This window comes from Bactrocera tryoni, chromosome 4 (genome assembly GCF_016617805.1).
Source record: "Bactrocera tryoni isolate S06 chromosome 4, CSIRO_BtryS06_freeze2, whole genome shotgun sequence".
In the NCBI taxonomy this organism is placed as follows: domain Eukaryota; kingdom Metazoa; phylum Arthropoda; class Insecta; order Diptera; family Tephritidae; genus Bactrocera; species Bactrocera tryoni.
In genome coordinates, this window is record NC_052502.1 from 703,235 (window position 1) to 768,375 (window position 65,141).

The 65,141-nt window shown below is 35.4% G+C and overlaps 1 long non-coding RNA gene across 1 annotated transcript; it reads right to left on the minus strand.

The window, feature by feature from the left end:
* Positions 1-31,678: 31,678 nt before the first annotated feature.
* On the minus strand, positions 31,679-60,692 carry LOC120774711. Its single transcript, XR_005705259.1, has 3 exons — positions 60,370-60,692; positions 42,961-43,100; positions 31,679-32,034 (listed from the first exon to the last, which is right to left on the minus strand). It is a non-coding gene; the product is annotated as an uncharacterized LOC120774711 (long non-coding RNA).
* Between the last annotated feature and the right edge of the window lie 4,449 nt (positions 60,693-65,141).

The window sequence follows — 65,141 nt, forward strand, 5'->3', positions numbered from 1 at the left end:
GGTTACAATTATGTCTACGTTTAAACTTCTTGTTATTTCATCCAAACCTCACGAAATAAATTTTGGATAATAATACTTAGCCCAAAGCGAAGTATTCAACTTAGAACACTCTCAGCCAGTTTGACTAGAAAAAGGTGATGATAGAATATTTCGAAACAGTAGTTTAAGTAAGCAAATTTGTCCTTTTGAAAAGCCAATTGGATGAATTTGTTAACCATAAAAGTATTGGATGACAACGCACAAGTCATCGTTTTGACCTCAACAAAACCAAAATCTAATTTAATGAATACTGCTCCAATCAGGCAAAAGCCTCAAAATAGCTTGTTATTTGACATAATTGGTATTTAATCTGCTTATCCTTGTATATGGTCCAAAGTCTTTTTCTTGTGTTTTTTTTTTGCCAGACAAACGGTTGCAGCAACAACATTTTAATTCCATTAAATTTTTTTTGTGAAAAGCAAACGACTTTTCTAGTGCCAGCAACAAAAGAATAAAAAACGAATTCTGCATCGATTTTTGTCATACATACACGCACACTGCCACTAGCACTTGCACTGAATCGAAAGAGTGCAGACGCCAGCGATGAGCATGCATCATCGCAGCATTCGCAGAAAGGCATACATACATACATTCCCTGTGGTTATTGCATTTACACCCACACACACAGAAGCGGCAGCTTGCAAATACACGAGTGCACTCGAACATGCCACATCCCACCTGTGCTTGACAACTGAGGTTCGCTCAGGTAAATACTGGTGTTTGTTGTAGATATTGCAATTTGATACCCAAGAGATTGACTTTTTCTGTGCAATTTCTCCTCGCTTTGCCTTTGCCTGCACTTTTCAATTAATGTTGTTGCTGTTGTTGTATTATTATCCAACGCCAACAAGTGGTTGTCTGTTCTTTCTTGCCTCAAAGTCAATAATTGCTAACAATAAAAACTTAATATAAATACAATGACACCAACGACGATAGTGTTCAGTTCCTCAGGTGTCGAAGAGTCACAGGGCCAAAAAGGGCAATGTTCTATGTTAGTAATTTTGATGTTTCTGAGGTCTCGACAAGTGTCAATAGTGCATGGGGTGTTTATTTGTTGTTATAGTGACTAAATGGACGCCTTTAGTTCATTGTGTTGGTGAGTAGGTTTACTTGCCACAGTGAATTATCAATTTCTGCTTAAGCAACGTTGATGCTTTTAAAGATTGCTTGAAATTTAATAAAATTGGATTCATTATTTTGTGATTTTTTTATTTAGAGAGAATAAAGACTAAATTTGATTAAGTAACTCGTGTTGACACATATTTGTTTCATTTGCTTTCGTGTCACCTAAAAACCTTTACTTAAAAAGAAATTAGTTTGTTTGCAAATATGTTTATACTTATGTATACCAGATGACCTTGCCTTTGTCAGGATGTTACGCACCCAGTAGTTACGATATTTTAATACAATGATAAAAAAATCCAATGTATTAAATGTTCGTGATGCTTCATATATATATAAGTAAACTAATTTATTTGCAACATTTATTTGTAGTTTAAATAAATCATGGGTCCCTTCATGTTTGATGAGAATCAAGGCAACAACCCGCATTGTACCCGCAGTAACCACAACATCACAAGACTAATGGTTTTACAACAACACTGACACTTTGTCGTGACGCTAACTTGGCTGCAATATTTGTCGCACAAAGATCGACTTAAAAAGATTTACAACCTGCAGCAGTTGCACACACACACACATTATGCATACACACTTTACCACAAAGTAAGTCTTGCTGAGTAATCTTTAGATTTGACTGAAATGTAGGGAGATGCTGTATTTTAGATAGCGGTCATCCAAATCACATTTCCATGCATTACTCATACTTGCAACATTCACTGGATGACTTGTGAGTTTTGATATTTTTGTTATTTACGGTTTCGCTTACTACCCTGTAGTTTTTATTCATTTGCATGACAAAAAATTTGCCTTTAATACTTGTTGATGCCTACACATTTAAATTTAAAAAATGCATGCCAAATATTAAATCTTTCTCTCCCTTGGATTTAAGGACACACCACAGATACATAAGCCCGCCATCCTTTGAAGCAGTACTAGTAATTCAGTGAACTCATATATACATCCAATACAATTAATAAAAAAAAAAATATTATAATATTTAATTCGAACTTTTATATTGATATTTGTTTTATATTATCTTTTTACTATTTAGTGCGTTTCTTAACTCCAAATTTTTATTCCAACTATGAACATCTGATTAAAAAAATGGATATGCATGTTTTACTCTGCATTAAAAAAATAGTGTATTAGTTAGTTGCTGCCATTTCACTGATCCATAGGTAAAAAGTAGTAAATAAATTTATATAAACACGTTTTTGCACAAACATTTGCTACAGTGATGAACCCAACACTTCTCCCTTACTATTAAAACGATATCTTTTGAACTAATGGTAGCCATTCAAATAGAATAATTTCTTATCTCGTTCTAAACAGAAACATCTCTAGTTCAAAGGCACTAACTCTACATATATTCTATGCATACTTACAAGTTCTCTTGATAAACAAGTAAGCAAACTCTTCTTTAGTTACACATATTGCCAAGAGTAAACAAAACTCCTTGTCTACTTTAATAGGTTGACTTGTTCATAATTTCACCCAAAACAAACAAAATTAGACGTCTTGAAGCCGGCTTACGCCCCTTTGCTTAACCTTTCTGGTTTCTGATGTTTACTATTCTTATATATTCGCATACTCAATGACTGATTTACTGGTTTCGCACACTCAAGTGTCAAACAAAAAATGATAAATCGGTTTCGGTTGAAGATGAGACTTGTACAGTTAGTGCCAACAACAATATGCATTTGTATACATATATACATATCATATACAGTTGAACCTGAGTAAGTGAGAACTGGTTTAGTAAGAAAACTGTATCAGTGAGAGTTATAGCCAGGACCCGTCATTTTAAGCTCCCAAAACCTCTATTAGCGAGAAACAGATTCCTCTGTAAGAGAGAGTCGTTTTTCCCTCATGGACCTCCGTAACTTATCTATACCTCTATAAGCGACAGTCAAGCTTTATTTATTTATGTATATTATTTAGTTACAATAAGAATACATGCATACATAAAAGATACACACAGACAGTAACAAATGACAAAACAAACTACAAAATTTAACATCTGCTATTTTATGGCTCATTCTTAACTTTCGTGAAACTTCCTACAATAGTTTTTGTATTATTTTCTTGTCAATATTGTGACAATATTCTATTGCGTGGAACTAAATAACGTTGCTATTTTATCGCACTCGGGTTAGCGAGAAGCCTCTATAAGCGAGAGATTGTGCTCCCTTGAACACTCGCTTATCCAGGTTTGACTGTATATATTTTTTACTTTGAACGTTTACTTTTTAGAGCTCTTAAATAGGTGATAAATAATAAGGAGACTTCGCCGAATCCAAGGAGGAGGAGAGATAACGGATAAGAGAAGAGTAGGGACAGAAAACTAACCAGTTATTCAAATATTGAGATATTTATTTATGTCGGTAAGCCAATAAATCAAATGTAAAAAAATACATATTTTGTTTACGGCCAGTGAGCCGACATAACAAGATTGTGTGTCCTTTTTTATGTGGACTTGATGAATGCGATGAAAATGAGGAATAAATAGAGGAAGAGCAAAAACTAGCGTAGCGAGGGGTATCTTAAAGAAAAACTGGGCAGCTATATAGAAGTGGAGGATGGCAAAGATTTATAAATGACAAATGCATAGCGGCCACGTAACTAAACGCTTGCGGTTTTCTCTGAATAAACATCTTTCAATCTATCATATTATAATTACTCCCATAAAATATTAATTTTGTAACATTGTGTAGTCGAAAAAGTCTAATCAAACTTCAACTAATTTTTTTTCTTTACAATGAAATTTAATGAACACTTTTTCCCATTTTTCCGCTAGAGACATTATTCCATCAGTGTGAATCGAAATTTCCGGAACGGAAGCTAACGACTCATTGTTGTGCTGCACGAACTGATATTGTTTCCGCAAGCTTAACATATTTCATTGGTGACTTCCCTTTTTATACAAAAATTTCAAAATATAGCGAAATTCCTCATTATTTTCAGTCATTTTTGAACAGCTGTAGATTTTTTTCAACTTGCCCCATTTTTGGTTAAATGAAGCTTAAAATCTCACTTTTCCAACACAATATAGTATGACAAAATATGATTGGTAGCACTAGAGATATACGACTGCAACGATATTTATTGGCAAAATACGAAAAGACTTTTCCGACTACCAAATATTTATTGTAAAATAATTTCTGTGATTTAGTCATTCTCTATTTCGGTCCCCAACACACACAAAGGAAATAGTGACCTAGTCAAAAAGTGGTGAGACGTTTCATTGCATGGAATGGCTGGTGGTTGTTAACCTATGTATTTTATACAGTAACATATTAGGATGAGTAAAAGATTGTTAAGTTGCTACAAATATTTAGAAAGGTAGAAAAACCTGAAGTAACCTGTTGTACCAAAACAAACACCTTTGACTAATCTAACACTGACTAATCTAACCTTTGACTGTTTTTGGGAGATGTTATACCGGTAATTATCGATTTTTTTTGTAAGAATATGAATGGTAAAGTCAGTTGATTATAGAGCACAAATTGATTATAGAGTCTAAATGAGCTAGCTAAGCACTCTTGTCTTTATTTTTGAGGATTTGGGAAGTTGCAGAAATTGCTTGTAAGTTTTGCGTTGATGGGAAACGCGGTTTAACATTGGTTTTGAATATAAAGTTTTGCTATTTTCAGCAACCACCAGCAAACATTTTCCGATTTCTCTATTCCTTCACTTCGCCTCGTCAGTGGCTTCGTTTTTGCTCTAAGTACAAGTATATGCCAGAAAAGCGAAATACCGAGGCACCAATGATATACAGGCGATTGACTGGCGGTGATGATAGATGCAGCAACAACCCGACGTTTTATGGCATTTGAGATTGGCGCCAAGCCAAGTGAGTGCCAAGAGCTTTATTATTTTTAGCAACTCATATCTTCCAAGCTTATGCAAATATCGATTTGGAGTGAGTGAATGGCATGAATTGGCGATGGTGAATATCGCGTATTGAAGAAGAAAGAACTGTAAAGCAAAGGAAGCAATTAAATGCGAGACCACCGAAAGCTGGCGAAAGCTGAAAGTTTCTATGCAAAATGCGGAGAAGCGGAAATTGGTTTTTCAGAGTGAATTTAATTATTTCACAACGAAATTTTGTACCAGTAAATACCACCACAGTTATTCCATCAAAAATACCATGAAAAATGAGCTTTTAATTGCACTGTCGTATTTCAACTGAGCTGAAGCCACCAAGACACTTTATTGTTTCAAACTGCTCGTGTAAATGCTCAAAACTCGCTTAAGTCCTTGTATTTGATAATTGCTTTGCTGCAGCTAACTGTGCAGAGCAACACTGGGCGCACTATTTATGAACTTTTAAAGCGTCATTTTGCGTCCGCGTGGCCCTTCAGCAAAGACACAAAGACGTACGCACAAATTACCGCGTACCGGAATTGCGGCAAAGCATTTCTCTTCATTAAAATTTTTATGCAGCACATCCCCAGTCCTCTACTCTGCGTCAACAAACAAGGCCTATAAAGCCCCAGGCACAAAGCGACGGCGGATAATAAATGCAACGAAACGAAAAGCACGGAAAATTCGTGGAAAGGCATAAGCGAGACCGTAGTGTTGGCAGTTATTATTAATGCGACTATTCAGAGACAGCAATTTGTGAATGCTTATTCACACCAGGAGCAGTTGCTTTAAACTCGCTTAAGATAAAGCAGATATAAGCCCATCATAGAGGCGCCCACCCATCCAAACACGCGCACATCTCCATATATAGCAAAAAATTACAAAATAGTTCCGAGACGCGGTGCGTTGTACAAATATTTAACTAACGAGCAGCATCGAGAGTCTGTTAGGCATAAACACATTAGCTGCATGCACTAAAATCTGACAAACCAACGACAGGAGAGCGGATAGTGGACTGCAATGTTTGCACTTGATGAAAATTCGACTCTGTTTTAACTCGCGTGTTGAAAGCTTTGATTTTAGTTGGCAGGCAGACAGATCCATTCAAAATTATTAATAAAAGACGGTATGCTAGCTGTATTTGGTTATAAAGAAGAATACGAATGAAAATTGGTCTCAATATTGCTGCTGCAAGTGCAGTAATTTTCCTTAGATTTAATACCAACAGATAATATTTTATCCCTTTTAAGCACAATATTGATGTCTTTCAACTCTGTATTGGACATTGCATTTCGACTAGTCTGAAAGTGGACTAGACTGAAAAGTACCAGGTTTGAAACAATTATAATCGTTTTATTAGCGAGTAATTTGGGCAGCCCATTTACCACGTACAATTGAGCTTTGAAAAATGAGAGACGGCCGAGTGAGTGGGAGTATATTCATACTACTTTAAAAGGTAGTTTAAAAAAAGTTCATGCCAGTGCTGGGTGCAAGTACTGCTAGAGCCGCAACTATCATGGCCTTGTACTCACTTTAAGTGCAAATAACGCTTGAAGACTGCTATGCTTATTTTTCTAAGTTCAAAGTTGGCATATCTCATAAGAATACATTCTCATGTAATTTTAATATAACATTATGATATTGCAAAATTTGGAGAATGAGAGTCAGAGAGCATACATTCTAAATATATTCTCTAGGATGTGTTCACAGTTTTCTTAGCCCATACTTGTACATTATATTTCATGCATTGATGTTTTTATATGAGTAAAAAAAGTTTAATTTTGAAAAATTTTGTGAAATAGTGTAAGAAATTGTTAAATTATACTTTGACTAAAGTTTGCGCTTTGACCTCGAATAAATTATGAATGAATCGAGCATTGCAAGTTATATTATCTTTTTTGTAGGCCATTAAATTTTTATATTTTTGTTTAAGCTAAACATTAATTAGTTCCAATGCATTAAACATCCAAAGAAAAAAATCCTATTTTGGGAAATCGAAAATCACTATTATTTGAGAATTGTTCACAAACTTTTAACAACGTTTCCACAAACTTCCATTCTCCTACCACTTCAATATAATAAATAAAACCAAATATTGTACACCTTTTAATGTGCAAATGCATTGCATGAATTAGTAGCCGAGATGACTTTCAATATCGCTCTAGTCCAGCAAAGCCTGCGTATGTGCAAACTTCTAAAAACAAACTGCTTTACCCACGGCGTATGAGTAACATACTTCGACCAATACGCGAAACTTCAGCTGAGAAGATATTAAAAGTACGTGCGTGTACTAAAGCTAGTGAAGAAACTTTATTTGAATAACAATGAACCATATGTATAACCACTGAGGTTCACTGTTATTTTATTAGTAGTTACTTCCAGGTATGAAGAGTTCACCATTTTGTGCTGTTCGTAATGGATTTGGTAATATTTATATTGAAAGCAGCGAAGCATAACATTTATTTCAGGACAAGAACTGGCACCAATTTATTAAATTAAATTTTCATTTAAAAAAATAAAAGGGATCTCTGAATTTCAATTATATATTTCGCTCATTGACCGATATTTTCGTTAAAAAATCAACTATAAGCATTTGGTCTAAATATTCAGTACCTAGGAGTTTGAACAGCTTTCTTCTTTTACTTAATTTCTATTCATAAGGCGTCACATCTCAAATACATTACTTGTGCAGAGTATTATCCTGCTATATTAAATTTTTATTTGTGTGCTGGAAAGTGAAAGTTTCAAATGGAATTTCTCAAGATTATTGATTTCACCTAAAAGTTGGCGGTGTCATCCCATTTCGGTCGTGGCAGTGGTCCGATTACTCCCATCTACGAACTCATATGTGACCCTATATCTATCTCGAACAAAGCCATCATACTGTATGCCAACATGTTGCAATAGTATAAATACTTCAGACGTCGGCAACTCGGTCGAAATTGTGGGGGAAGCCCGGCTGCAAGTGCATGTCGTTGACCTCTTTTGGCACGCCAGCCAAACAGACGAGTACAAACATAAATTACGTATAAAGACACTTGCTATGCCCGAGAAACTTCGCACAGCGTTCCGACAGATAACGAAATTCTAGCCGCAGCTGTTAGCCAACTGCAACATTTCAGTCTTCTCCTTTCCTCCACACTGCCATCAACGGCACATTGCCTTGTTTTTTGCGCCATATGATCAGCCGGCCGTCAGCTGCCGCAATACTGTCGTAGTAGGCTGACGCTAATACCGCAACTCTCCCCACTGACGCAGAATTTGTCGTCGGTGGTTGATTGTCCTCAAACATGGTAAAGGCGTGTGTTTTTTTTCTTTTTTTGGATGGAAATTTTTGATTTCTGTCTGTTTTGCTTACATTTCGATGTTTCTGCTCAAGGCACTTGTAGATTTTTCCTCTTCGTTGTTAGTAAAAGCTGCCGGCTAACTAATTGGCAATTTTGTCGCTCAACCGCATACATATCAGCTAAAGATTGCACTGTAACAAATAATTTGTAACCGTTTCTTGGAAATAAAAGTGATAAAAAGAGAGGAAATGTTTAGGATGTTAAAGAAGTTATCTTCATGTACGATCTTGACATCATTTCAGAGTTTTATGGCTGTCTGTGCATATGTAATGGTTTGAACTTGATTTATCTTCTCATTACTATTAAAAAATATTTGTTTAAAATTTGTCAGCATGTGCAGGTGTGTCTTCTCTTTTTTCTCATCTGCATGCTCATCACTTAATCGATTTTTCTTAAAATTCTGAATTTCAATCCAATTTGCATGTGAAAAAAAGAGTTTCTAAATGCACTGTACCTTAAGGTGCTATTAATCATAACACGCTTACTATTCTTCCACCTAACGCTGATTAATTTCTGTGTTGAGGGCCATGGAACATTCGCAAGCGCCATGGAAAGTTCGCGAATGTCAGTGGACAATCAAAATCTCCGGTGGCGATAATCAATTCGCTCCAAGCCCTGAAGCCAATACGCTGCTGGTGAATATTATGCGCACTTGGCTGGTTTACATTCCATATTAAAAATTTTAATTTCAGATTAGAGCCGTTATGCAGTGGCAAGATACAGTTACGCGCAGATATAAATGATTCGACGAATTCGTAGAAAAGGTTCCGTTTTCTTAAGTTATTTTGTATGCAGTTTCTATTCATACATAATAATCAGTTCAGAGCTTTCGCTTATTATGGAGTGGAATTATTGCAAATTGCTTTATATAAGTGCGGAAAAAAGCGCAACTGAAAGTCCCAAGCTTCTCAAAAAAGTGAATATTTCGAGAACGTTTGTTTACCGCACTCAAACGTCTACATCTGAAAGAGAATTGGTCAGTCTCGAGTGATTCGAAGCAATGCAGCCATAAAACTGTTCGCGAACGCATTCGCAGAAATCCCTTTAGAAAACAGAAAAATGGTCTTCACCTGTTGACTAACGTCGGTCAACTAATGAACTAAAAACTGGCGTGGTGGTTCATTTTATTACAGTTCTCGGTCCACAGAAATTTGGAGAGTCCTATAAATACTCTGAGTACTGCTATTTATCAATGGCCAAATTATTGGAGCATCTGTGTGAAATATTACTGAGGAGAGACAGAAGTCATTTCTCAGTCGTCTCGCGTACAGTTCGCATTTTGGCACTTCATCTAACTTGCTTCATGTGGCTTACAAACTGCCTGCACCATGTCTGCTTAAGTGCAATAATGAAATAGTGCACTTGAAAACCCCTGACAGACCCTAAATGTAGTTAGCCATGAAGATGAGTACATATGTACGTTTACCCTAAATATGTACTTTTAGATACATCCACAGATTAAAGTACATAGAGAGCTTGAAAATTTTAAGTTCATTTAAAAAGTGAGCCTAACTATTTTTAAGATTACATTAATGAGCACACAATTCAAGACAATCCGCTGAATTCAGCAATGTGAAGACTTACCGCTTTTGTTTGTCGGTGAAATAGAAATAAAAATAAGTCCTTAAGAAAATGTCGCAAAATGATAGATAATAGATGTATGTATAAGATGTGATTATAAAAATAGTCCAATTAGAGGTTTCGTGATCTTCTTTTTATTTGTGAGCACGTACATATATATTACTAATTACACAGATTATCATTTGAATTCCACATTAGGCAATACCCATTCGGAGAATACTCTTACTCTCTACTATTTCATAAAACTGTCACCTAAACGATGACAGGACTGCATCATCACACTCAGCTTACAGTTTCGCTTATATACTTCGAACGACATCAATACTGCGCGCTACATTCAACACAATACGAAAGAACAACTATCTCATCCGAATACTGTTTCACAGTGGATTTTAATCGTACCTTCGCACTCGAGTACATTTACATTATTTTAGAGTTTTTATTGTTAAATATTAAATGTCAACATTACTTTTATTACCTAAATTAAATTTTATCCAAAAAACAAGAGCATTTTTTGCGCCAGTCTAAACAGCAAGAATCATCAAAGGGATTGTACCCACTTCATTTCACTTAATGAAAGTGAAAATGTTATGCATTAAGCCATTTTCTTTGCCATTTACTATTTATCGTTCACTTAGTAATCATTATAACCACTATTTAAATCAGGAAGTTATTTGTTATCACTTTTCCGCTGCCACTTTTTACATTCCGTTTTTGGATATTAGATTGAATTATGAACTCTCCTTTATTACCGCAATTCGTACGTCCTTTCAAATTTTAATTTTCTTTCACTTCCTGCCTCTCTCCCTAAATACAGCACTCATCTTTAAGTTTAACAGCAGTTTTATAGTTTATGACCAGCAATACTTTTTGGCTTAAAAGCCAACAATAAACCTTTAAGCTTAGCATCTTAAGTTATCCAAATATTTGTTAACGCTTTACGATACAGAATACAAGTATTAGGAATCTAATCGACCCACACATTTAATGGCTTAACCACAACCACCTTCATGAAATCGTAAAAGTTCCAAAAGGGCATCCTATTCTTTTGCTTTCTAAATTTTGTGGCAATTACTATGTTGTTGGCTTTTTACGTCCCAATGGCACTGTTATCGGGCTAGACTTATTGTCAAAGCAAAGCCAATAGCAGAGCACAATAACTGCAGAGTAATAAATGGTTAGAAAGAGTTGATAACAACAGCATAAGAGAATAAAATAAAATTAAAGAGATAAAGAGCAACCGTGAAAAAACCGTCAACGTTGTGAACTAAACAAACATTATTATAAAATAACAGCAACAATATGTTCATAAAATTGCTACAATCGCTACCTGTAAGTTAATTCGCAAGGTGCTATGTCAAAGCTCCGTAAAGAAGACTCCAATGCGCAACAAATTACCGGAATGGCTGAGTGAAGTAAATATTACAGACATAAAATTTCCAAAAATTAATTCGACGCAATGAGTTTTGGTTTCTTTCAAGTTGCTCCTTAGATCACTGAAGGACCATAGAAGTTAGCGGTGGTGTGTTCAAGATCTAGATGGCTCTTCGCGTTCCAATTATATCGCCTTTCAAGCCAACGATGTTCTTATCCTCACTCCGTTATCTTTCTTCCTCTACTCCTCTTCCACTTTTGTTGGAGATTTTCCGTTTGATATTATCGCAGTCGCGTATATGCCACGTCAGTGACGCTTAGATGGATGTAGAATTTATAACCATGGCGAGGTGTATTGTATAAGGATTTCCAATAAGAATGATATGATTAACTTAAGAAAAAACAAGAAAAACGTTAACTTCGGCTGCACCGAAGCTAATTAACCCTTCACAGATGCATTTCTTTTAGTAACTATGTGCTCAGTTTGTATGACAGCTATATGCTATAGTTAACCGATCTGAACAATTTCTTCAGAGATTATATTGTTGCCTTAGAAAATAATCTTTACCAAATTTCGTGAATATATCTTGTCAAATGTGAAAGTTTTCCATACAAGCATTTGATTCCGATCGTTCAGTTTGTATGGCAGCTATATGTTATAGTGGTCCGATATCGGCCGTTCCGACAAATGAGCAGCTTCTTGAAGAGAAAATGACGTTAGCAAAATTTCAAAACGATATCTTAAAAACTGAAGACTAGTTCGTATATATACAGACAGACAGACAGACGGACAGACGGACATGGCTAAATCGACTCACCTCGACATGCCGATCATTTACATATATACTATATAGGACCTCCGATCCTTCTTTCTGGGTGTTACAAACTTCGTGACAAACTTCATATACCCTGTTCAAGGTATTTATAATAAGTAAAGAAAAGCTAAGTTCGAGTGTAACCGAACATTTCATACTCTAGCAACTTGCACGGATTACATCCGAGGTTATACCTTCAAGGCTTGTGAGTTACATAGGGTATGGGCAATTTTTCACCCGATTTCGCATAGTACAAGCTCAAAGTTACACCGTTATGAGAAAAATATGCTTTCATAATTTTACAATGTCACCCGGAAGTTCGAAAATCATGATATTAGGTATATGGAAGTCAACCCATTTGAAGAGCACAGACATCCAACTATCAGAAAAGGATCCTCTCAGAATTTCATTTTCACATTAACCAATATTTTCCGTGAAAGGTCATATAACACTTGGTGTCTAAATATTCGGTACCTAGCGGCTTGAACAGTTTTTGTTGGATGATTTTAAAAATCATATAAAACCTATTGGACAACCCGATAAATTGTTATTGCTTGTGTATGCATCCATTACTTGTTACTGAGATCTCAAATGAAAAATGGGGAAGCAAACACTTAACACAACGAAGAAGACACTTACCACACTTCAGAAAAATTGAGTATGTATGAAGCGTAACTTTCTAACCGTTATGTTTTAGGCATTTTGCTGATTTTTCTTTATTAAGTCCAGCGGAAATACTCTTTGCTCTTGCCCCTTGACAATAACAACTACAGCAATAGGGAGGACCCGTCATAAGCGAATTCGATCCACTGAAACTGAGCTTCTGGCTAAGGCGTTCGTAATCGTCGATGAACTGAGTTTTGAGATTTTCACCAACGGTTAGCCTAAGTTGCGAAAAAGGTTTTATCAAAGAACTTTGAAAAGGCCGAGTAGAATGAAATTTTTTTCAATTAAATTTAACTTATTAATGCTTTTCTGCAATAAAATAGCTATGTAATTGATTTTAACATCAAATAATATTTGTTCATTATTCCAGCAAATGATGATCTAAACCACCATATACAACTTCAGTAGTCAACAAGAAACATTCAAAAGTAGAAATAATTTCGTGAATCTTTTGCCAACTGCATCGTCAACAGTAAAACCATGGCAAAGAAGAATAACCTTAGTTTCTCTCAGCATTTGTTCCTAAGTACTTCAAAGTCAAAAACGAATAACACAAAAGAGTCGGAAAGGTAAAAGTGTGAAAATTGAATTTATAAAAATATTTGGTGATTCTTGAAAACTGTCATCCACTTTGCTTACATATAGTATGTATTTACCTGTGCGCGTGGAGAGGGCCATTCTTATTCTTCCTCTGACAACGTCTTTTGCGGATCTGTTTGTGGCTGCTGTAAGCTGCTGTTCACGACACTTCTGAAGTACTCACAGCACAAATAGTCTAGTGAGCGAATGGAAACTACCAATTTGCTGGTGGAGGCGAACAAACACTCAGCGGTAAAAGTATATAAAGGAATGCTAACTCTGCTACCACTGCCGGTGACGATGTCTTTTACTCGAGCTCCAATTGCTGATAGTCACACAAGTCATTTAGGTACGCAGAAACCTGCCGCCGCCACAACCTAGAGGCCCAATGTCTAGGAAGTAGGCAAGCACACGAATTGACATATGCCTACAGAATAAGCTGTAGAGACACCGCAGTGAGAAGTGAAAAGCGTGAAAGCAAAGTGTCACTTAGCACACAATTTATGCCTGTAACTTACTGCTAGTCCAAGTAGTTAAAGTGCATTTTCCCGCATTCACACAAATACACAGCAGGAAGCTTTTAGCAAGGAGTGAATGCATTAATCTCCGAATGTCCTCGCCTTCGCTATGTCAGCTGTTAGCAGCCGCTTCGTTGGGGAAAGTAGATTTTGTGTGTGTGTTTACTTATGCATTTGTAGGCCTGAGTGTGACAAGTTCAAGTGCAAGACAAATTTTAATGCGGCGTAGCTATCATTATATACTTTAATGGTGCTAGTTCATCACTCTGCGAGCAGAGAAGAATTACAAAATAATTTCATAAAGCTGAAAGCTATCATGTTCGCAAATTCGTGGACGCGATGGTGGGGTAGCTTGATAACTAATATGTCAGCTAGGAGTTTAATTTTGTAGAAAATATGATGAATAGAATATAATATATTTTCTATAGTTATTCCAATTGGGTATTTGAATGTTAAAGTTTTTAAAACTAGGTTTACGCAGAGCAATACCCGAACTAAAGGTGGTCAGGGTCAAGGTATAGATTGCAATAATGAGAGGGGAGTAGGAGGTATTCACTATAAAAACTAAGCTTTTGCACTTATTGTTATGCTAAATTTTCCGGGATTATCTTCATCTATTTCCCTGATTTATTTGTTCACACGTTTATACAGATGCGCTTAGAACCGTCGGAGAACATCTGCATAGTTTCCTCTTGAATTAAGTACCTGGTAGATAGCATAACTAGAAGGTAATGCTACTTAGTTGTCTCGAAAAGTTAGGTCGCTACAGTTTCCATCGCATGGTGCTCTCTAATGCTTAAGCAAATAATCGCAAGCTCATAAGCACTACACCAACAGACAAGCGGAGTGACAACAAAATTTTGCGATATTTGTTATTCATGCAAATGAGGCCTATTATCTGTGCCCTCCAATGCAATGCATTCATACTTTGCTTATATACAAACTTGCCATTATTATTATTTCAGGCTGTCATTGCAAATCTCATTTTCTTGCATTAGTAAAGAAGATGTACTTTCTGTGAATTATATATGTGTGTATCTAATTATTAATAAAATAGTGTGGCAGCACTATCTGCGGTCATATCGAAGATAAAGAAAAACGAGTGCGGTGTCATTTATTGAGAGCGTCTAATATATGTAATTGTTTCAATTGGCACGCCTTAAGAAAATACTTAGCCAACCATGGTTTATTTGCCTTCCCTAGAAAAGAGAGAGAGAATTGCCAGGGCTAATTCTAAATTAAAGCATTTTCGTGTACATTTCTTACTGCCGTTCTTCTTCTGTAATTATTCAGCGATTTGCTTGTCACTTTATTTTGCGTCGCCTTTTATTCTGTTCACTTTGAAATCGCTTTTTACCTCGCCATCTATTGTTCCAGCCCGCAAAGTATTTGTTTTGCATTATAACGCAGGCATTTTCTTTGTTGTATCTATCAGCTGGACACATTTCAGCGGTTGGAAATTTAATTAACTCGATGCTGTATTTCATTTGTAGTAATCCAGTGGCACTTACTTTGCTGAATTAATTTAAAATCCGGCTTCATACAAACTTCAGACTTCATCAATGGCGATGTGTTGGGAAAACAGTTTTAGTTACAGAGGGATAATAGTGATGCTGAAAAATTTATCCTTTCATTTTTATTAGATGTATTACATCGACGATAGTTCAGCATGAATATTGGTCAATGAGTGAGACATATAAATGAAATTCAGAGAGAATCCTTCCTTGATAGTAGTTTGTCTGTGTGCAACGAATGGTTAAATATTTTCGAACTTTTCTAATATGTATAAGAGGTACCTTTATGAAATTCAAGTAAACTTTAGTATGTGATATATTAATAGTATGTAGAGAGAAAATAAAATTGAGTCGAGCTTATCCCAACTCCAATATACTACATATAATGATTTTCGTTTTTCTAACAAACCAGTGTATGGTATATGTACACTAGGGTGTCCGTTATTTACCACATTGATTATTTTTGACGAGACGCGCCCTAAACTTTTAGTTTTCCATCTGAAAACAAATATCAGACCATAAAAAGCGCTTAATTTTCATAATAAACCTTGCTCCAAACACAATACATTTCCCATTCAAATTACATGGGATTTTGCCACTTTTTACGAATATTTTTTTTTTTCTTTGGAACTTTTTCGTTTGTAGGAATAAAAAAGTCATTTAAATGCTCTACAAAAACAGTTTGACAATTTTTCGATATACTCACTCCTTTAAAAGTTATTTAAGGTTAAAGTTATCTTCTGGGTAATTTCTGGAATTTTCGAACTTTCACGGCATATTGAAATTTTTTTTTGTAAAATTCAATTGTTTATTCTAAAAGCCTATAGTTTTAAGATAAAAAATAAGAAAAATTTGCAAATCAAATCAAATTTAAACCATTTGAGTACATCAGATTTCCTTTATTAAACATTCCTTAGTTACATTTGCATATTACCCAGAAGTTAATTTTAACCTTGAATAACTTTTAAAGGAGTGAGTATATCGAAAAATTGTCTAGACCTTTTTTGTAGAGTATTCAATTCTGTACAAGAATATGAGCTTTTTGTTACTACAAACGAGAAAGCTCCAGAGAAAACAAAATATTCGTAAAAAGTGGCAAAATCCCATGTAATTTGAATGGGAAATGTATCGTGTTTGGGGCCAGGTTTATTATGAAAATTAAGCGCTTTTTATGGTCTGATATTTGTTTTTAGATGTAAAACTAAAAGTTTAGGGGGCGTCTCGTCAAAAATAATCAATTTGGTAAATAACGGACACCCTAATGTACACATACAATTGATTGGATTCCGATGCTCCAGTTAACGTTTTACGTCCTAAGGTATCTCTCAGGCCTTGATTTCTACAAGTTGCAAAAGAGTAAAATATTCGGTTGAACCCGAACTTAGCAGTTCCTGATTTAAAAATATTAAGATTTCAATTCTGAGCTATAATTATTAATCTAGAATAAACTTTAAAATTATTTGCCTCAGATTATATAAATGCTGGCAATCAAGCATCAGTCGCCAAACTCTTCCCAAGTACATACAAAATATTTTATCGGTGTTATAGTGAAAATTATCTTCATTCAAACAAATGTGGGTTTATAAAACACAGACAATTTACTTTGATATAACGATCGTATGACATAACAACTGTAATTCCGTAATATGGCATAATTGTTCCGGTTTTTTTCGCCTAATATGTCAGCTGCTGTCAACTGCAACAAATTGTATTACGTCTCTCATACTGATGCAAAAACTATAACACCAGCCCATACACAGGCTCTATGATTACTTGGGCACTCATTCTTAGAGGATTCGTCACCGACTTACAAATTGGCTTCAGCTTTCACTTGAAGTGACGGGTGTTGAGGTCCTGTCCTAGAACGTCAGAAAATAACGATAGATGTGGTAGATTATTCTTTTATTACAAATATACACAAGAACTTAAAATACAAAATTAATTGGTAAGAGAATTTGTCCTAAAAACTTTTAAAACAGAGCAATATACACTTGCAAGGAATGATGTCCTTTGATATTACTTCAAGGTCCAGATTTCAGTTAGTGCATTGGTATTTCTTATTGAATTCATATTCTCAACCAAAAGCATCGTTGAAATTGTTAGAACATATTAACTTTTAAAGCTATTTATTTTGATTTTATTTTATATATAGACGGAATACACTGCCTTTGGAATGACTTCTTTATATTTCTAAATACATATGTATATGTATAAGTTATCACGTTCTGTGTTGTGGACTGCTACTACTGAGTAAATTGATGTCAATGGCGGAAGTGTTAAAATATGCATTTGAAGGCAACATAATTTACAGCTGTATATGAATAATACCTCAATATTTCTGTAAGGATAGAGACGTACTCTGATTGTTAAGAAATTTTGCCGTAGATGCAAAGGATAGCTGACTGGCGCATGATGTTGTTGTGTAGAAGTAGGAAATGCAGAAGTCAAAGGATATTAGTAGTTGACTGTGTACACATGATTTGAAGAGAAAATAATAGCAGGGTAGCTTAGGCATCAGCCGTGCAGACTCAATTAAATACCTTGGCAAGCGGTAATGTGGATGAAAGACTTACAAGGTTATGTGTATCTTTTCCGTCTTGAAGCGCCCGCTTTAGTTGAAAGCACTGAAATGTGGGTAAATCAATATGAAACTTGCTGAGGTAATTGTGAAATCCTCCTATAATTCGTGTTTGAATTCTTTACATCGATAATCCATAAATCCAAGAAAGTGTCGACAAACGGACTGAAAATTTTCCCTATAAATACTTTTATGTATTTTAAAGTTTTTGCTTGATGGTGAAGCACTTTAAATTTAAATACCAAAATGTCAACAATTGAATTAACTCGAAATATAACACTTTTTGAATAATAGTCTGTAAGAAACACATTCAACGATATTTAATATCCATAAATGCATTTTATTTTCAACTTGTCATTTTAGGAAATCCCTACTCTGGCAATATGCTTTTTGACTACCATCACCACAGTCGCCTAGCAAAGAATAATAAACTTCGCTATATTTACACAATCAACAGCAAAAACAGCGCCACCAGCAGCATAATTGACATTCTCGACTTCAGAATTTCACGTCTGCGGAATACCAATTTTGTGCTCCGTAAAAACAATTTTGTGCTCCGTAAAATCAAAATGATGATTTTTTCCATTTCATTGCCCACAAATGTCTATCGAATTCACCAATGAATTGTTTATTTAATGCTCAGCTCACCACGGTGTCAGAGGAATCTCTACGGTATCATACATAAATATCTTTGTGGAAAATAGCATAAGTATTTTCTGCTTTGTGGGACTTTTCACTTGAGACTTTGTGTGCGGCCAATGCTTAAAATTAAACTAAGTTAACTTTTTCGTAATGTTATATTTACAAAAATATCTTGACAACAGTAACAGTTACAGTTACTGGCAATTATATATTTGTTTCGTTTAATAGATCGGATTCATGTAATTCGATAGAAACTTTAAATTTATTTCCATTGCTTTAAAAAAAGTTGAAAAACTCGTTGTAAGTAAAACTGTTGAATATATACATACGTAATTACATATGGCCAACAACTTCAGCGACAGTGAAGTTAATGAAACAATTCAAACCGCTATGAATCAAAATATACGGCAATAATCCGAATCGCCGGGGAGAAGAATCGTTCGACGGTGGCGAAGGCTGGTCATTTGAAGAACTTTCATCCTAGACATTAAGCGCTGGAGGGATCAGTCATAACTCATCGCCGAGCGCTATGAAAACCAGAGCAACGTCTACAGCAGTAGCGTCATAGAAAAAAATGTCCGTTTCGGTTCGCAAACGAAAGTGTGGAGCCTAAGTGCCGAATCGTCGGCTTATCTGTTTGTGCTGAGTGTTTGGAATTCTGTTTTGAATGCTTTGAGGCAGTTGTTGGCATACTATTTCCTTGTGGGTTATTCCTTTGTGCTTCATTGCTATTACACCTCGCAGCCGATTAATCAATGTCAGTGCATACTTAAACGGCTAAACTGCTGTACGTAAAGTAGGCAGAGGAATTTTGTAATAATATGTTGTCGAAAGTTTTGAAATTGACTGGCTATTAACACAAATTTCACTAAATCTCCATATTTTTGTTTATTCAGCAAATATCTGCTTAGATGCTGCACAGCAATGGCACTTATAAAATGTAAAAGGTGCCATTAGCTGAATTTTGGCGTAAAAGTTAATAGTAGTACTACCACTGAGTTCCAAACCGATTTATACCTTAACTTAGCCTTCCAAAAACTTTCTTCATCATATTGTTAAAAAAATTGATTTTATTGTTTCTGGGCATTAATCAGGTTAATTCGTATAATAGTGGGTATATGTTCACATTGTCGGATCAGAGAAATCGCCTCTTATTGTGAAATGCACATTTTAAATTTCCTCTTTCTTCAACTTCTATCCACCCAAAAGCCAATACCTTGACAAATCGCTTCATTCCTGTTGACGTTTACATTACTTCAATTGAATTTCAAAAAATTTTTTTTGCACCCTCAAGATTCCCTCGAAGTCGTACACATTTTCCTGTTTCTGTCAATATCTTTTTCACTTTCACTGCTGCAATTCACTTTTTATTTTCCACTCTGTTTCTCCCGCCTGTCCACTTACACTCAGTTTTAGAGCTGCACAGAAGTGATTCCGAAATTGAATTTAATGCCACATTCATCATGTTTCTATGGCAACTGCGCTCCTCACGGCAACAGTCCATTTTCCGCAAATCATCGTCGAGAGTCCCGCTTTGCGATTTGAAAGGGGAGTAGTGTCACGCTGTCACGCCAGTACGGCTTCCATGTCCCACAAGCTACCACGCAAACAGCGAGCACTTGAGGAGAAGAACATGGCAATTTAGTAACAGTTTCCTTGAGTCACGTTCTCAAAATTTAGAAACTTATTCTTGTAAGAAAAAATCACGAAGCGATAGAGTTTCAGTCGTAAGTTGTTGCTTGTTAGGAGCATTTCTGAGACTTCATCAATAAATAAATGTTAGATTTTATAGAATAAAATATTATTATTTTGCCATAAGAATAATCAAGGCGTCTTGGTTAACAGTTTGTTTCCTTTTATGCATATTCCTTTGTTTTAATTATTAATTCATTTGCTAAACATAATGCTTCCTAAAATGAAATACCAAATAAAGAAATTTAAGTTCTGCTTTCCTATTCTGCTTTTGTAAAGCTAAGTATTATTAATTAAATTGTTGCACGTATTTACTTTCTTATGAATTTGTCAAATGAATAGGATTTTCGATTTTACTTCCAGCGATTAAGCAAAGTCACCTTTTGTTAGCTAAACAAAACCATAAATTCGCGACCTAATATCACTTATAACATTCCGCAGTAATACACGTAGAATATGCACGTGGATTTGAACTAACAAAGCCTTTGAGGACTTTGCGGGAGTACAAAACAATATATTTCTTCAAAAATATTGGTATATTCGGTAGGCTTGTGCTTAACTAAGTGCCGTCAAAACTATTCATTCACCAGACACTTTTGCGACTTTCCGAAATGAAGTGCTCGGTAAGTGGTGAATTAATATTGCTTTCTACTTTATGAGACACTTTATTTATAAGGCGTGATATATATCTTGTTGAAACCACATGAGTCAACATGTAGCGCCATCTTGTTGAAACCACATTTTTGAGGTAAGAAAAATGCTTACGCAGTTTAAATCTTGTTGAAACCACATGAGTCAACATTTAAATGAAATTATCTTCAAAAAGTAAATGTCATGAACCAATCTAACGTTTCAAATAAAGAACCGATGAGATTTTGCAAATTTTATGCGTTTTTTTTTTTAAAAAAGTTATCAAGCTCTTAAAAAATCACCCGATAATATATATTATATGAATGTGCCTACAGATGTTTTATTAATCTCCTGGCATTTAACGCTCTAACTCTAACAGCTGCGGGCGGTCGGGATAGCAGTGCAGCTGTGTGCAGTGCAGTTTCTTTTTGCATTAAGGGTGTTTTCCACCCACAAAATGGCGGAATTTTTAGTAAAAAATAACAGTTCACACTTTAAATCGCCGCCAAAAACTTTTTAATGAAAAAAATCAGAGGACCAGCCGAGTTATGGTGAACACCGCAAATTGTTTTTTCTCAAAACGTTCTGGGAAAGATCTTACCGGCTTATGCTTCAATTTTTCTGCTTAAAATTATCCCATATTATCAAAAGTATGCCCAAGAATGTGCAAAGGTCTGAATAAAATTACTCAATCCATAGCCATATCCAAAGTCTTCTTATCTTGAAAACTTATGTGTTATGACACCGATCTCATACATATAATGTAGAGCACGATTACATCTTATTAATTTTTCTTAAATTTGGAGCAACGAACCACTCTTTAAATAATATTGCAGATATTGAAAAAAACCTTACTTCCCCATATGTCAGGTCACAACCAGACTCAGCATTTCTTTAAGTAATTTAATCTGAAATCATAAGAGGTTGGAAATTGCTTTAGTAGTATATCCGCAGTTTTAATTAACCTACCCTGCAAGTTTCTATAAAGTTGTTTTGATTACGTTACAAAAAATCTCTGTCCAAAGAGAGCTACCCACACTAATGCAATGACAGGAAAATTCAATTTAAATTTTTGGAACATAGTTTTCAAAAGTTTCATTAACACTTAATGAAAAAGTTTTTTCTGAATCGCCTAACATCACTTCACCTACAAATACAAAATATATAGGTTCTTTCATATCAGCTGCGATATGAAACACACATTTCATTTTTGGCTAAAAATCAAATCTCAGCGCTTCCCGTTTTGAACTTGACATTTTAGTTTTTCTCCTCCACAGACTCAGCCACCGCACTTAGCGCTTTTTAAATACTTTGTGGCAATAACTGCCAATCACTGCCGCTCACGAGACTTAAACAAATCACCGAAAGGAAAACAGGAAATTGCCCTTGCAACTGGTTGCACTAATATAATAAAACGTTTAAATGCTGCGTCAACACAAACTCGCTAATGGCAAAAAAAACTTTTACTTCCGATTCAACAAACGAATATCACGCTCACTCCAGAAAACGCCCAATGTCGCGCTCATTTGCTATGCTTTCGATTGGCGCTAAATCACAAACATAAATTCCGTTAAAAGTGACACTTTAGACTTTCATACTTTTCAGTTGACTTGCCGCAATGCCTCTGACAGGCCAGCACAAGGCGTCCACATAAACTCTCAATTAACTGCATTCATACAATGGCATACTCCGTTAAACGTGTTAAGCAGATATTTCAAAGTCTTTCGCAGGATTAAAGTCGCAGTGTATGTGCATGTTGGTAAGAGTAAAATTACTTTCTAAAAGTTCGAAATTATAAATGAGTGTGCACGGAAGGTCGTGAACTATCTGCAGTGACACAGCGAAGTTGGTCGTCGTTGCGCTTGGCGTTGCGTAGTTTTTGCCGAGATAACCTTTGAAATCTTTTGCTGAACTTCTGTGGAATTTCAGTATTGTGCTGAGCGACATGGTTGAGCACTCTTTCTCGTTTATTATGAGCTGTGGCATTTAATGGCGCAGGAAAGAACTTTTGCATTATTTGGAAGTAATTCAAAATTATATTTTAAAGATTTCAACACAAAATCCAAAATATATAATCGCATAAGGTCACAAATGAAGAAATGTCGCCCACATTATTTTAAATAAACAAAACTTCCTTTTTATACCCTGAACAGGGTATATAAAGTTTGTCACGAAGTTTGTAACACCCAGAAGGAATCGTCGGAGACCCTATAAAGTATATATATAAATGATCAGTATGTCGAGCTGAGTCGATTTAGCCATGTCATGTCTGTCTGTCCGTCTGTCCGTCCGTCTGTATGTATATATACGAACTAGTCCTTTAGTTTTTAAGATATCGTTTTGAAATTTTGCAAACGTCATTTTCTCTTCAAGAAGCTACTCATTTGTCGGAACGGCCGATGTCGGACCACTATAACATATAGCTGCCATACAAACTCAACGATTGGAGTCAAATGCATGTATGGAAAACTTTCACATTTGACAAGATATATTCACGAAATTTGGTATAGATTATTTTTTAAGGCAACAATGTAATCTCCGAAGAAATTGATCAGATCGGTCATCTATAGCATAAAGCTTCCATACAAACGGAACACATAGTTACTAATAGAAATGCACCTGTGAAGGGTATTTAGCTTCGGTGCAACCGAAGTTAACGTTTTTTCTTGTTTTTGCTATCACTTTTTTTATTTTGATCTCTTTCTGTACGTATACCTGATGACCATAAAACACAGTCGTTAAAACTGTCATTATTATTAGCTACAAAAATCCAGCGAGAAGAAGGTGACCGTATCGGTTGGTGTTAACGATGGTTATTTCGGTGGCAGGTACTTTCACCATTGGCCAACAGCTAAGACCGACGAACCGCAGCGCAATTAAAATGCTTATCAGAAAAGCATTAAGCTTGTAACTTCTAACTCGCGAAAGCAATCAACAGCCGTAAGTGGATGAATTCACAGTATTAGGACATATTTAGTTTGTTTGTCATTGCAAACGAAGACATTATTTTTATTATTCGGTTGTTGTAAGTGATAGTAAGTTTGTTGAGTCATAAGAGAGCCCAGTGGAGTTTTTGCAATTATTACGCGTTCAGACTAACTTTTCCAACAGATATGAAAAAAGATAGTAAAAAATTTCTTAGTAGCAATTTAAGACTAAAAAATTTAAAAATATAAAATTTTACGATTTAGTTCTTTATGAAGTGAAGCATCGATTTCGGCCAGATATAAAAGCATTCAGAAATTAACATTTGCTTTTTTCGAGCTTTTATTTACTAGCAACTATAAAGTACATTAATAGCTAGCTGGCACCTCTCAGAATGAATAGCCAAAACTGTGGTATTTTAATATTTACCGTCATCTTTCACGCAATTTTGGTTTACTAAAGACTTGAACAGCCAGGGTATATTTTTACTACCAGCCTAGCGTAAGTTTGCGCATGCGTGAAGTTAGACATCGCAGGTGCTGGAGTGTACCGCCATGGTTGAACACCTTCTTCAGTGATTTCACTACATTTTCGCTCCAGCATACTCGCGTGTTTGCATTTTACCGTAATCGGTTATAGCTGAATAAATTTTTTTTATTCTAAACATTTCATGGAAGTTTGCCTTTAAAAATGGATATGAAAAATATATGCATTTTGTAATAACATCAAAAAGCATATTTTTTAAATATATGGTATAGGAAAATAATAAAAAAGACTTTATTAAATTTCGAAAAAATTTTTCACCAAGGACAACCTCTTTTTATTACTTTCCTAAGCATTTGGTTTAACAACATAATAAAAATCAATCCCAACACAAACTCTAATCATCTCTTCTTCTGCTTTATAATATATTTCTTTCCTCCTTGAGACACGTAAACTACAAGCGTGTCAATTAAATGCGCTTTTGGGTTTACCACTGCAGCTCAACGAAGTGTGCAACATCCACTTTACTTCTCTTGCCTCTTACTACTCAAATTTCAACATCACTCAAGGGAACAAAAACTCACACTAACTTTTTTTGTGATAGTTTTTAGCGCGAAATTTCAGATAAGCGCCGGCAATAATACGGTCGCTTATTTACTCAGTTTGTTAGCGATAAAAGAAGCGCTGAAAAGCAACGAGAAAAAGTTCATTTTGAAAAGTTTGCTGGAAATTATTACGAAAGCAAACTGAAAGCATATCCGAGATGGTGAGATGAAAAATGCAGCATAATCTCTTGGCCACAATTATTCACAACCACAAGTATTTTCGTTCGTATAAAAGACAACTTAGAAAGAGTGTGAAGCAATACTTACCACAGAACTTTCCAAGCCGCTACATCCTTCAGCTTCTGTTCCATATTTTTCCATTGCGCGCCATTGTCGTACAAACACGAAGTCGCCAGCGTTTCAATCGGTCAGTTAACCACGCAACTTCATAAATATTTAAAACTTTCGCAAGTCTCTTTTTCATCCATTATAATTTTTTCTTTCTCATCAAATTTTACTTTTATCACTGAAGCAACGTTTGTCACCTGCTCTCTTCCACAACCCGTGTCAACTTTCAGTGTTGAAATTTTTATAATTTACTTTTTTCTTTTTGAGGGTACTAGGGTTCTTTTTGAGGGTACTAGTGCTTGTAACCATTTCATCAGTACAAATTTATAGTAAATTTTTGTTTTTTTTCCACCAGAAATAAAAAACGTATTTAGTGAAAATCAGTTGACTGCTCAGTTCATCCATTGTACTGTATTTTAACAGCAAAAGAGGAACCTCGCTGCATAATTAGAACAACTATTGAAGCCATCGTCACAATTGTATTGGATCACTTTTTGTTAGTTTTCCACTATATGTGTTTCAAATTAATTTTTCTGGTCTTTTGTGAAGCCAGTTTGGCTCGTTAATTCTTAATATCCTTTTTTTAAATTCAATTCGCTTTTTGATTTAATTTCAATGTTTATTCACCGATTTCTTTTGTTTCTGTTCCGTCTTCAGCACACTCTTGTCGTATTATTGTCCAAATAAGTATTTGAACAACCTCAACTTTTAATTGCCGAACAGCTGAACAATCCCCGCAAATTCAATGAACATCTTTCAGAGGTTTCTACGCTCTTATCTCACTTGGTCATTTGCACAGAAAAATTTCGTATGCATTTTCATGTCAGTCAAGCGCAGCAGAAGTAAACGGAACTGCAATGAATCGATAAGAATGCCTTTCGAAGTGCTCCCTTCCCCCACAGAATTGTGCTATAGGAGATGCGGCACACCTGGGCGTATGAGTAACATTTCTGCTTTGAAGACATTCCTACAAATTCCATTTGTCAAGCGACTAGACCAGCTCGGAGTTGCGTTTTGAACACCTTATTCATCAACCAGAATAAACAAATGAAACATTGCGCAACTGAAATTGGCTTACTTTCACTACTGCAGTTTACTTAAATGAGAAAGGTGAGGTTCACTTGCAAATCGCAATTATATTCAATCGTCTGCGACCACTGGAGCTTCGTGCGGTGACAAAAGTGTAATCACAGTTCGGTTTCTGTTTACATATCTTGCTTTGTTACACGAGCAATGGTGCACTCATTCGAATTCACTGTAATACCTTGGGTATCATACCACCCACATTACATAGCCGCTCCGACGCTCCGCACATCGCCGATGTTCACAGCTATATTGCACTGACTTTTGGATCGACGGGCATTCAGTTGATTTGAGTTTGGATTTGTTGCAATTTGCGATTTCATTGCAAGACGTTTCATAAGTCATCATCAGAGGTGGCAAAGGCAAATAAAACGAAATGAAATTCTCAAGAATGTGCAATTTAACAGAGAAAAAGGCAAGAATTCTCATTTGACTACTTAGGAAGGCTGACTTATGCAAAGGGAAATGAGAACAGCAATCGAAATCAATCAGATTGCTTGAATTGGCCAAAAAGTCCGGCCACTATGCTAAACATTGACAGTGGAAGTGGAGTGAGACATATGTATATGTATGTAACAGTGTGAGTTAAGTAGTTGTTCGTTAAACTGTGAATGAAAGAATTTTTCACTTGATTTTTTGTTTATAATGTATATGTAGTAAAATTCCCTTAATTAATGATTGCATCTTCAGCTAAGAGTTCTAAATAAGGATAGTTTGGTGGCCCCTTAATAAATGTACAGTATCTCTCATAAATTACATAAAATATAAGGCTGCCTAAGTTACGTCTGCATCCTTCCATTAAAACTCAATGAAATGCCCTGACTTGAGCAGGTTTAAATAAGCTTGTTACAGGTCTACATAAATAATGTTATCCTAGCCTCAAGCCATTGTACTCGACAGTATTGGATTGCAAGATCTTTATATCTAGTCAGTTTCTCAAACTCTTTAGATTGTTGAAATTCTATAAAATAAATATACAAAATATTTTTAATAAGAAACGTTTTAATTAATGGGAACATTTTAAGTTTATTCGAAAGACTTTTTGTGGAATAAAAATAAATAAAAGTTTGAAAAAATTACAGCCAGCGAAAGTAACTCGAATCAAAGGAATATCCGCCCACTTCACTACTACTACCACAGTTTTTAGCTTCGCATAGAAGTTTAAGCAATGCTCTCTTATACTTACTTTCCGCCTGTGGCACCCAACTACACTTATTAAACTAAACTGAAGTATATCAAAAGAACAATACAACAAATTCAGAATATAACTAAATTATTATTTTATTTATTGCTTAAAAGAGTGGGAATTTGAAGTGCTGGTTATATTACCGCCTTCGACGATATCGTTCAACAAGTTTTTTAAACAGAACTAGCACTTTAGTCAAATATGTTCGTAATTACTTCGCTTGCTTGTGAGTGAAGTGCGCCAAAGCGTTGAGGAAAATGTGTGATATAAAGTAATTTGTTACTGCTGTTAAGACTATTGTTTTTGTATTTTTTTTTTGTAAGTTTTTAATTAAAAGTTAATTCTTATTTATGAAGTCATAAAGGAGAGGAATAAGAGATTTCCATGCAAATGTGATAAATTGAAAATCAGCAAGTTTATGTTTTAAACATAAACGGAAATGCTAAAAATCAATATGTTGCATATTGTGCAAACACTATAAATTGGGCTAAGGCTTATATTGCTTGTGAATATTAAACTTAAAGTGTCTTTTCTGCCGAGACCTAAAAACAATTCAAATCTAAAACATATGCACTGATGAACTAACAAAAATTAATCCAGTAATAGGGGACTTTTATATTAAAACCACAAAGTGGGCACATCAGGAGCATCAAAGCACGCTTTATGATTTAGGAGCATTTTAAAAGCTTCGTTACTGACTATATGCAGCGTAAATATATTTAGACCCACATTAGAGGCATGGAAGGAGCTGGCAACAAAAATGCAGCAAAGCAAAAGAGAAGCAGTCAAAAAGGAGTGAGTTTCTGAAAACAGCCACAGCATAAATTATGCAAAACGCTCGAGCCTTTCACACTATCTTTTCATGACCATACTTACACCACACAATCATTCTCTGTAGGGCATTTTGAGTCGGTCTGACACGGATGAGCCTGAACGCAAAATTTGCATGGGCAGCGATTATGGGAGTCAACAGCATGTCTGAAAAAAAACTAGGAGTAGCATACTCTGCTGCTGTGATTACTTTTGCTATGCAGATGCATTTGAAAACAAATATCCGTTGCAAATTATTTTTTGACTGAAGCTTTCGCCAGTTGCCGCAGATTGTCGGCATTAATTGCACATACGTATATCTGAAAATCTTTTTACTTGAAACAACTGAGTGTGCATATATGTAAACATAGGCACATGTGGGCAGAAAACCATTTTGAACTATTGTATAGTGTAAGTTTGAATGGATTATAAGGCGTGTAATGTCAGTCAAGTTCAAGTAGCTAGAAAAAGGAGGTATTTTCTGTATATCACATTTCTGCTTACAATAAACCTAGCACAATCCAAATAAATCTTTTCAATTGAGAAAAGTTAAGGATCAAGAATTTCATTTTACAAACGAAACAACTCGCATTTAAAGTTACTTTTACATTCAAACAAGTGCCATGAAACATAATTCCCTAATTCATTTATTAATCTAATAATCACCTACACGAATGTACAATAAATTTAGTTGAAGGAAACTCAATTTATTCCGCAATAACTCTAGGGAGATTTCTACAAAAGTTTTGTTCAAATGTGCACAAGTTACACATGAGACCCATAGGGAAATTCGATGTCAGTACTTACAGAACTAAAAATGAGTCTTTATTTGCATTTGCAACCTTACCCATAGCCGTGAACACAAGCCATGTAAGCAACTTTTCTTGTAAAATTTGCCAATTTGTAAATTTCTATGAAGATGAGTTATTGGCTCAAGAATATTTGTCGAACAAAGCTAAAAGTAAGTTCAAAAATTGCCGTTAGCGCAAAGAGCATCACGATTGGTTATGCTAAAGCATATAGTCGTAGTTAAGATTAATCAAACGAAGTATAAATTAAAAGCAACAAACTTTTTGGAAACAACTTTATTACACCAGCAGTCCCTTCTCTTTGAACAAAAGACGATTGTATAAAAACTTACAGTTGATCGGCAGAAGCAATTACGAAATTTAGGCACCTCGTGTCCATTTATTACGATTAAGGCGTTTTGAAACTGGGTTTCATTAAATATCCAGAACGTTTACTCTTATTTTGACTACAAGTCAACATTTCTAACTTCACAATTTAGTCTGCGCAATAAATTCTATATGAATACATCTATCAGTTACTTTAAAAAAAGTACTCTCGTGTACCGACTTACCTTCAATATTTTCAACATAACAGCCCCTGTAGCTTGTCATATCTCTTACAGCAGCTGTGGTTGTTTGGATGTGGATATACTCAAATACTTATAAGTAAATGATTGCTGCATATGGGTGTTTTTGATAATAAGGCGGAAAGATAGGCTATTTATTATATTTTAGACTCAGATTGCATTATAACACTTGTTAATGTAATTTCCACATGTTTTTGTCAAGCTGACTAAGTGGAAATGCGATTTGCTTTAGCCCTGCTTTCTGTTGCTCATACGCCAAGGTACACCGATCTTGTATATATACGCAGTTCATTATCTGTTGAGAAACATGCTTAGATAAAAAACGGAGCTAATTGAAATCCAATTAATGAAATGTTAGTCTACAATTGTTCTCTAGTAACACAAATTCCACCAATTAATTTGATAATATTTGAAAAACCTTAATGCCAATGTATTTTTGAATTTTCCCTTTAGAAACATCTTTAATGTAGCTTATATTAACCTCACAACCATAAACCACCAAAATTTTACGGAACAATTTCAACTTGAAACCACTCTTACGTCTTTACTTAGTCACATAATTATACTTAAAGCCATTTAGAAGCCTGCAGAGGCTCTCAACATGTGCGTTTAACCACGTAAGCAGCCGTAATTTTGCTAATTTTAGTACGTAGAGCAACCAACAACAACACGATGCCTACGGCTATAGTGTCAACATTCAAATAACATTACAAGTGCCTCAGTGTGCATAAGTGGCAAAAGCCACAACCGCAGAGCCGGCTTTAAAAGCGAAAGGGGGGAGAAAGAGAAAGCATAGGAAAAGTCTCGTAAAAGTAGTAGACTAAAACACAGCTGTGCATTTGCCATTACACGCACTCTTGAACCTCACAAATGAACATTTATGTAAAACTATGCTTATGCGTAAAACTTGAAAAAATACAAAAAAATATAGTTTAGCATAACTTACTCCCATATTTATGACAGAGTTGTGCAATATACTCGTAAATATATACACATATGCTTATGATATTCATAAATTTGTTGAGGTTTAGAGTAAAACTTTTATTTTTCAGTGACAACAGAATACGAACTCGTTAGTGAAATTTATTTTCTTTCAAGCCACCAAAAAAACAAAATTAACATTAATTATGCCTTATAAGCTCTATAAACGCGCTATAAATTAATGTGAATTGAAAAATAAAGTCCCACAATGGTTGCTCAGTAGAAAGAAGTGCACATGAAATAGAAAAGAACACTAACAACAGTATCCTTGCCGTTGGTTGAATGGCTATGGTACTCGTATAATATCTTTTACGTAACACATACATATGCTTCTAGCACACTTTAGATCCTGAATTATCCAGAGGCGTCGGCTCTGCTGATTATAAGCCATGTATGATGCCAAACAATGCTTTTAGACACACACGTAGTCATAGAGATGGCTAGCATCCATCTGTTTACCAAATGCGGCATGTGAGAGCTCACAAATTGCGAGCAAACGGGAGGGAAAAGAAGATTACGAAAAAGCATGCTGTAGATAGAAAAACTACATTGTAAATATTGTGTCAAGTTAATTCTCGACTATCTTTTTTCCATCAAACATATTGTATTTTTTCAGTCATGTTATGTGATCGCCGTGAAACTTTATCTCTTCGCGGCTATGCATAGTATTGGTCAGAGACAGAAGGACTTCTGAAATCACTATCGTTGTAATTCAAATTTATTATGCACATTCACATGGATTTATATTATTAACTTTTTTATGAAATCCAATCTAAAAGTCATTACATGAATGTGTGCGTGTAAATAAAATAAAATTTTCAGTCGAAATTGGTATTTGAAACACATGTCTTCTCTTTACCTGAGGCTCAAAGCAATATCATTGGGTCCTAGGTCTTGCTTTGACTTTTAAGTTCTTGAGGAGTTTATCTCATTTTAATTTTTCCTGGAGTTCTATTTTCCGTTTTCTATGAAAGTAAGTAAACTTTTACTAATTGCACTTTTATTAGTATTAACACTTAGTTTCATATAGGTTTATGGTATAATTAATTTAATGAATTTCATTTCTTTGCAGATGTGTCTGCTATTCTTCTTCATATCCAGGTGCCAGAAATAAACTTACTCTTTCACACCGGCCCCTCGCCTCAACTCAAGAATAGCCAGATGACTAAACCCAAATTACGCCCGACGCTTTTCGTTCGAAGATGTCAATCAAATTTCTGTTGTGGTATGTTGCTGACACGCAAGCACTTTAATTTGAGCTTTTGAGGTCTCGTGGTTATCTTCAATATGCCATGCGTTACCCTGGTGTCCAAGCGAACAGCTTGCTCGTCTGCCTACAAAGTGATAAGAAGTTAAGTGACATTAAAAGATATGTAATCACACGTATTTATCAAGTTGCTAATAAATTTAATCAGTGCTTTGTCTTTTAAAAATAATACCGATTAAGTTTATATAGTTTATTTAAGGCAACCATATTAGCTCTAACTTATATTTTTTGTATTTATTTACTGTATTTATTCCTTTTACAATTTATTTTTGGTATACTGGCCGGCGGTGGGAAAGGCCGTATGAGCAACATTTGCGTGCAATCTCTCTGGCCTGTTTGTGTATGTTGGTGTGCTGGCTAACCTTGCTCATGCCATTGCTGTATTCTCTATTTAAATATTTTAGTGGCAAATATTTACATTTTTGTCTGTTTGAGTTTTTTGTTAGTCTAACTCTGTGGTTTTAGTAGGAAACATTGTGTCTTGTTTACTTTCCGAAAGAGGAGTAAAAAAACAATGTATTTGTTGTTTTTCTCTCACCAGATATATAAATGTTTCCGCAAACTTTGCATAAATTCTGCAAATTACTGAATGTTGATAAAATAACGAGATGGGCTTAGAAGAAACAATATCAACAACAAAACAAAGCTGCGAGTGCTGTGAGTGATTATGTGTGAGAATATGTAATTGAAGCGAATGCATTAACGCGAGTTGCATGCAAAATAGCGTAACAAAATACGGTACCACGATCGTGTATATACAAACATTCATATATATGTATATATGAGTACATATATAAATGTTCGTATTGCATACACATTATATTGCTTATTTAAGTTATGCCGAGTCGCTGATGCCGGGAAAGGTCGAGTCGGCACAATGGCTCTAAGTAAAGTAAGCTAAGTATAGTTTAAGAATGAAATTACATTTTTAATAAAACACAAGTATTCTATCTAAATTTTTAGAACTTTCTATAGAGGTACAATTTGTTACCAAAAATAAACTTCCTTTATAGTTTTAATGAGAAAATAGTAAAAAAATGAGCACTTACTCATGCCAGCGTTGAAGTTGCACATATATTATTGAGCTTCAAAACAAATTTTTTGGCGCAGGAATTTTTAAAGTTTAAAAAGTCAACTTTCTGATTATGTGATGGTTATTTTTGAGAAATGAAAATTAGTTAGTGAGATTTTAGTTTGAATGGAAAAACGAAAATTCTTATGTTAAATGAATGAGAACCTAAAAACAAAATAGCGACCCCTTAAAGTTAAGCTACTGCGCCCGGCTTGTGGGAGGATTTTTTTTGTCAATCACTAACATTTGAGGGGGTAAGAGTTAAAAAAAAAAAATAATTTTTTTTTTGAAGCACCCCGATATGTCAAAGTGTTATTTGCATCCTAAAAAAGTATAAATCAGAAATGTTAACCTCTGTTTAACCTCCGCTATGGGAAAAGTACTGCAAGCTTACTTGCTTTAGAGACGGGACAACTGCAAACCCAGTTGTTTAAGTATGGTTGAAATAATCTTGGTTATTTGCAAAAAATATTATAGTGGGTATAGTCTTATGTAGAACCTCTCTGCGATTTTCATAAATTTAGTTCTTTCATATGTTTTTTTTTTTTAAATGAGAGGAAAATGAAGAATTATAAAAGTTTTCATTTAATTTCAGCTCCTGTATTCACTCAGTGGTTCTATTTTCGTTATATTCTCTCCATACATTAATATTTTCATTATATACTATACATTCTTACAAGTTTTCCAACGGTAATAGTTCTTTGTACTTGACTCTCTTTTTGTTGCTTTTGGTTTTCTTTGGGTCAAGATTACTACGCCCACGCAGTATAAGTTTTTTATTGCTGGGTTTACATATATGCTGCAAAGTTATTTCAAAGCGCGTCTACTGCCACCTTAATTTCGAAACATCTCGCCGTTCTACCACTTGGCCCTACCACCAGCGTTTGCTATGCTCTAGAAGTTTGATTGTTGTAAGTGCTGTATCATTGACATTGATCAGAAGTAATTTTATGGCGTTCTCATTTTCTGATTTCGACGTGAGCTGGCAGTACGGCTTCACTGTTTTTCAAAGCGTTCTTACTCTTTCAGCACTATTATCCTTGCCTTTCATTCATGTTTTAGTGCTGCTACAATATTTGAGGCTGTTAATTTGGATTTAATGTTATATTTATCATAATTTAGTGACAACCATAATCGTTGTCTCTTCATGTTCCGAATCTCAGTCTACTATTTTGTAGGATTTTTACGTCACGTAAGGCGCCGAGCTTCAAATTATTATCGAGTAAATTATTATTTTTTTTTCAAAATTCATATATTTCGGGCTGTGATTTGCTGCCTCTATGCAAATGAGAAATTGATATGTGATAGTTTCACTTAGAAAAACAAGTTCAATACATTTTTAAATTTCGCTTTCTTTGCATGAATTTCTTGTGATCGCCGCAGAATTTCTCATTGACGATGTAATTCTTCGTCTTTCGGTGCGTCTGTGTGCTGGTAAGTTTCAAAGACAGTTTGCTTCGTAAAGTATGTGCTTCTCGCTGAACTGATAACGCCTCATTGCATCTTTAAATTTCCAATAAGCCACAAGGAAAGATAAATTGTTGCCGTCCGAACAGTCTTCAATCGAATTCCAAACTCTGCAGTGAGATGTGCTGCCATCGAAAGGAAAAGTTGTAATTCTTCTGAAAGTTTTTCACCGTTATTTAAACATTATCTTTGGATGCTGCTCGGTTTAAATGTTCGGTGAGAGAGGGTGGTTACAGTAGCTACCCTTCTCATTTAAAAAAATAATATGAAAGTTCATACAGCATTAAAGTGTAAAATTATTGCAGCGTTTCGAATATAAAAAGGAGGCACGGTTTTCGCTGCGCACATTGTTGTAAAACAGTTTAAATGAGAATTCGGTTACACCTAGGTTGCTTAATCAAACGAAATTTTATTTTTTAAATGCTTCTCATAGGGGCACAGGTCCTACAGAAAATTTCGGCACCTAATACGCTTAAGTTTTAGTCAATCGCATTTTCTTTTTTCTTGGAATCTCTATTAAGTGTAATCCTGCCAGTGTTAGGCTGTACTATGGGACTCATTTAGTGTTGAATATTTCGCGGTCTCTCCAGCTCATCGAAAACTTAAGTTCTCACCAGAACTTCTAATGATCAAAAGGGGTTTGTTTTGCTCTCGGTAGGTTTTATACAACTAGAATTGATCAAAAATGTTAGGCGAAATAACTAGCGTAATCAGTTACTCAATATGCGAAATTGTATCGTTTCTAAAAACCAAAAACTGGGACTATAGTAATTCTCAACTCAAAGTTTGCCAAACAACATTTCCAATTTACTTCGCAAACCAACAAGGTCACTTCAGAGGGCTTTTTGTAACTGGGCGTATTTTACAGTCACCAAAGCACACATCACATTAATCAGCTGGTAGAAGCCAAATTGCATGGTCGGGCCAAAAAATTGCACTTATGATTTGGACTAATGCAATTTCTGCAAAATGCTCTTTGCTATTTCTGTTACAGTAACACATACAAACATACATAAATAAACACACACTTACATAAATATGGAGATTTTGCACTTTGTGGAATATATGAACGCCCCAGTGAGACTGGACCGCCCACAGTTTCGTTTTCCACCACAAAAAGTTTTCACGTGAAATATTACAATGGAATTGTTTGCGCTGGAAAGAATGCTGATGCCAAAACATAAATTAACAAATGTGGCAAGTAGCCACGCGAGAGGCAACCGCAACATATCGAAATTTCAACTTGAGCAACTTTGACTACACACCCATTTGTTTCACGGCTGCAGCGAACAGCCAAAATCAAATATTTATGGCAAGTTTACGCACTCCGGTGTTGGCGGCTTCACGTATTGCATAATCGTGTGGCGGCGCCAAGGCGTATTTCCAACTAAGCTTAGCTTACTAAAGTTGTATTCGCAAATTACCAACTTGCAGCCAATACTTGCAACAACGAAGACAACTTTTTAGCTCTACTCTCCACCATTTCAAGCCATTTGAATGCGATTGGCTGGCGAATATTCGCCATAATTCGCGTTCTGTTCCCGAGTGTCGCAGTGAAGGGTTTTAGTGACTGAGTAAATCTCGATTTCGTAAAGTGAACTGTCTTTGAGTGGGCTTTTCTGCTGAAGAACATATGTAAATATGTGGCCACATGACCCTTTGTCATCACTAAGCAACTCTTAGCAGTACAGCCATTCCCGCCTTCCCTTTGCGCTTAAAAACTTTTGAGTTTCTGTAGTAAAGAACTTATTTGGATTGATTCAAACTCACACATAAGGGAAAATAGGCGGAGGCTTAAGTTTGGACGATTGTCGTCGTTTTTATTTTCTAAGCGCCAAAAATTTGTTTTGAAAAAACTGTATTTACTTCTCGTAGTTGAAAAGCAAAATTGCACATTAAGGATATTTGAAGAATATTGAGGAGGAAAATTCACCTCAGTTTGAAGAAAATGATTTTCAAAGCGCACTATATTGTAAACTATATATTTATTGTTCAATTATATGAAATTAGGCTGATATAGAAAAGTTAACTCAATAGTAAATATGATATAATGAAGATAAAAACTTTCATTTTCACTTTGCATTTTCCTCTTCGAATTGACATGAATCTTATGTCATCGTTCATAATGACGACACAGTTATAATGGCAGTTGCAATAGCAACCATTATTACTGGACAAAAGTAGAAACCGCTTCAATTACAGCAAAAAAAGCCACAAAACGACAAGTTAAATTGATGACTGCCGAGATCAATTTAAAAAGCCGTTAAATTAATTAATCGCTTTGTTTTCTTTTGCCACATTCGCTACCGAGACTCTGTCGAAAGATTTTCACTTTTTGCTTGATTGTTTTTATTATTCTAAATTAAAGGCTATCAAATTAATTTGGGGTAATTAAATGAATAGTTACTTCTAAATTGTGTGAAAGCTCACCTCAAAGCCATCATATGTTCAAGAACCGAATTGAACATCACAGCGCTCACCGCCGACATTTCGAACCAATTTCACACTATCGATAGGAGTTCCTGCAATATTTGTGCTGCACGAATTTCGTTTTGGATATACACTACTGTGATCGAATTGAAAGGTGAATTTTGTCCATTTCATCTCCTTCAAAGTAATCTTGGAAAAATCCTCAGAGTTTTCTTCGATTCAGCTTTTATATTCTCTACTGAGTCAAAACGGTGTTCTCGGAGTGGTCATGTGAATTTGCTGAATAGCCAAAAGTTACACGAAGGTAAATCAGGGGAATGCGGTGGTTGCGGCACGATAGTAGTTGAAAATGTGGCGAAGTGATCACGAATAACCAATGCAGTATGAGATGGTGCGTTATCACACTTCTTTTTTCAATAAATTCAGACATAGTAAAAATCGAAGAATTCACTTTTAGTGCCTCACAAAACGACGCGTATCTCAAATACTAATGAATATTTTGACGTGAATTATATATACATATATGTATGTAAGTATGACAACCGCCCACATATTATCATTGTGAATATTGCTGGAGTCGCGACATTTTCAAGTATTTCTAAGAGAGCGCCACGTAAACGGGCAACGGAGATTTTCTATTTATTAGTTCGAGCATATACAAATAGTTTGGAAATAATTAAGGAGGTGTTTCCTGCGTAATTCAATTTTTTCAGGCAGATATCCATTTTGATAATGTCTACTAAATATCAAATTTTAACCTGTTTTCTTGGCTTAGTATTTCATTTTAAAATGATATAGATATATGTAATACAATAATAAAATTTATATAAATTTATTTTACTGTGTACTCTTCCATTCTTTGTTTTTCTTATTGGTGTAGTTGGAAAACGCCTGGAACTTGTATGACAAGTTTTTCAACACTTTTTCATTTGTGCTTCACTGTCGACTTGCTCATTACTTTTGCTATGCAACTCTGCTCATTAAGAACGTTCTGCTCTATATATAAAGCCGAGAAATGACAAAAAAACAAGGGACGTAATTTTTTTGGAAAAGTGGGCGTGGCCCCGCCCCCTACTAAGTTTTTTGTACATATCTCGGAAAATACTATAGCTATGTCAGCCAAACTCTATAGAGTCGTTTTCTTCAGGAATTTCCGTATACAGTTCAAAAATGGAAGAAATCGTATAATATAACCACGCCTACTTCCCATACAAAGGTTATTTTGAAAATCACTAAACCGACTAACAAAAAACGTCAGAAACACTAAATTTTACGGAGGAAATGGCAGAAGGAAGCTGCACCGAGGCTTTTTTTAAAAATTGAAAATGTGCGTGGCGTCGCCCACTTATGGACCAAAAACCATATCTCAGGAACTACTAATCTAATTATTTTACAGCAAAATAAAAAAATATGTAAATGACGGATAATGAAATCTCGATTATCACTTTATCATGCGAGAGTATAAAATGTTCGGTGACACCCGAACTTAGCCCTTCCTTACTTGTTTAAACATAGCCTCATCCTCAACGTGTCTGCAGCAGAAAATTGCTTCCGTAAACCAAATTTAACGCAAATTCTTTGCTCAACAAATTTCGACATCGCAAAAAACGAAAAACTCACTTTTAGCAGCTCACAAAATGACACGTATCTCAAACACTAATGAATATTTTTACATGAAATTTGACATAAATGTGACTGACAGTACTACAACCTAAATAATTCTCCAAATCCTTCGACGCGCGCAGTTTAAATTCAAATGTCACCTTTTTTTTTTGGGCACATATATACGTATATATGTATATATATACATACGTTCGCACTCATATCGCTTCCCATGTGCCTTTCGAACATTTACAAAACTAATACTTATGTGTTGCTTCTAATTTCGAAATTAAAGTCGTTTTCAATGAAATAGCATTTTTGTATTGTAGATTATGTCGCATGTGGGGCGACGCATATAACGGTGAACAACCTTTTCATCTTTTCTTTATTTCTATACATACATATATAGTACTTTACGTACTTTATTTTCTTCAAATTACAATTATTTTAATTTCATATTTTAACTATTTTCATTTTACGTCCTCCGACTTTATTTGTCTTATTACGACGTTTTTTTAGCACTGAAACAAAAATTCATTTCTCAAATTTGTGAGAAAATTTTTTGCTTTTGCATCTATTTTATATTCTTCACACAAGAGTATCAGCTTCTCACATATTATTCTTTTGATGAAAATATCCATTTTAAATTCATAAATTCTCCGACCTTGTTAATTTTTCAAAAGTTACTAGCCGAGGAACTACTTGCAAATAAAACAATAATATATCCATAATTGGTAATTGAACTGACGACGACGTGAAATTTGAATAATTGTAGATTATCCGAACGAAAGGTATATGAACGTGTTAGTGCTTAAATGTGTGCTAAATATGTTAGCGGATAAAAAAAATAAGAAAGGAGTATTGAGTTTAAAAGAACCCTTGCCATAAGCTTTAGTAATTGTACTTTGCAAAACTCAACACATTCGGAAGTTACACACATGACCCGTTGCTTCGTCTAACACCGCCATCAAAGTTACCATTTATGTTATTTTTGTTGATGCTGATGTTTCAGATTTCGTTGAATGTTGCAAGTCATGCAAGTTAAGTCAAAAAATCAACTAAGGAGCACGGGCGAAAGCAAGCGTGTCCCCTAACCAAAAAAAAAAAAAGATGAAGCGACATTACCGTGCAACTGCGCATATTTAAAAGGGATTCATTTGTGTGTTTTTTGTTGCCATTTTCTCTTCCTTTCGCTAATAAATTACATGAAAGTTGGCGCGGAGATTCTGTTCTTGGCATTCCACGGCCTGAGTTTTGCTTGCAGTAATTTATGTGTGCTGAATAAAAATCTCATTTGAATTGTGGTGGCTGACGCTGGAAATCAAATTAAATTCTTCTTTTTGCATTCCTCTTTCTGTTTTTGAACTTTCTGTTCATTGTTTTTTTGTCATTTCTCGGCTTTATATATAGAGCAGAACGTTCTTAATGAGCAGAGTTGCATAGCAAAAGTAATGAGCAAGTCGACAGTGAAGCACAAATGAAAAAGTGTTAAAAAACTTGTCATACAAATTCCAGGCGTTTTCCAACTACACCAATAAGAAAAACAAAGAATGGAAAAGTACACAGTAGAATACATTTATGTAAATTTTATAATTGTATTATATCTATATCATTTTAAAATGAAATACTAAGCCAAGAAAACAGGTTAAAATTTGATATTTAGTAGACATTATCAAAATGGATATCTGCCTGAAAAAATTGAATTACGCAGGAAACACCTCCTTAATTATTTCCAATATGCCCCTTCCTAATGCGATCTTTTGTGCTGATTTTCACTTTAATATCTTTATTTACGGCTTAGTTATGACACTTTATATGTTTTCGGTTTTCGCCATTTTGTGAGCGTGGCAGTGGGCCGTTTGCCCACCTTCGAACATAACCTTCTTATGGAGCCAAGGAATACGTGTACCAAGTTTCATCATGATATCTCAATTTTTACTCAAGTTACAGCTTGCACGGACAGACAGACATCCGGATTTCAACTCTACTCGTCACCCTGATCAGTTTGGTATATATAACCCTACATCTGACTCTTTTAGTTTCAGGACTTACAAACAACCGTTATGTGAACAAAACTATTAGCAACTTTGTTGCGAGAGTATAAAAAAATGTTTACAAGTGGTATAGTGAGTGAGACGAAGAGCGTCCAGGGCGACCATCAACTTCAACCGACGAAGCTCACGTTCAACAAATCAAAATTTGGTTTTAAAAAACCGTCGATTAACAATTAGAGACCTTGCTGATGAAGTTGGCATATCGAAAGGCTCAGCCAATACCATTTTGAAGGATGATTTGGGCCTCAAGCGCGTCAAATCTCGACTGGTACCGAAAACATTGAATTTTATGGAAAAAAGGCGTCGCGTTGAAGTGTGTGAAACGATGCTTTCCGACTACCAGGGTGTCATGAAACGCATTATAACTGGCGATGAGACTTGGACCTATGCTTACGACCCCGAAACAAGCGATCAGTCGAGCGAATATAGTGCCAAAAGAGAGCCGAGACCAAAAAAATCCCGCCAAAGTCGCTCAAAAGTCAAGGTCATGTTGACTGTTTTCTTCGATTGTCGCGGTGTTGTGCATTATGAATTCCTTTCAACCGGTCAAACAGTCAACAAGGAATATTATTTGAACGTTATGCGTCGTTTGCGTAACGCTGTCCGCCTAAAAAGACCGGAATGGTGGAAAGACAATTCTTGGTTTTTACACCACGATAATGCACCATCCCATACTGTCCTCGTAATTCGTGATCATTTCGCCAAAAACTCAACCCATATGGTTCCGTAACCACCGTATTCACCTGATCTGGCGCCTTGCGACTTCTGGCTGTTCACCAAGCTCAAAAGACCGCTCCGGGGACACCGTTTTTATACGATAGAGGAGATTCAAGCCGCAGCGAAGACGGAACTGAAGGCCGTCCCGGAAAGTGACTACAACCAGTGTTTCGAAGATTGGCAAATCCGTTGGCATAAGTGCATTGCATCGGGAGGGGATTACTTTGAAGGGGATGAAATTGATTTGGAAGAATAAATAAAGAATTTTCAAAATAAATACAATGTCACCTTATTTTTTGGGCACAGAATATATATATTTATATGATTAGGAAAGCTAGGTCATGCAGTTCGCAACCACAGCGAGTTATTGACAATTGATGGTTATCAACGGAAAAATGGAAGAAGGAGCACAATTAAAGCGTGCGTTTATGTGGATACAAAGCCTTGAACGTCTTAAATAAAATTTAAAATAATGCTAGAGCTTGCATGTGAAACTTTTTTGGTCCTCGGGAAGTGTTTAAGCAATTGTCACTTGGCTTGTCTATCGGTTTGCTGGGAATTGGCTAGTGGCTGAGCCGGTAAACCTAAATTTGTAGCGCCACGAAGTACTGAAATGGCATTTTCTTCTAATTATACTTGCGCCAGCGTCTCAACTCAAGTCAGAATTAAATGACTACCTAAATGACTTACGCCAGCTTTGTGTTTTATTATCCGACCTTTGCTTGCTACTGCACTGCTTTGGCGAAATTACTATTAGCAGTTTCGCCTTTCCGTTTCATTTCCGTTACAGTGCTCATAGAAGTTTGCATTTTCAAATGCCTAACATTAGTTAATATTGTTGTGCATTCTCCATATAGAGCGTGCTTTTTCTGCGTTATTTATTTTCATTTTTTAACATTTTCTTACTAAAAAATTTCTTTCATATTATTTTAATTAGCGCTTTTATTAGATAGCAGTCATGGCAGTGCCGACGTGAATACTCACTGAGTTGTTTGCGTTTCCAAGATAATTGCGAAGAAGCGCAAAAGGTGCAGAGATCATGCAAACTCTAGGCCTAGGCCACGTTCATGGCCGAAATTAGAAAGTTGGAACAATTGAAGGACTCGAGGTTAGTTAATCTTTTTTTTGTGAAATGATATTTGTCGTCTTTGCTGATGAAATAAATACAATAAATACGTTGCTTCATTCTATTATGCACTTTAACATTACCTCATAAAGCTGCAGAGCCCTCTTTGGTTTACAAGTATATAAATGTGGCAAATATTATTACCAATGTGCATATGGTTGCATAATTGAAAAGTGCGCAAATAGTAGTAATTTTCAAATTATAATATTTTTATACAATAAAACACATTATAATTAAATTCGAATTATAAAGTTTTTACATATACGAAAGCATGATGATATGTCTGGATACCACTTACATAAAATAATTGTATATGTTTTTAAGCTAATCGAAGGATAAGTAACGTCTTTTGGGCACTATACCCGCGTAATAACCTTTGTTTTCTCGTATGCTGATTTTAGTGTAACATACCTCAGGGCGTATTAAAAGGTAATTTCCACATTAAACTTCTGATTAATATATGGGAGAGTGTGGTAACACCTACTTACTTCCAAAAAAGAAGAGTGAAAGACAAACAAAACTCACCACATCGATGATTTGCATTAGCGCCAGCCTGAAGCTCAGCTGCAGTGGATCGGATTCATTGACGACGGGTCGCTCCAGTCTGTTGTAGTTGTCAAGCAGGGCGTGAAGAAGGCGTTTCTCATGCGGGCCAGCTGTGAAAACTGCAAATAGAGAAAGAAAGAGTAAGTCAAAATAAATTGTTAGAAAAATGCACGAAAAAAGCCGAAATAAAATCAGGTTTTTTTATTTGGTTTGGTGGAAGGTTGAAATAAGCCAAAACACAAAATATCTTCTATGTAAAAATGATAAAAGTTGTACTCCGTTTTACGGTGGTGTTTGTTTTGGTTCGGTTGTGTAAAGTATTTGTGTTGAGGGCCGCCCGCATTTATCAATTGTGGTGTGTCATTCTGAAGGGGAGAAGTTAAGCGCGTGCTGCTCATTTCCATAAAAGCAGTGTGCAGCTTGTAAAATAAATAGGAAGCGCCACTTCAACCTGTCATTGGTAACCTGGTTAACGTAAACGGAAGCTGAGGAGGGAATGGAAGAATGACGGCAACGATAAGCAGAATTATCAAAATGTGATGGCGGTGCGATCGACGACTTCTCGAATATTCCTGAGGGCACCACCTTGAGCCAAGGAGCAGTGTGAAGGAGAGGAAACGAGGGGCTGCGTTGACTTAACGCACATTTGCGATGACTTAGCGCACATTTGTTCGTGGTATTGATGTCTTATTTGCTTCAGTCGGTGTTTTTTGGGCGGCATTCTTTTGTCAGCGATTTGTTACACATTTGTAGCGTTTTTTACGGTACTTAGAGGAAGCGCACCGCAAACTACAGTGTAGATTGTACCAGGTTTGCATTGTCATTGCTATTCCTGAAGTAAAACGGTTATATAACGGGTGTTTTCTACTCATTGTTGGTAGATTATGTTTATGATTGCTTTTATCACTTTTGCTATCTTTTTTGCTTTCTGTTGTCAACTTCCTCTAACCAATTTCTCATATCCCTTGCTTCGTAAAAGTGTAGGTGTGTGCGGTAGTCGGTACGTCACATGCACCGTTGCCCGTTGTTATTGTGTTTCAAGTTGAATGTGTCCGCCCCAACTACACCGTCATTGGATTTACTTTGCCAATAAGGTTAGCCCGATAACGGTGCTCTTGAAACGGAAAATCACTAACAACACATTATTTGCAGAGGAATTTCTATTTGCTCACCTGTGATACTTTACTGGGCAACAAAGGACTGCAATGTGTTGGCAGGAGGATATCGATTTGGAAATTTGATTTGTTCAGAAAAGTTGTCGCAGAACATTATGTGTGTGTGCATGTGGAGGTCAGCAGTTGATATAAGCGACTAAGGGGATTGTTTCCTTTATTGTTTTTTAAAGTGAATGTGGGAAAATTAGGGCTTTACAATAAGGCTAGTCTAGACATTGATAATTTTTTAGCTTACGCTTATAATTTATTTTATTGCAAGAAAAATGCATGCAAAAATCGTACTTAGTTTGGTGAGAAACTATGATATTCCAACTCAAATTTTTGAACGTTCTCATACGCTAAACAATACATTAAGGACAAGAATCGATTAAGCTCATTTAAGACCAGCTCGGTGATGAATGCAAAGCTTGTACTGTGGCAAATTAGCAGCTGTGAATTGCATCACATTTGTAAAGCACCAAAGGAGGAGATGGATGAACTCACTTCTGTATAATCACTTTAATGATAGCGGGTGTTCACACGCTGCAGATACCGTGAAGTAAGGGCTGCCTACTCACATTGTGAAAGTGGAAGGAAATTAGTAGAGCAAACTATTAATCGCCTAATTAAATCCAACACTGTTGTTGTTAAGGTAAAATATCTGACAGCCGAGTCCACCGAAATTAGCTTAATGAGATAAATCTTGCTGTGAGTTAGCTACATGAAGGCAGACAGCTTTTAACTTTATGTCCAAATACCAACGGAAAAAGTGTTATCGAATTATGTGGTAGATGTGGGAGTGGTAAGTGCTATAATATTCATTTAGCAAAAAAAAATTAGGCATATGAAACGTTGATGTACATAAATTTATCTGAAACCATTTTCATTATTTATTACAGTGTTAGATATATATAGACCTCAGATAAATTATTCATTAAGCAAGTTGGGGAAATACCTCAGTTTAAGAAATTAGGGTATACTATATATATATCTGTGAAAGTTCAGCAGCTATTTGGTAGTCTATGAAATCTCTGGAAATTGGTTTGCTGCCTTGTGGTTTTGAAACCAAACCAAAATAAGTTCTGAGCTTGTCATAAATTGCAGCAATACACTTACATTCACGAACACACAGGAGATATAAAGGATGCAATTTAAAAACAAGAGCGAATATTTTAAAGGGAAGTCTGGTGCAAATACAACACATCTGTGTGGTCGTATGTATTTTCGAAACATTTGGAACACGCAGCTAATAAATTTGCTTCCCACACAATCGTGCACACAAATAATTACTATAAATATATGTATTCAACTTCTGCTTCGTTGAACCACACCCACTCTCTCAACTCAATTTTGTCACACTTTGTTTATGATTCTGTCCTGGGCGGACCTCAGCGGCTGTCATTAGTCTCTGAAGCGGTGCTCTTAGTGATTTTAATTTTAGATATGCATCTTAATTGCTTGTCGTTTCGAATACGAATTGTGGCGAACTACAACCACGAAAGGTAAATATTTAAGCAAGAAATAATAGAAGCCTCGTACAAAGTGGCCACTTTAGAGGAGACTTTACGCTTCTCACGACTTCTGGTGCCATACTTTTTAATGAATACAAATCGAGAAATTAAATGCCACAGCGCTGTTTGTTTCCGAAGTGTTTCAGGTAATTTGTTTCGCAGTTTTTCTAAGCACGAAGTTAGTGGAGAGGCACACGATGGTTGGAAAGTTTATTTTCGTAGACGATGTGATTAATAGCCAGTGTGATGCCGGCGAGTGATGTTAATAGCTGTAGTAATGTTGATAAATACAAAAAAGTTAATGCTTTCGTCCTTGTATATTAGTCACGGGACATTTTGCACTTTACTAAGACGCTTGGCTTACTTCAAATTCGTTGCCTCACATCTAGGTTATCAAAGAAGAGAGGAAAAGGTGTAAGTTCTGATAAGGCTAGTAGAATTTTGACAAAAAAGAATGCAATGTATTGATGAAAAGTTAGGTCTTGCGTCCAGAGGAGGTACTCCGGTTGGCCATCAAAACCACTTAAGGTTGCTCAACACTTTGGCATTGGTAGGCATCTCCGCTCTGTTTGAAGTGTGAAGTAATTTAATTTATTTGAAACTTACGCGAAGCCAGTAAAAAGCTCAACGTTGCTATGTAACTCAAGGCTCGGCATAACAAGACGTTGGCAGCAAAGAAGCAGGAAATTACAGCAACGAAATTTCGCGTTTTCGGCACTTAAGTATAAGTACGAGTTAAATAAAATTGAGAATAATTGCAAATAATATAAAACCGTTTGTAGTAAATAATAAAGAATTTCCTTGGCTACACTTTATCAGTTGTTAAGCACTCTACACTGTTATGGTGGGTGTTGTGGGGGAAAGCGACACATTTAGCTTTACTTGTTAGAGCTTGTTAGAACTTTCGAAGATTTTGATACTTTGCCTTAAAATTTCATTGCTCATGAAATGAGTTGTACCTGTGCTCTGAATAAACGAATTAAGAGATTAACATATTTGTATATAATGGGTTGTTAAAAAAGTCTTGCGGTATTTTTATTGAATTTTTTTTTTTATTGAAATTGAAATGCATTTTTGATGACTCATGCTCCATGTTTGCGACGCTATAACTCACGAACGACTTAAAAGAAACGACAATCAATCAAACACATGTTAGCGCGTGAAATGAGTTTTCCAAAAAAACTAGAACTACGCGCTTTCAGCGCCAACTAGCGAAAATACCGCAAGACTTTTTTGACAAACAAATATGTATGTACAAGGTGCTTTCCAAAGTAAACAGGACTTTAATAGAAAAACAGAACAAATGGTTTTTTTGGCAAAATCAATTTATTTTATTCAAGATAGTCTGCTTCTGATTCAATACAGCTTTTTGTACGGTCCGAAAGCATGTCGAACGAGTGTCTTAGCTCGTTGGCCGGTATGGCCGCCAGTATGCTGGTGCAAGCCTCTTGAATGGCCTCTACGTCTGCACAATGCTTTCCTTTCATGCGCAAATGCATTTTTCCGAAAAGGAAGTAGTCACTCGGTGCCATATCAGGTAAATACGGGGAGTGGTTAATGGTTAAAATGTGATTTATGGTCAAATAATCGTCTTTCGAATGTTGGATTCTGAGTAATTTTTGGTCTTCAGTCAATTTGTGCTGAACAAACCGAGCATACACCTTTCGTAAGCCCAATTGTTCGGTCAAAATGCGATAAATCGATGTTTTGGAGATGTTCAATTCCATTTCCATGAATTTCAATAATGATTTCGGCTGATTTCTGATGAATTTACGCACAGTTTCGATGGAATTTCCGGTGATCATGGATTTTGATAGGCTCACATGTTGATCGTCATTTAATGTCCTCACGACCACTTTGAAAACGTTGAAACCACTCGTACACTCTGCTACGGGGTAGGCAATCATCGCCATAAACTTGTTTCATCAATTGAAAGATTTCGGTAAAAGTTTTACCAATTTTAAAACAAAATGTAAGGTTGGCTCTTTGTTCGAAGCTCATTTTCGCACCGATAACACAAACATACTGACACCTAAAATAACTTCACTTCCAATCAATGAAATGTCATGAAATTCTCACTGGACAATCGATAAAGATAGCAAATTCTAACGCATCGGTCGACATATAGATGGCCCACCAGGGGGGGCTAGATACAAAATGTTCCTGTCTACTTAGGAACGCTCTATGTAATTCATTCAACTATCTTAAATATCAAAGGAGTACGTTGTTACCGAAAACCGCAAAAATACAGAGCTTTAGGTTGATACTAACATCATAAGAAATGGGATGACGTTTTGCCTGTATCCGAAATTACAGACGACCACAGAGTTAACTGAGCAGAGGCTTCTCCTTTGTTCTTACACAGGGACAGACACGGGCAACGCTCACTGCGGCTGTTCGTACTTGTTCTTGCTATTCGGTGTGTAATTATTATTTAAGTAGTAGAAATCTGTGAAACTGCACTATTAGAGATGAGATTTTGATGACGTAGGAGAGCGGCTGTCGGCTTCCCCGGCTTACCGAGAAAATTCACAGAAATTAAAGTCAGTTATGCTCATTCCTACACCGAAATTAGCTTATATCAAAAGCAATGTTTTGTAGTAAGTGATCTTAGCCTTCCCCCAAATGTATACTATGTCCTTTCGTTATCCTGGGACACATTATTCCAATAAGGTTTTATATATAAGTCTCTATAAGAATATCTCATGTTGAAAAACCATTTTGAATTATAATAATATATAATATTTTTATTTAGAAAATGTTGTAGCTTTTCTACTGAGAAAGTATATATTTATGATAGGGAGTAAAGCAGTTAAATCATAGTGCATTACTACATCCGCAGCAAATGTAACGAAGTGCACCGTACGCAACGACGTCGAAAAAGCCCTTTTTTGGTAAATGATCGCCTATATTCAATAATTCAGTGCGTGCAAAACTTAGGCAGAAATGACAAAATCTACACACTATTTTATGGCGGGATTCTGTAACCAGTCTCTAGTGTCTATTTGAGACATTTTGAGGTAAAATCTCAATTTGTGACTAGTTACTATTGACTAAACAGTCTCTAATGTTAGTCTCAAAATATTGCCTCAAATTTGAGACCTGGTTAGCAGGTTACAAAGCCAAAAAGAACTCTTGTCTGTCATTTTGAGTATATCTACTGAATAGAGATCGTCATAGATATTAATCGATTGTCGTTATTTTGTAAGCAACTCAAACACGAAAAGTTTAAAAATAAACCAATTTTACATAAATTTCGTAAATATTATGAAACAAAGTCAAAATATATTTATATTTTTATTGATAATTATGTTTTTTGACTATGTTATAGAAAATTTAATATATGTTATCGATATATTTGTTTTCATTCAAGTTTAAAATCATCTCTGAATAATGAAATGTAATAGATTTTGTGACTGTCACTTACAGAACAGCAAAATCGTCTCAAGTCTCAAAAATTGTCTCTAACTTAAAATCTCAAATTTAGAGACTTGAGACTGTATCACAGTACAGAATCGCATGGTTAGTTTACACAACGTGGCTAACGGTAAATACGTTTTTGACAACTTTTGTCCTGCCAGATTAGCGTGATTTCCAAACAGCTGTGGAAAACTTGACCAGTACTGCCAAAAGGCGTATTTTTAATACATGTTGAGGGATTTTTATCATAAACAAAACCCAAGTCTTGTATTGGAACATTTCAGATAGAAGTTTTCATTCATAAAAAAATTTTTTTATAAAAAGTTGTACAGCTTAAATTATAATTGCTGTTCTAAAAACCGTATAGTTGAGTAATAGAACAAGTTTAAATATAATTTAAATATGCAATTGCTTAAACTCTTGCAACTCCTTGTAATAATAACCGCAGTGGGCATTTATAAGCCACCGCAATTAAAATTTTAAACGCATTTTTGCCCTGCGCAATTTCACCAACAACCACACAACCACACTACCTCACCCACACATTGCCAACATTGTGTTAGATTTCAATAGTTGCTGCTTCCGTAGCCTTTTATTACTTATTCAAACCTACAAAGGAGGACTATATTTCCACTTCCCTTGACCCGACACATGTGGTTCGGGCTACACATGCCAACTTTCTACATGACCTTAGCAGTTCACCGCTCTAAAATAAATCACCCGATTCAAATAGACAGCGATTTTGCTTACATTTGCGATTGTGAAGAAGCCATAAATATGCTTGGAAAATATGTTGTGCAATATTAGCAGGGTCAACCTGTGATATTGATGTATTTGTGCATGAAGGAATAGTGTCTGTGGAATGCAAATAGATCTGCATTTTTAATACTTATTGAATGTATTCTAGTTGCAAAAAATAGAGATATGTGGTGAATATTTAGATCAAATACACCAGACCTCACACTCCCAATCACACCATGCACGACCATAAGACTGAGGATATCACTACCCAAGATAGCACCACACACAATGACATTTCTGTTCATGATTTCACTCGAAACGGCTAAGGATTTATACCGTAAAACACCTCCAAATGTAAATTTATATATTCTGAAGTTTTCTTTACGAAAATAAACTAAATTTTGCAAGCAAACCAAGGCACATTTTAATTTAAACTCTCATGCAAGTAATGAGTGCTTTACTAAAGTTTAGGTACCGTCATATCTATCGAATTTCTGGTAAAGTGGTTTCCCTCCAATAAACTAGGAATACAGTTTAAAAGGTTCATTTTTAAAAACCTGAGAGTGATAGCGAGTTTTGAAAGGGAATTCTATTTCCTTTTGTAAAGTATTCACTTTGTAGTTTGGAGCCCATTTACTGAATCAAAAGTTACATGCAAAGTTTGCTTCAGTGCAAATACAGTTTTTCACCAGTTTTAGTTCAAACACTGCTTTCAATACTATCTTAGCAAAGTCTCGCGTACTGGTTAAATTATGTTGCTCATACGCCATGGGTCACACAATATGTACATTTACATGTCTTACAAGCGCACCCAAACGCTTGCGGTGCTGACTTTTGGTTGAAGTTAGCCCGATTTACAGTCAACTTTCTGTAAGATTTTAAAATAACAATGCGATTTATGTGGCCTTTGGGGAGAGGACAATGAAACTGAATTTTTTTTTACGAAACACAACTAGAAATGTTTCTTTCAGAAATTGAACACCCACTGGGGAATATACATATATATTTCCGACTGGGAATATGTATTTCCGACGTGGTACAAAGCACTTGATATATGCGAATGCGAAAACCAAGCAAAAATATATTCAAAGGATTTACGGTGGTCCCATATGTTATATAAATAAATATTTCCTTTAAGGCATATTTATCGCTTTTTATTATGTCAGGAACTACTGCTTAAATTACATATCTTCGCTGAGGACATTTTCTTAGGTATTAGGTCAGCACAAGTTATTTGAAAAATAATTTTGTGCAAGTGTCTTAATATCCACACATACAATTTTCTATAAACTTTTATTTATTTTTTTTCGTATTCTGAAAACTAAGTACATGTTATGACCAAACTCAAAGTTAAAAAGCTTAGGAAGGGAAGCAATTAAAAATTACATTAAAGGCAAAGCGGAGTTTCAGCGAAATTGTTATCTTTACAAATAAACAAATTAAATCTAAAAATTGATACTCACGAACTTTTACTTATACATATATATTTCTTTACAAGAAGTGATAAAGCTTATACAAGCAAACCACAATAAAACCACGAAAATTTTCTAAAGAGAACAACTCAAAAGAAAAAAGACAAGAAAAGAGGCAACCCTTGAGAGCACAAGTAGTGAAGTGGCTTAAGAGGTACACTCCCCCTAAACAATGGAAATATATGTAGGATTCTAGTAATTCGATGTGTCTTTATTGAAAATTGAATAGCAACTGTCCGTTTGTCTTCGGTCGAGTCAGCGTCCCGTCCTAGTTTCGTCAAGTTTTAGTTGCGTGCGTTAAGTATGTAGGGCTGCATTTTAGCGTAATTATAATGTTGTTATTATGTCACTCCTACATATATATTATATATTTGAATATATGTACATATGTCTCAAGGAGTGAGACATGCACAGAACACTCCATTGTGTGGTGGAAAATGTGTGAGCTTGTTTAAGCGGCATTGTTGGCCACCCAAGCGAAATAATAACAACTCTCGTACAGAAAAGTCTACTTAGCTCATTTTGCTGTGTTCGTTGTGTTGTTATCATCGTGTTGACAAATGCGTAAGTGCATCAACGCATATAATCATTACTCTTACGAACAAAACACACAATTGCACCCGGTAAGAAAGTAATAAAAAATATATATCTGTAAGGATTTTTCAAATTAATCCGAAGATATAACCGTTTAAGTGGCATGGCAATTGGACCGGTACTCGTTCACGTATAATTTTAACTTTTTTCTATGCAGTTGCCACACTACGCTTTTATCAATTGCCAAACAACGTTCGAAATGCGGACCTTTTGACTAGAATACCCATTTAAGTTTACGAATAAGAACTTCTGGTTTGCTAGTAAACGTATTAACAACTAATGCTGGTGTAACATTTTTATATATCAATATATTTGCATTATTCCCGATATACGCGCTTATAGCTGACATTTGGACAAACGAACATCTTTTAATATGTGTTTTCTTTGTATTTTATTTGACAGACCATTCCGTTACTTGTTGACACGAAAGGGCGTCACACCACCTTTCTATCGAGGCAATTGTCGGGCGTTGCCACATTTAAGCTGTACATACAAGTATGTCTGCTTAACCACATAAGCCGTAATTTAGGAAATTTTACTATCCACATTAAATCATGAGCGTATGTGGGACAACATCCGCAGCAACGCTTTTGGTACTTTCAACAAATGAAGAGCACACAACCAACTATATACATACATATGTACTACAAATATCTGGGATAAGAATGCTGTTGTTGGGCGTCTGTTGAGAGCAAAACTTAATATTCACAGCTCACTTGAGAGTTTTAAACTATGTAACCACAAACATATATGTCTAGCATACCTACATAAATATGTTTGGGAAGAGGGCAAAATATTTCACTGTTTGGTGAGAGTTCAAGCATACACATATGTGTGTATGCCATCTAATACTTATTCTTTGTCACGTATGTATTGGTGTAATTAAAAAGACAAATAAAAGTTTCAAACGGTTCCACGACCTTGTCCTGGGAGTCGCATGATTAATTACATTTAATTATTCGATTATGAGAGAAACTAAATTTGTCTCCAAATTACAATATTTTGCATACTTATATATGTTTGTTTCCTTTTTTCTTCAATCTCTTTAGTTAGTTCTATATAGCTTCGGTTTCTTAAAAAGATCCCTAGTTATCACGCAAAAAATCTATGATTGCGATAGAGGCTGCTCAGCATCTTTTGTTGACAGCAGTCATCATGAAATTATCTTAACTTTCCGTAAAAATGTATGCTCAGTTGTGAATTAAGTTTATCAACGTCCCTGTCTATCTTCTCTAACATTTTTTCAACGAGTTTGTTCATGTTTCGGCATATGCTACTACCCTCTTAGTTTCTTCGTTATAAATATATATTTTATGCGTTCTTTAAGCTGAAGAGAAGCGTTAAAAAACTTAAGAAAATTTATTTGATTAATTTCATTATCTGTGAGATAATTAAGTTCACAACGAAAAACTAAATTACTTTTTTAGACTTCTCAAATCTCGAACTGGCAGCTTTCGTTCGCACTGCGTACTTGACATAAATCCAATGCACATATGCCATTAAATGTCGACTACTAGATGACACCTAACAAGAAAGCAGCCACTGAACCAACATGGCAGCAATGATAGAAATACCGAACTCTTACCATTTTACATATACTATGGTGCAGTTTGTACGTCACTTTTTCATCAATACGAAGTAAAATTTGAAGGTAAGGAATTGTGAACTGAGACTCTCAAATCTACAAGACATACATCACTTTTTCTTGACTCAAGTGTGGATTGATATGCACTTCACAGATTTTATGTGGTGAATTTTTAAACCATTTATACCAAATTTTAGTAACCGAGAGTGTTGGAAACGCTGAGCTTGGCTCTATACACATGTTATTGAAGTGGTTCAGAATAGAAACATAGATTCCTAAGACGGAAGTATTTTCAAGCAACAAAAGATATTTTCCAGCAAAGAACATAACGTCCTCTTCCTGTTCCTAGCAGCATTTTAACAATTTCTTCATAAGTTTTGATTTTAATTGTAGATATTGGATTTTATTGTAACCACCATTCAACTGACTGCGGTGGGAATGATGATAGCAATTTGATGACTACTTGATTTCAGGAAACTCACTGTGGCTACAAAGAAATTCATTTGCAAATTTTTCATTTAAAATTGGATTAAATTTTAAATTGTTTATGGTTTTATATTTCTTGGTGTGAGTTCACAATAGAGCTGGTTGTATAGCTATGTATGGTACAATAGTTCATAAATTGACACTTAGTTATATCCTAAATATTCAGAAAAGTCGCATAATTTATGTTACGAATACGACCCAGTCCACACATTCTGCTTTGCGTTGCTTTATGTAGTTTTTTATTATTCACTTAAAGCCTTCACTAGATTATTTATGTAGCCTGGGACGCTTTCTTTGGCATGGACATACCCTACAATTACCACTGCAGCTGTTTTTTTTTTCTTTCTGACAATTGCAGCTTGTTTTCTTCAAATGCATTATTGTATATTATTTTGAAACTATTTTGATGTTACGGACTTCTATGTACTGTCGGCACCTAAAGTCCACGGACTTTCAGAACATTTTTGTTTACATATTTTTTGTTGCTTTCACAAGCGATTGTTAATGTGAAGGTAGAAATTCTATGCTCAGTTATTGTTGTTGTTGATTGTGTTATTGATGTTGCAGTTGCTCTGTTGAGATTTTATGTTGTTACTGATTCTGCCGTTACTGCACTTAAGCATCGGTTGAAGTGTTTTCGTCTGTTTTCCCTCAATTGCTTACGATTCTTCATACTCTCCTTCCACTGTTTTGACTGTTCACCACTTCGGTTCCGCACTTTTAAACTCTCTTCTCCTTGGCATTTACCTCGCTTAACGGTGTTTGTGGTTTTTCCGCCGTTTTGATTTTTTGTGCCAATAAACTTTGAAGTGTTGCCGGCTTTTACACGCCTTGTGGTTTAGCTGTTGCTTTGTCTGCTAGCACCCCTAACTTCCCCTGTGGCTTTTAAACGCAGACAACTCACTTACTTCCTAAGAACAAAAAACACGTTTGTTCCTTTCGTAGAAATGTACCTATGTCCGTGTACTAACTACTTATATGTGAGCAAAGCCAGCTGCGCAACCAGCAACAACAAGTTTTGCTGAGCATAGAAGGCCGCTCGACAGTTAGGTGCTTAACCCGTGGTGGGTCACTGTGCTCCTCAGTCTGTGCTCTTCCAGAGTTAAAGCAACAATATAACTTTAATTTTATTAGGTTTAAACCGTATAATTTTGTTGTTGATTTTATACAATTTATTGAATAAGAGCTAATAAAAAGATATTTTTGTCTCAGAAGTCAAAATTCTCATAAGAAGGTCAAACCGCTGAATTAAAAATTTTAATTAGCGCAATAATACGTTAACGTCAAACACATGTGGAAACGTTTGGATGTGTTCAGACTTTTTTTCGCTCCTATTTATAAGTACATTTTCTGTTTATGTGAAACTATATCATGAGATTACTTCCTTCATCACATACACATGCGCATTTGTGTATGTCGAGGTGACCTTTTTCTTATGAGGTGAATAAAAGTATGGCTGTTGTCTGCGCATATCCTCTACTTTATGGTGAATTCAACTATAATAAACATCTTTCGCACCAGTATGTTAGTAAATACAACTACTCGGTCAAGACCGTCTTCTTATGGGTGTGGAAGGACCGATAAACAATTGAGTTGCTTTGTAAGTTTATTTTATCACCAAGGAAGGCAAAGGAGTAGGATAAATCCGAATAAATAAACAAAAATTGTGTTTTAGAATTTCTTAAACAATAATTGAAATTAAATATTTACACTTTTTTTCGTTTGTTAACGTAGAGCACTAAATACTGATTGTTTAAGATTTGAATATGCGCTTGGCCTTTTATAACCTTGGTGGTTCGTGGTTTGCTTCCTTCAATTTTTATTGACTACAGCGGGGTAAATAAAACAGCAAAGCATTTTCTATGCATAAAAGTTTAAAATAAGTAGAGCGAAGTGAACATCAGACAGTTAAAAATTGATATCGAATATATCATATATATATGTATATATATATGTTTGAATATATTTCCATAATTTTCAATTACATTTGACTAAATTCCTAAACTAGTTTTAAGATGTAGAAAGGATGCTTTGATTCAGTTCAAATCAGTGAATCTTAAAGACGAACAAACGATTAACTATCAACATTATTAATCAAAAGCAAACAGGAAAAAAGAAACGCTTTGCTTATCGATCTGACTTTTCACGCCAAATTAAAGTAAACAAACGAGCGATTTCCTCTAGCCGGAAACAATTTATCGTCTTTGGCCTGGCACTTGAGTGAAAGGATGAAACCGATATTATTTATACGAGTACCTATTATAATGCGGGAGAAGGCGGCAAAAAGGCAAATAAGCTTTTTTTCCATGTTATGCGATAAATAAATTAACCCATCATGTATACTATAGTAGTATATATAAAAAATTTTGTTAGTTTTTACAAAACTCAAAGCGAAAGTACTTGTCAAGGATATGAGCAGACAGCGTGATGGAGTAATGGGCCAACTGCTAAGAGCGAGATAAGAAATTATGTTACTTGAATATCTACCATTAGTCTAAAAAGTGTTGAACAACTTGAATAGTGGTGATGTAGTAGGAATTTTCATTTAGCTCAGATAAATCAAAAAGACGAATTTTTTTGGTTAAATATCTACCAAAATATATAAAGATGTATTTGTACCATAAATCAAAACGAATCATTTTGATAAGGTCACTGAAGAGTTCATACAGTGGAGCATCTTTTGGTGGTTACAAAAGTGAGCATTTCCAGATACGCAAACGAGAGTATAGAAAAATGAGAGAGAGCAAAAGTTATGGAGCAGAAATGGTAAACGGCAAAAATTGGGTCATATGTTACTAGTGTACGACATTAAGGGTGTATTCTGGTCTAGGATTTTGAATAAATCGATTTTTTTAAGTTATACTTCTTATGCGAGTTCGGAAAAGGTTGCGTTAAATATTTAACGCTTATACAAAGTGTAATTTGCGATCATTTATGTCCGCTTCAAGTTGCAATATGGATCCCCGCCGTCTGCTAAACTGCAGTGCCTCCTCATCCCGCTCAAATCCAACTATTACTCTTACTCAGCGGGGGCTTGTTACAAAACTTCCACCACAATCGTTTCATCGAAATCAGAGTCACGGAAAAGATGAAATGTGTAATGAAAAACCAGAAGTCAATTTGTTTGTTACTTTTTGTTGGTTTGGTGAATATTTCTCTGCACAAGTAGCTACTAAGTAATCTTTTATTTCAACTTTGTGTTATTTACGTTGAGACTTCTTGCCTTTGTTTTTTCCAAGCAAAACTTAAGCTTACGTGTTTCTGAAATATATCAAAACTTTGAATACCTATATCAAGGGATGAAAATCAACAAGACCCACACAAATTCATTACTTAGTGTCTTCACCTTAAAAAAATAAAAACTGATCAATTTTAGGAGCACATTCAAATTTTACAATATACAATTTTAATGATATGGAGGCAAATAATTTTAGCCACCAATACAAGCACACTAATCGTCTTCAAATTACCAACTAAAATTCAATCAACCGTTGACATTTATGGAGACTCTGGAAATAACATAATTACAAAAGTATAAATAAGTATATAAACATTGTTGACAGAAAAAAACATAGCCTAGGCACTTTCACCTAATAAATAGCAACAATATTTATACCAAAACCAAATACCAGGGTTTGTCTGAGGAAACCTTAATTGCCGCAGTCAATTGATTGGCTGATTATTGCAAAAAAGAGAGAGTGTTCTCTTAGGTAGGTGCCATGCGACATATGTATTCGAGATCACTTGCTGCAACCTGCTCAGCCTCCTTAGTTAGAATATACGCGCTAACTACATAGTATGTACATGCAAACATCTATCCGAATCCGACCCCTGGAGAGGAAACCGAGAAAATGGTTTGACTTATATTTTTCGAAATTGGGGCATGAACTTTCGGAGTAGTGCAGCTGCACATTTTATTGTTTCAACACCTTCATTATTGCAGCTCCATTTGCCAGTTATGCCACCGTTGCGGCTATGACACAAATGCCACTCCAGTGTAACGGTAACGACAAAAAGGAAATAATTCAGCGAAAATGGAGAATTATTTCAAAATGCAACATGAATATCGGCGAAGTGCACCAATTGTTGCAACAGAGACAACGCGAATTGTGGCACTCGGATAATAAGTGCGATAATATCCAGCAACAATAATAACAAAAACTTCGGGAAAGGTGTAAAGTGAATGGATGAAACGAACAATGCAGATGCCACACTAGCCAGCACATGCTACAAAAGGTGGCAAGTTGTGAGCTGTCAACAGTTACGCGTGCCACAAAAGCATTAGCATGGAAATGCGAAAATACGAACAGCACAATAACAGCATTGTCAAGTGTTGCAACAATCGCACATTAGCAACGCAAAGTTCGCCGCGAATGAATACTGATTTCTCTGCCTCCGATTACCTTATTTCCGCTTTACTACAATTTTCTTGCTGCACCTCGTTGCTGGATAATCTTAGGAAAATGAAACTTTTGTTTGGCACATTTTTTCACTTTGCGGAAGCAATTAGCCTTTATTTTTTGAGAATTTTTATTTATGGTTGGGAAAGTTGCAACACGCGGCTGTATATGTGTGTATATTCATTGGACTTGCTTATGCTCCAGGGTTTTTGGGCTCACTTGACTTTTTTCTTTTAGTGGCAATGGAAAATTTTGTTGTTGCTGAGTATCCTTTCAAATACTTTGGATCAGTTTCGTGCAATGACCTTTTTCGAATTGAGTGCGTAAAGCAAACAAATTTACCACGCTAAAAGCCGATCTCTGTGACTGACAGTCTCACCTAGAAAGCTTATTGTCCCCTTATGATGACTTTCCAGTAAGAGCAGACGTTTTTGCATATTAAATCAATTGCCCCGTTCATCTGTTGCTACTCTGTTGTTTGCTCACTTAAAGTAAAGCGAAGTAAATGTCCTACTTCGCCTGGTTTGTTCAAGTTTATTCTTCAATCTCCACCCACACAAATACTTAATACTTAATGATACTACTAATAATACTTAATGCACACATAAGTAAATGAGGCAGCAGAACTTTTCTGCGCCCCACTGAGTTCATGGAAACTCAATCACACACGATTTTACCATACAAAAAGAACTTAAACTCACACAAACATGAAACCACAAATGTGGCACGTCCCTCAAATGTTTTGGAAAATGTCAAGGACGAAGGCAAGCATTTGCAAGAAATAATATCTGAACATGTACTGAACGGAGGGGGTTTACAACGAGCAGGTACAACGCATTTATAAGCCTTCCCACCAATGGGAGATTGTGAAGGGCACAGCGCAGCAGGAGCTACTGTCACTGACTTAGATTTCGTGATTGGATTTCAGATGGTGGCACTAGGGCTCTGAGCATTTGAGCATCTTGTGCCCTCAATTTATGCAAAATATCTATACGTCTCTGAGGGTTTCGATGAGCTTGCGTCTTTGACAGTTGTTGGTACGCATTTCCGTTCGCTAGGCTTGCTTATTTTTTTTTCTTGCTCATTTTTGCTTTTATTTCTGCACCGCATCATATACCACTTCCGCAGTGCCACATAACAATAAACTCCACGCATGAAATCGTACATCACCCAAGAATTTACGCGAACGAATGCGAGTTCGTCGCTGCATTGGTCCGTGGGTGAACGTATGTATGTCGATACTCATTTCTGTGTGAAATATATTTGACAATTCTCGCTTAAACTGAAATTTCTTGCGAAATCAAACTTATTTACTGCTTGCAATATTTTTATAAAAATTAAATTTTGTTCGTAACATTCCCCTCACATTTTTATTTCACAGTGCGAAGTTGAGCAATTGTCTATTTTTATCTCAAATTAAATATAAGACACATAATTGAGACCCAAAGTATTAGAAATGTTGTATTCAAAAATGTAACGTTAAAACCTAAAATGCAATCGCAGCCAAAGCAAAAATTAAAAGCAAATACAGTCCCACAAAAGACCAAAAATAATAAGCAGGAAGTAGAATCACTAAAGTGCCTCACTTGCCGCAAATTTGTTGCAGCAAGCAAAATAAAACATGAGAACATTTACATTTTTAATAAGCGATAAATAATTTAGAACTAATGACTTTTCACGTGCATTTCGAAATTTATGGTAACGGTGCTTTTGCGGTTTATCCAGAGGTATGTTTTGGGTCCTTGTTCTGTTTTTCATTGTCTCAACGGATATGCTGATTGAGTAACGGAAACCGTCAGCTGAGGCACGGAAAGCATGAACGGCTGTCAAAGGACGCATCTAGGCATTTAATTAAATTTTGTAAAAAAAAGCGATAGAAATGCGCCGGTTTAATAACATTACGAACACAGACACACGTCATATACACTGAACACAGGCTGGCGTAACAATTTTCACTCAAAGTTATACTGGCGCTATTTTGGCTCGATTTTTATCCTTAACCACTTATCGCTTATTTGCACTTACGTAGCACTTTCCAAACAATTTCGTTGCCTCACTTCTTTTTTTACCAAATTTGTGCCGCGCGTCTAACCACCGACTATACGAGTATTTACAGACCCTTGCTGTCAAGCGCTTATTGTCCTGGGGAGACTCATTTTATTTCACTTTTAATGCTTTACTGCAAACAATAATAGTTTCCCTCAAATTTATTTATTTCTTTTTTTTAATTTCCTGCGAAAGCTTGGCTTCTGCTTAAATTTTGTGTATATTCGTATATTTTCGCACTGGTCGTTGTTGCCGACAAGTAGCGAACTAACTTGTTCAAACTCACGTTCTAAACTGAACTGAATCTCCTCTGCGACTGAGGTAAAAGCCAAGGGCTAGTCGTGAACGAATGTCGGAAGGCGCAAATGCGAGCATCGCGGATGGAGTGGCTGTGTGTGTGTGAGAGCACCTGTGTTGGGACTAGTGCTGCTATTGCTGCACCCTTCAGCACATCATTGTTGTCCACGTGGTCCTCTTGTTGACAGCGACGCTGCTGCAATAGCATTTGCCGGTGCTGTTGGCTTCGGCGTTTTCTGTTTGCGTTTGCTTTACTGTTGTATTCGTAACTGTTAAAATTAACAGTGGTGTTAGCAAGGAGTGTACTATGTTGTTTAGTCAGCGGATTCAAGGCATGCTTTTAGGCGGACAAGGTTTCATGTCAAAGTACATATTATTCTGTGAAATAGGATGGGTTTGGTTATGAAAATACCAAAATCAAATAACGAAAAGAAAAGCAAATGAAGAGAGAAACAAATGCACTCGTAATACTGTGTTAAGCCTAGTTGTACTAAAATTTTCATTTCGTGGTCTCTCTTTTATGGTCTCTCTTTTATCTTCTCTTCTCTTTGAACTCGTGTAAATTGATTCGCATTGGGGTAGCTGAAGGCAATATTGTGAAAATACAGCGATGTAATGAAGAAGCCGTGAAGTAACCATATTCCAAAAACTTTGCCCATAGAAATTTTGAAGTTATAAAATAAATCGGATTTTCTAAAACTATATAGTAGGTCTTCTCTTTTTTTACATATAATCACGACCGTAGACGGGAGGAGGCTTATTAGCCTTGGCGTGATAAAAAGTCAAACTGAACTTTCCGATGGCAAAATACTGATACTGAACAAGTAAGGAAGGGCTAAGTTCGGGTGTCACCGAACATTTTATACACTGGCATGATAAAGTGATAATCGAGATTTCATTATCCGTCATTTACATATTTTTTTATTTTGCTGTAAAATTAATTAGATTAGTAGTTCCTGAGATATGGTTTTTGGTCCATAAGTGGGCGACGCCACGCCCATTTACAATTTTTAAAAAAGCCTAGGTGCAGCTTCCTTCTGCCAATTCTTCCGTAAAATTTAGTGTTTCTGACGTTTTTTGTTAGTCGGTTAATGCACTTTTAGTGATTTTCAACATAACCTTTGTATGGGAGGTGGGCGTGGTTATTATCCGATTTCTTCCATTTTTAAACTGTATATGGAAATGCCTGAAAACAACGACTCTGTAGAGTTTGGTTGACATAGCTATAGTAGTTTCCGAGATATGTACAAAAAACTTAGTAGGGGCGGGGCCACGCCCACTTTTCCAAAAAAATTACGTCCAAATATGCCCCTCTTTAATGCGATCCTTTGTGCCAAATTTCATTTTATTATCTTTATTTATGACTTAGTTATGACACTTTATAGGTTTTCGGTTTTCGCCATTTTGTGGGCGTGGCAGTAGAGCAATTTTGCCCATCTTCGAACTTAACCTTCTTATGGAGCCAAGCAATACGTGTACCAAGTTTCATCAAGATATCGCAATTTTTCTCAAGTTACACTTGCACAAATGGACGGACGGACGGACAAACAGTCACCCGGATTTCAACTCTACTCTCGTCACCCTGATTGATTGATTGGTATATATAATAACCCTATATCTGACTCTTTTTAGTTTTAGAACTTACGAACAACCGTTATGTGAACAAAACTATAATACTCTCCTTAGCAACTTTGTTGCGAGAGTATAAAAATCGGAAACAGTCTTAGTCAGTCAGACAGTTAGTCTTTTATTTAGACAGTTAGTCTTTTATTTGCTCGTATTTAATATACACAACTTGTATAAAACTAGTCAGATGACCTCGCATAATATCGTCAAAAAGCAGAAGCCAAAAACCAGAACTTCAATTTTTCGGTATTATATAGACAGATACATCAGTATGCCTCTTATGATAACTTTTATTTTTTTCTGTAGGGTACTCGTATCCTTATAATATATATTGGCATAAACTTTATATCTCATACCTCCATAGGGTAACACCTTCTGCTCATAAATGCACTATAATTTTTTCTTCTTTTCCCATATTCAACCTTTCCTGATATTTTAAGCTCTTTTAATATCGCACTTTTACTCTCCTTACTTTTTGAACTATCAACATTTGTGGATCTTTTTCAAAGAACAGCAGCAATCCATTCCAGCAGCTTCCAGTTCAAATCTCTGCTGTCACTTCAATAGCATAGCAGAAGAATACAAAAGAGTGTGCTTACTTCTATCATACTTCATTGTATCATATATTTCATCAAAATTTAATTAAATTGTTTCAATGTTGAGTGCCTTTAGCAAAAACTTGCAATGAAAGTCACCAAAAAGTAAATAACTGTTAGAAATAAATTAAAATAATGCGGAAATGTCACTGTATTTCACAGCACAAACATATGCAACACATATATCTACATTCCACATAAGCAATATGCTGGGAATTTCACTTTCATTTCATTTTCGGTGCTTGCAGAGAAAGCCAACATTTTTGATGGAGATAAGAAATGTCAGTGGGTCTCCATTTCAAAACAGGAAACAAGGGCAACCAAAAACACGTAATATAATATACATTTGGACACATGATGCATTTATACTTGCAGTGGCATGTACATATGTACATATTATATAATTGAAATCTAAGAACACTAGTGGCACTTTTCCAGCCTCTCTCTTCCACTACTTCTTCTTAGCGTATTTGAGTTGCGACTACTCTCATTCAGAATAAAACTAATGCAAAGATTCATACATCTCTAAAATAACTGGGTAAGGGCTTAAGTTCATACATATGTATATACTTGACGATTTACAGTGTCTAATAAAAGGGCTGTGAGAGTACAAAGTTTCTGTCTGTTGCCTTTATTTTTAATTAGCTTTTGCTTTCAGCGCACTTAATTAGCTTTTTGGATAATGTTTTAATACACTTCTACAACTAGTTGGTACAAAACAATGTTTTTTTTTAGTTTAGTTTCATCAACTTTTTCTGAATTAGAAGTTTTCTTAGTCAATCATAGTATTTTTGGCAATTTAATTTATTGAAACTTGGATCAGGTTCCCTGAACATGGGAAAAAATACTAAGCGATTATAATGTATGAGAAAAGACAGTTCCAAAATAATTAATTACTCTAGTTATTTGTTTTCCTTCAGCAATATCTGTATGATTTCTTATTGCACTTATAAAAAGGCTCCCATACGTTTGCCTGTACTTTGCTGAAGCGTCTTTCTCTGTTAAAAAGCTGTGTGACTCTTAGCTGACTTTTTGGGGCTTCTGCCATGCTTTAATTGGCACAGAAACTATCTATACTAAGATTATTATGATGATGTAACCCACTTTTAAGCAGAAATAAATTGAGGAAATCAAGAAAGAAATCTTAAAACTACGAGGAACATTAGGGGGTTAAGTAATGATATAATTTCGTATAAACATTCAAAAAATTTCGACAAAAATTGCAGTCAACAACTTTTATTGGTGAAACGTAACTTGGAATTGAATATGCATTAAATATTAGTCTCAATTCTACAACTTCTTTTTCCGATTAGTTTACAGTATATTCTAGGCGATCTTTGTATCATTTGAATATTATTTGTCTTTCTGCTACTTATTCCTTTCTTCTTAAAATTGCTAAACATTTTACATTCACTGGTTGGCGATTAATAAAAAAATTTAATTATTTTTATTAAATGGATGGTGATTAATATTCTATAAATTTCAAAGCATCATGTTAAAGTGAACTAGACATAATTCAATAAGCGTCAATGCTCTTGATTTCCAATTTCAAAATTTTGTCAACGAAAATCCTAAGAAGCTTATAGGATCAAACGTCTAACATGTCAACCAAAAACTGGCAACCTTTCCGAGGTATACACTCAAGTGAAAGTGTGGAAGAGTATGTTTGAGAATGTTAGAGAATAGTAAAATAATATTTCACTTAAAAGAGTTGTCAGCATTGTCCGTCAGTCATCAAATATTAAAACCACTGAGCTTTGGCGTGAAAAAGCGGAATTTAATGAAACGCAGTTTTTCCATTCTCTACTATATATAATGTACAAATGTAAATAAAATCCTTGAAATATCAATATCTTATTATTACACTCGATCTATAGCTTTCTTTAATATTAACTATTAAACAAAAGAATTCACTTTCGAAACCGTATTATAATTCCACCACCTTCCAACCTTTTGCAAGCATTTATATTTTAACATAACAGTAGGTATAAAAATCATTTTATCGGCACATTTTTGTTGTTTGTAAAATGTTCCTAGAATACTTACTGAGAAAAGCAAAACAACACTAGACTTAGCCTTCAGCTGAGTTCACAAACTCACTATTGTGTTATTTGTAGAGGAAAAGAATGCTAATAAAACAAACTCGGAAAGATTGAAGGACACACACAGCGGAACTCGAGAAGCAGTTATTGGTTGTTGTTGCTCCTTTGTATTTACTATTTCCAGTGTGTG